At 39.5% G+C, this 60,948-nt stretch overlaps 3 protein-coding genes across 3 annotated transcripts; 2 read left to right on the forward strand and 1 right to left on the reverse strand.

Moving 5' to 3' along the window:
* Positions 1-24,426: 24,426 nt before the first annotated feature.
* si:dkey-82o10.4 (uncharacterized protein LOC797793 homolog) lies at positions 24,427-30,950 on the forward strand. Its single transcript, XM_054621794.1, has 5 exons — positions 24,427-24,815; positions 26,528-26,599; positions 27,417-27,543; positions 27,760-27,904; positions 30,170-30,950. The coding sequence occupies exons 1-5, from the start codon at positions 24,519-24,521 to the stop codon at positions 30,252-30,254; spliced, it is 726 nt and encodes a 241-aa protein (XP_054477769.1). The 5' UTR covers positions 24,427-24,518; the 3' UTR covers positions 30,255-30,950.
* A 3,593-nt stretch (positions 30,951-34,543) lies between these two features.
* Positions 34,544-38,998, reverse strand: efhb (EF-hand domain family, member B). Its single transcript, XM_054621793.1, has 13 exons — positions 38,815-38,998; positions 38,655-38,714; positions 38,201-38,344; positions 37,464-37,641; positions 37,158-37,268; positions 36,889-37,018; positions 36,719-36,802; positions 36,557-36,624; positions 36,310-36,464; positions 35,876-36,083; positions 35,395-35,619; positions 35,083-35,264; positions 34,544-34,753 (listed from the first exon to the last, which is right to left on the reverse strand). Exons 1-13 carry the CDS (start codon positions 38,875-38,877, stop codon positions 34,607-34,609), a joined length of 1,755 nt encoding a protein of 584 aa, XP_054477768.1. The 5' UTR covers positions 38,878-38,998; the 3' UTR covers positions 34,544-34,606.
* Positions 38,999-39,964: 966 nt separating this feature from the next.
* On the forward strand, positions 39,965-49,517 carry rab5ab (RAB5A, member RAS oncogene family, b). Its single transcript, XM_054621464.1, has 6 exons — positions 39,965-40,107; positions 43,510-43,726; positions 44,620-44,771; positions 45,801-45,923; positions 46,024-46,117; positions 47,583-49,517. The coding sequence occupies exons 2-6, from the start codon at positions 43,561-43,563 to the stop codon at positions 47,696-47,698; spliced, it is 651 nt and encodes a 216-aa protein (XP_054477439.1). The 5' UTR covers positions 39,965-40,107; positions 43,510-43,560; the 3' UTR covers positions 47,699-49,517.
* Positions 49,518-60,948: the final 11,431 nt, after the last annotated feature.

Below are 60,948 nucleotides of genomic sequence, written 5' to 3' on the forward strand. Positions count from 1 at the left end.
CAAAGACACGATTAAAAAAATGACAAAGAAGTGGTTCACCTGCTACAGTTATCGTTGTGAACTCTATTTCAGCCGTGCTGAAAAGGAAAGCTTGACACCAAAGGAATGCTGCTGAGTCTGAGTTGTTGATGGTTGAACTTGGTCACTTGTGACTATGGCAACCATAGAAACCATACTGAAGTTAAAATGGACACAATTTCACTGGTTTGTCAGGCACCTCTTTCACCAGCAGTCAACACACACAACATATCGATTAAAAGACGTCTTGAGCAACATCAGCCTCAAACTTTTATTATTCGGACAGTGACAATAAAGAGTTTAGCTAAACACGCTTTATTAACCATTAATCCTCTTATTAATTTACAACCCGCTCTATTTGACTGCAGGATGAGATTACAGTAGGTTCTAAGCAGCAACCTGTAGAGTCTAAAAGTCAATGTTTTGTTTTTTTTGGTTTGATCCTTAAATAATATCTGTGGTTACCACAAGCTTAAGAGATTTTATCGTTTTAAATATCTGACTGGTGAATTTTAAAGCATCACTTGTCTTAAAAAAGGCTAACAATAAAACTGCTAATGAGGGTCTAAATGAGAAACACTAGTCCGCCCTTAGTTTAAGGGTGTTGACGTGATGTCATGCGACCGTGGTGGAGTTCATTTAAAGCCTAACTTTAGCTTTTTACTTCTGGTGAACGTATTTACGCTTTAAAAATCATAAAAGTGGTGTTCATTTGTGAAGATTCTTATTTTCTGCAACAGTCCAAAGTCGAATGGAAAAATCTAATTTGCTTTTTGTCGAGGGAACCAGTGCGATGATAACTTACGGGGTTGGCCTGCAAAAATACATCATCCCTGCAGTACTTTATAGCAAGGACCCCAATGCCAAAGATACTCAACAACCTGCCAATGTGTCTTCCCAGCAGCTGAATAAGGTTTTTGTTTGGGTTAGACACATTGAAATAGTCCAGTTTTGAGCACATTTTTTAAAAACATTGGGAAACGAAATGAGAAACAAACAAACAAACAAAATACATCTGTCATATGACTATTGTGAAAAAAATGAACAAAAAGCATAAATATTTCAATTTTGTTTGGTAAAAATATCTTAAAACATACCGTGTAGATGGGCATCTTTAAGTTACTCTTCTGCAAATTAAAGCAGATTAAGAGACAGAGGCAATAAGGAGGAATGGAGGATCTATTTACGCTACTTTGTTTTGTTGAACAACCATGTCACAGCCATGTCATGGTATCCTACTTAATTACAGAGGACAGGTAGGCATGCTGTAACCATGGCAACATATGTAGGCACCAGGGCACACCTGTGTTGGAGTGAAAGGACTAGTGTGTGTGTGTGTGTGTGTGTGTGTGTGTGCAAACACGGTTGAAGTTTAAGCTTCATTGGAGACGTCAAAGCACTAAAGCGTAGCATTAAGACTCTGATTCAATTAACTTTATGTCCAAGAATGAGACACTTTAAAGTTACAGCAGTGTTAAGGGGAATGTTAAGTACACAGATGGTGTTGTTGTTAGGTGTACAGTAAAGTTTGCTGTAGAGGTTTAAATTATGCAAACTAATTTCTTCTAATGTATGTTGACTACAAAACTGGTTTTAAGCAGCTGCATGGTGTAGTTTGGAAGAATATTGTGTTTTCGCTTACATTAATAATTCCTATTCTTATAAATATACAGATGAATTGTAATTCAATGTCACTTAAACTTGACTTTATAGAGAATCATTAACTCCACAGAAGAACATTTTAAAGGTTTACTTAATGTGGAATCGCCCAATATAACGTTAGCAAAAATAAATTACGTATACATTTTGACAGTACAATATATTTCCTTCGAGCAAAATATGAATATTTGGATTTAAATACATAAAGAACACCACTGGGAAGCTACAGAACCATAAAAAAAACTTAAAATAATGGATCCGACCTTTAAAAAGAAGGTTCCAACTATATTTCTTCACCTGGACTTCATCTCTTAAAGAACAAATTAACTCAAAACTCTATTTATTTTAATTTACAGATAACATAGAAGCTTCTTGTGGCTATCTTTTAACAAGGTTATATCTGTACTGAACCATGTATCCAGGCCTGCAATGCCATTTTGTACTGGTGCATCCATCACATCACCATTAAGAATCGGAATGCCTTTAAGCCTCTTAATCCACGTTTCCCTTTTAGCCACCATGGCTTTTTTGATACCACTGCAACCAGGAGAATTTTCTAATTCTGCATACAAATTTTAGCAAAGCTTGGTTAATTGTGTTCTTAATGTCTGCTGCTGTAAAAGTACCAGACACAGCAGGTTAGGTGAGTTTCATTCATTGTTCGATGACTAAGTTAAGGTGGCAGTAAAATTAGCTGCACACTGTTGCAACTGTTACCGAAGCTGTGAACAAAGCGAGATAAAGCGTTCTTCCACTGAATGTGACTGGAGATGGTGAAACAAATGGAACCGCTGGACAATTACCAGATCAAAAAACAACAATGTAAGTCAATGCATCACAGTGTTGGTCGTGTTTTTAAACCATGTCGGACGCTGAATCAATGATGAGCATTGAGCTTAAGGGTCAGTTCACCCAATTTACAGAAATTGTTTCTCTCTGAGATCTCAGCCGTCACACCAATACAATAGAGGTGAATGGGATTTTATTTGTGGTGTGCACAGCAGTGAAATTATAAAAATTAAAAAATAAATGTAACAGCAGCATCTCTTTCCCAAAACAGAGTCCTTGTTAATCTGCAAAAGCCACGTACCTCACTGAACAGTTGAATGTTCATTAAGAGTCCATTAACCTCCATTGTATCGAGGTTGAAGCGGAAACCTCAAGACCTGCAAGATAACACCAACGTTGTTTGCTTGGCTTCTAACAGAGTTAAAGGGAAACTCCAGAAATGTATGATTGCGCCTCTATGAAGTTGGGGGACTTACAAATTTAAAAGATGTTCAAAATCAATGCAGAAAAAGTCCGTAATATTCCGATTTTTTTTCTGAAATTTAGGTGAAGCTTTATCCGACATTTCCCATGATGCACCTGAGTTGTGGCTTTCATTATACACTTTCCTGCCTGGTAAATGTCTTTCAAACTCTATGCCCCCTTTTTGTAACACATGCTTGCTGTGAAATGTTCGAAGTCTGAAAACTAATCAGAACTTTTTTTCGCAGACTTTAAAAAGTTCTTACAGAAGTCACTATACAACTGTTTTACTGGGTGAGAGATATTACCCATGATGTGTAAACCGACGAGTAAAAAACATGTAAAAGCACCGTAACATAAATTTAAGTTTCGCCTCCCATTCACTTCCATTCTATTCGAGCTAAAAGGGTTGAAAAACATTTGTTGACGGTGATTCACATCTTCACATTCCTGAGGAGTTCAACTCAGGTGAATTTTCAGCACGTATACCACCTTGCCTGCATTCCCGTATGTGTGATTCTGACTTAACTTCAACATGTGTTTTTGTTTGTTTATTCTTTAACTCTTCCCTGAGAGAATTCTAGATGGTTAAAAAAAAAAAAAAAAAAAAAAAAACTCCCTAAAAGAATCGTGCGACTTCTTTCTGAAGCACTCCTTCATTCTTAAGTGTGCATGGGAGTGTCACTGGATCATCCGTCAATCCGGAGACGTCTCCGTAGCGCTGCGCTGCATCACTTCCCTCCTCATCACTCACTCTCGTACAGTATCACTCAAACAGTGAACCTACTAATCCAGCTCACGCTCTCAAGTTGCCTTTGACAGCAGCTTAGCCGCCCTGCCATCCAGCGCAACGCAGCGGGTGAGGAGAAGTCCTCAGGGGTGAGATATCCTCCCCACCCCCCTCTCGCACCTCCTCCCCAATTGCCCCCGGTGACAGTGACAGAAGTCTGTAATTGCCACCTCGTCAGACGGCTTCATTAAGACGAGCATTGTCTCCGCAGCTGAACGGCGGCGGATGGGGAAGAGAGGAGCGCGGAGCCGCGGAGAGCAGAGAGCCCACAATGCAATTACTGCATCGCTGTGACAGGTGGGGCCTCCAATGCTCTGCGTCGGTGGGGCCCCGGTGCATGTTGGGCTCGCATCATTTTTCACTCCCCCCCCGTCATTAGTTGGTAATGATTGGATTATTTTGCAGATGAATCGCAGTATATGTCTTGCTCACAAACATTTCCTGGCCGTATTAATCAAAACCATCAAACTGACTGAGCAGTCGGAGCGAATTAAAAAAACAACACGTCTAGATTTAAAATTACCGTCATCCTTCATCGGTGTGGTTTTAACCCTTTAAATGAGTGGGGGGGGGGGGGGGGGTATTGTGGGCCATTTTAATAAATTGATTTGTTTTATGACAGTCTTAATGAAATATAAAACCCAGATTATTGATAATATTTTAGGTTCACTAAAACACTTATAACGAGCAGAAACAGTAAAGACGCAAACAAAAAATGTCATTTTTGTGCAGCTTTCATACAAATTCTGTTAATTATTTTGCGATTCTGCAGCAAACAATTTACATGCAACGATATCGTTAAGTGCTAACGCAGGTAGTAGCGTGCCCTTCATGTAGCAGGTATAGATAGACCTGCAAGTTGAGGCTCGTGTGATAAGCAGAGTTAGCTGCGCTGCTAGCGGGCTAACCTGGTTGCAAGTTTCAAAACAACTCCTGGCTGTGTGAGCTCTTACAGCAGTTCGTTTTCTTTTTTTTTAGATGTTACAATGAACACATTTCAGGAGTAATTGATTTGTCTAAATTGTTGTATTTTCACTGCAATGGCATGTAGCTTTGTCTTCTTCATTATTCTTACTAAGAATTTAAGGAAAACCAAAGATTATCCTACTTAATCCTTCCCAGAAGTTGTTTTTTTTGCCACTGTAAAAAAGTTTTCCCCCCGACATTAACCATACGCAGGTCACCTTGAATGGACATTGGAGGAACACATACCCTGAATCAACATCAATTACGTGTCACAGCTGATTCGGTCGGACTTATCCATGTGAATTTAATGCATTAAATGGTATGCACATTTTATATACATTTAGCCTACTAGAAACATGTTGATATATACTGTAATGTTGCCATTAAAGACGCTTTCAATGCTTATCTTAGGAACTACTTTAAGTAACAAAGACCTTGACCTGAAGGACCCATTTTATTTAATGCTACATTCCATTAAAACATATAAGTGAGAAAAAATGCTTTACTGTAATAAAGGTGAATGAAGCTTAATTTCTGTTTATATTGTATAATAAGTTTTATCCCTGAATTCCCTCTCATTTAGATAAAAGATACCCTCTTATTTCGGGTGATGTGTGAAAGCATCAGCCTGCCTTTGCTCCCGTTCCGTCCACCCCCCGAGAAAAAAAACACATTCCTTTCATTCATCGAAATTCCACATGAGTGAAAGTGCCCTCGGTGGAAACATATCATAGCCATCCACGGCTCTTGGATGGCTCCCGTTGGGCGGTTCGGCCCATGCCAAGCGTCTGGGTTGGCCCGAGAGCCTCCAGGGAGGCCGGGGCTTATGTCTCCATGGGCCAGCAGGCCTAGGGGCCCCGTAGCCCTGGGAAATGTAGCAAATCAGGAGAGCACCTTGGCAGTGTCGGCCCCCCATCCTCCCCTTAGCCTTAGGACTGTCGTAGCTAAAAGAAGGCTAATGGTGGCCAACTGTGCAGCGAGAGGGGTCTGGGGTGTTGGGGAAGCGTGTCTGTAGGTTCATCTGGATTGGCGTCGATAAGGATGTGCGCTCTTCGTCCTCTGCCTATCACTGCCGTGCACAGGGTGGGAGCCGAGTGTGACGCGTTTATGTCTCTGTGTGTGTGTGTGTGTGTGTGTGTGTGTGTGTGTGTGTGTGTGTGTGTGTGTGTGTGTGTGTGTGTGTTGTGCAGCAGTGGCACAATGATGAGGGGCTGGCAGGCCATCTCCAGAATGCCAGCAGTGACTGATGCCACACCAGACATTCCTTTCAGAGGAAACGGCGGCGTGGTCAGCGCCATGCCAGCTTCCAGAGGCCCTCAGGACCCCCCCCCCCCTCCTTTAAGCAAAGACCACGGCAGTGATGGCACGAGCTTCCAACGGATGTGTGCAACTGTGCAAACGGGTAAACAAACAAAGTAGGAAGATGTGCTCGGTCTCAACTTTTCAGGGTTTTTTTGTTTTTTTGTTTTAAATGTGCTGCAGTTTTGTTTCTTATTTTACTTTGATGAAGCAAACTATATCACATGCAGACTACAGACGTCAAAGGATACTTCAAGGCCTTGAGGAAACCTTGATTATAAGATATTCTTCCACTCCACTCCTGGCTTATTGTTTTCAAAAAATATCTTCTCCTACTGTGTTTCTGCTTTAAATCATATCGACACATAAATCCCAGACCCATGGCTGAAAAACCACTGACTGTCACCGTGTTTACCATGAACACTGATAGAACTTGGACAACACCGTAAAAACATGCACAGCACCCAGACTGGACAATGCAGTGGTAGCGACCTGTCATAACAAGGTAAAACATACCCTGCTTTATGGTCTGTTTGACTCTAAATGGACCCTAATTTACTAAATGAACATCATGCTGTATTGAAGAAGACTTGAAACTAGAGATTGAGACCATAAACTCATGTTTACAATGTTTACTGAGGGAATAAATCAAGAGAGAAGTAGAGTCATTTTCTCATAGACTTCTATACAATCTGACTTCTTTTTGCAACCAGAGAGAATGCAAGTTTAAGACACTTCCGCATTGGCTTCAATCTGCAGAACCGGAGGTTGAAAGTGATGAGTTGGAACGAGAACATGTTGTAAAAACAGTGTGGTGTGTTGCTACTGACCGGTGACATGGGCACTTATAGAACAACTTTCCTTTTTCCTTTTCTTTAGACTGAAACGTGAATTTTCAATCTTATTTTCTTGTCCTTTTTTTTTTTTTTTTACACAGATGTCCATCTAAAATTGACACGTAAGAATCTTTGTTTCCACATATTTTGAGTATTTTCCCTATGATCTCCAAACACAGTGCACCTGTTGGTATTACTCATAGTTGTTTGTATTATGCTTCTCTGACTGGCAAGAGTCAAATGTTGGGGAGTTTTGGGGGAACTCCAATGTTGTATGACGGGTGAATAATATTTGTAGGTTTTAATAACCTTCAGCTCGGTTCCTGGATTAAATGCTCACTGAAAAAAGTCACATGGCGGCAGCAGATCCCGGTAACTATCTGGATGAGACATCGTGTTCTGTGTTTGACACCTTATCCATGGTGATACGAAAACTAGACAAAATGCCGATTTTTCCTTTCATACATTTGCTGAAAAAATGAAAATCCGAAATAAATAAAAAAAGCAGAAGATATCATGAGCCTCCCTGCACTCCTCCTGTCAGACGAGCCTCTCGTATCTCAAATTATTCCAGAGGTTAGGGGGGTATTCAATCGTCCACAGCCCCTCGTGCTCCACCAGGGCTTAAGTGATGACACAGAATGATTATAGCGCCGTTAAATACCTGGTCTAATGAGCCAATTAGCCCTATTGACATCCATGGCTGTCTCCGAGGTGGAGCGAGCACCACGTACATGCTCCTTAATCAGAACCGATAACACCATTTAGCCTTCAAACGCTAATCCTGACTCCCGGCTCTCTCTGGAATCCACTGTGATTTCTCTGTACTCACGCTGAGAAACTTCACGCCTGATTCATTTTCAATTCCACTCTTCCTGCACAGTTGTGTCTTCGCTGTGGTTTTACAACCGTTATGACTGGAGAGTTTTGATATGATTTTTATTTATTTTTCTTTAGCACAGGATTAATATCTTTTGAAACGATTCCTGCAGAGAAGATCCCTTTTTACTCTAAGAGTGTTCACTTATATATTTAAACTGCAATAACCCACGTTTCTTTTTTTTAAAAATTATTATTACTATTTGAGATGTTTTGAAGACGTTAAAGCAGACAGTGGAAAACCTTTATTCTCTGTTGATTTCCATTTGATGGTCTATAAAAAACGAAACCGAAAAAGTGGTGACAAGTGCTTCAGGTAAAATTGGGGCATTTCATTAAAACATGTGCCACAACAAAGGGACTGAAAGACCGGGTTTAATCCGCGGGCACTTGTTGAGTCACAATGGTGTGAATGTTGTGATATTATTCAAGCAACTGTAAAAAAATTATGCATCCTCAGCCTTTCAGCAGCGTGAGAATATCTCAACGTGTGCATACGAAACCGTCAGTCTTCTCTCGGTGTTGCATTGTTGCTCAGGTTTATCAAAAAAAGTGTGAAAAGATTCAGTTTGACCAGAGGCAGAAAAAAGAAAAAGAATCCTTCTAGCTCTTTTTTTTCCAAAAAGTTTACCTGAAGAGATTTAAATGTCATATTCGAGGAAACAGGCTGGTTTTATATCGAGCGCAGACAGGAAGCAACGGCTGATAGGGAATAAACTCAACGTCTGCTGAGTGTTTGTGGTCGAAGGGAAGCGAGAAAAGAAGAACTGAGGTGAGAGGATGCTGCCTATCTGCTCATCCTCACTTCAGAGGAACAGACATCAAGGTCAGTTACACACACACACAACACAAACAAACACACACACACACACACACGCCTGCTAATGTCCTGTCACACATAGGCAAGCAAGCACCAACAAATGTAAAACACACCTGCAGACACTTGAATTTGGGGCATTTGTGCACACGAACCTGACAGGTAAACACATGAAAAGCCCACAGCCACGATTCCCACTTCCTATAAATGCAAAACACTCAAACACACCTACATTTACAAACTTCAACACACACACACACACACACACACATACAGTGAAACCCACAACTGTTACTCCCTCTTAATGAAACCTCACTGTCACACACCTACATGCACACAAATACACACACACACACACACACACACACACACACACACACACACATAAAAGGCACATGCCATGCCCACAACACACACGACCTTTAAATCATCCCATATACTCCCACACTTTCTCACTGTATCTCTCCATCTCTACTCTTCTGTCTCTCTCTTTCACTCACTCACACACACACTCACTCACACACACTCACACACACCTAACCACACTTTCTTCTTGACTCGAGAGGACTTCCACTTGCATAATACATTATCTAGCCCGAAACTTTAAACTAAACTTAACTTTGTGGTCACTTTTTGAAAATTTCTACACTCACTTTCAAGAAACGTTTTTAGTTTCCAAAGTGTTCTTACTTTTAAAAATTTGCATCCATTAAAAAAATGTATCCACTATCAAAAATACACAGAAATATCAAAAAATATACTCAATTCTCAAAAATGGCACCATGTCTTTCGTCTCTAATGTCTTTACCTTTCAAAAAATATTCTAACTTGTTGATAACGTTTTGGACACTTATTTCAAAAATGGTACACACATTTAAACAAAAGTATTCCATTTCTCTCCCCCCAAATTTGTCCTCTCTTTACCAAGAAATGTCCTCACTTCTTACTTCTCAAAAACATCCTCACTCTTCAATTTTTCTTTACGAAAAATGTCTTCCCTTTCCAAACACGCCCTCACGAGGGTATCCTAAGTTTCCAGAAATCCCTCCCAAACTCTAACTGGTCCTCACAAAGATAGAAAAACAACAACAACATACACTCCACCAGTCTGAACATACAGAGGTGTTATGTTCTAAAAATCACGTCGAGTCTCTGAGGTCTCAGTCGTTTCTGGTGTCCAGATGGTGAAGGAGGGAGACATCAGACTGGCGTCCCTGAAGGAGCCGATCCACAGAGCGGCGTAGTCGGCGTGAATCTCTTATCCGCCGTCGTCCCTGTGGACCGCCACGAGTGTCTACCGGGCCACGTCTGCCTGCTTCCCCAAGTGGCCACAGGGGACGGCCAATTAGCAGTTCCCATGGAGAGGCGCTGTGGCCTTAATAAGAGACGGAGGGAGAAGGAGAATTAATTAAACCTGCGCTGACCCCCAGAAACAACACGGGAGGATCCGCCTCCACAGAGGCCCCGAAAGGAGACGTGGGACAACGACAGGACGGCTGGATTTAACTCGTGTCCCGCTGAATTTGACAACATTGGCCTCACTTTTTAATAATGTCCTCACCCATCAAACATGTATTCCCTTTCCAACAATGTCCTCACTTTTTAAAACGTCTTCACTTTTTAAATATGTCCTCACGTCTTGAAAATGCCCTTATTTTACAACAATGTCCTCACAATTCAAAATGTCCCCACTTTCCAAAACATCTTTACCTTTTCAAAATTTCCCCACTTTCCAAAAATGTCTCCACCTTTCAAAATGTCTTGACTTTACAACAAAATCCTCACCTTTCAAAACGTCCTCACTTCTTAAAAATGTCCTCACTTCTTAAAAATGTCCTCACTTCTGAATACATCCTCTTTTTCCAAAATGTCTGCAAATTAAAAAAAACACAAAATACTCCCAAAAAATATATCTTAAGAAAATAAAATACTGAGACTTTATTATTATCGGCCGTAGTCTGCTAGAAATATGACGGGTTACTTTCTGAAAATGTCCTCACTTCTGAAAATGTACTAATTTTGTCTTGACTTTCCAAACATGTCATAACTTTCCAACAATGTCCTCTCCTTTCAAAAATGTCCCCATTTTCCAAAAATGTCAAGACTTTTCAAATTGTTTTCACTCTACAAAAATGTCCTCACTACTGAAAATGTACTGGTTTCCCAAAAAAAGGTCCTAACTTTCCAAAAATGTCCTCACTCTTGAAAAATATCCTCTTTCCAAAAATGTCTTTAAATTAAATCAAGTAATTGGAAATGAACAAAATTCCCCCAAAAGATTATCATAAGAAAAGAAAATACTTTGACTTTATTATTTTTATCGGCCGTAGTCTACTAGAAATGTCACGGGTAAATATTTCTGACATACCGTTTGTTTTCTTAGATAATCTGTTGAAATTTCAAATGTCACACTGACAGCGACACTTTTCAGACAGTTATCTGCTCCAGACGGAGCTAAAAGTAGAAGCTTTTGTTTGTTAAACACAAAAAAGAGTTCGACTGGAGGAAGTAGCATGTATGAGAGAAAAATGTGTAGCTATGCAGTGCATTCAGGGTAGCTTCCTCTCATTTATGCTCTGGGAGTTGTCAACAAAGAACCGGCGGAGGCTCCTCAGGAGGGAGGAGAGGATAATGAAAAGTTTGATTATCTGAGTTGCACTCTGTTTTCGACAATAACTCAAACCAGAAATTAAATTCTGCATACAGTTCTCTTAATTTGACTTTAATTAAACAATACTCTATAAATGGTGCTTTAAATGACCAAATGTTCCCATGTAGCCAGGCAGTGGGTCCCCAGCCATTAAGGCTGATATAAAGGTGGTCTCGGGGGGGCGGGTTGGAGTCTGATTTGCAGGAATGACAGCTGATGACTTGAAAAAGTTAATTAACTTTTCAATTAGGACTGCATCTGACACCTCAGTTGTGTCTGCTATAGAGCAACCGACTGCTGTTCAGGGAGGACCAGACTTGTGAAATGGATTGATGCTCTTCAGCATCTTTGAGCACTTGAATAATGGTGTGTAATGTGAGCGAGTGGCATTAAAGTGAGCGTACTGTTTATGTGTTTGCTTATCAGGTAGTCGCTGTCGTTGTGTTTGAGGATGATTTGTTCGGTGTGGTTCGAGATGTACGGGAGTTTGTATCGTACTTTTTAAAGAAAAGGATTTTAATAAATGCTTTTGCTGTATTGTTTTTATTTTTACACAATGTCTGCCTATTTTTTGATTTGTTAATATTACTTGTAAAGTGCATCAAAGTACAAATTGATCATTTAAAAACATTTTTTTTATAAATCTGTATCATTATTAATCTTTTTTTCCACAAATAAACACCATTATCACCAACACAAATTCAAAATAATCAAAAGCACAGCTGTTAAAAAAGCGTGTTAATTATTTAGATATCGTAAACCATTAGTAGACTCCTACACACTGTCAACCAAAAACTTATTAAAGACCTATTTCTGTCAGGCTTTTGCTTATTATGTAAAAACTTTAACATATTATTTTAACTGAAACACTTTATTTAAACTCTGTATTTAACATTTATAAGCAGTACTTTTACAAATGTATGAGAGCAAATATCAGGACGTTTTCATTGTGCTTCCTCTGAAATCTGACTTAATTTTGAATTAGTGACCTTGCTTTTTTTAGTCAGGTTATATTGTACCATAAAAGTCTTCTCTTTAAGAAATAGTCCAAATTTTCTCCACCTGCCTTCATCCACATTTTTGCTGCTTGGTAAAATGCAAACATCCTCCCTCCATATTCTCCAGAAACAACCATTTGTGCCTCCTGCAGGACATCAGACATCAAACATCCTCCCCGTTCGCTCACGGCCCCTCTCTTCTTGAATGCAATGTTTTCAATTAGCGCATGAATTCCCCAATTTTTCCGGCTAATATTAAGGCGTGTGCCAAAGCTCTAATTGAAGTGGCTGTGTGCACTGACGTGGGTACAATGTGCTAGCGTGGCGCTACTCATTAGCCCGACTCTGCCTTACACCTGGGGTTCATTCAGAGCACGGGTCAGAGGGCACAGGAATTTGTGCGATAATTATTGACAAGCAGATGTTATAAAATCATTTATGGTAATGCAATCATAATAAATGGGCTTTGTGTCGCCGGGCGGATGAGCGGAAGGAGGGGGGGGGAGGAGAAAGTTTGTGCGAAAAGGAGAAAAAAGGAGGAGAAATTTACACCAAGCTGCTGGAGTGATTGCATTAAAGCCCATGTAGATGATGGGGGGAAAAAATGTATGGAGTGAAGAGCACCTGCATGTAGCACACACAAACACACACATACATACATTAAATTCAGACATTTTGAATACAGAATGGGGGAGAAAGCTGCTTTAATGTTGTCTTTGTTGCATGTGAATTTAGTAAAATTCAAATTTAGCGAAGTTTTACACTTTTAGATGTGTATTTATTGTGTTTAGGAGCCTGGTGGGATGTTGTGTCCCCCCAAAAAACACATCTTCTTTATGTCTGCAGACAACTTTAAATGTGTGTTTAGGTATTTTTTTCTGCACGTCTAGCTGCTTTACAACGCCGCCATTTAATTACCAAAATAACCTCTATCCCCGGCGAAAAGAAAAAGGAGGCTCCTCACAAATAAAATATTAGGAACTAAAAAGGGTGAGGGTGGGGAGGAGGTGGGGGGGGGAGGAGGGCTAGGTGTCTTTACATATATTGTCATTTGCTATAAGACACCCTATCTGTCTCTCGAAATGTGTCAGGAATTACCGCCAATTCCAAAAACATGCATTAGCCCCCACCTTAGGTGCGACGGTTTCTTTTTACGGCGGGCAAATATCGCAGCGAAACACGGCTGAGCGAGGCAGCTAACCTGGCAGCTGGCGGAGAATAACCCTGCACGGGAAGAAAGCAACCATGTTATCATGCACACACATGTGGCCTGGGTAAAAGATTAAGCCGTATTCATCCCTGGCTGCTTTTCGCTCTCTCCTGCCTCAGTCCATCACAAGATATGGCAGCCGTTCAGCCCGGGAAAAAGCCAGGAGAGGTGCCACGGATTTCACGGCGTTCCCAAATCAGGCCGTCTGGAGACTCGGGCGAGGTGCTCCGCCGCTCCCGCAACTCGCCTCGGCTTTCCCACAGATCATAAGCTCTGCACTGATGCCGGGGGTTTGGAATTTTGTTGGATGGGAACGTCGGCGCTAACGGAGGCCTCCCTCCACCCACCCCAACACACACACACACACACACACACACACACACACACACACACACACACACACACACTTAGCCTCAATACAATCCCCTGTTGTGTGCATGGAATTGGGAATCATCTGCTGATTCATGCTTTCTGAGGACTATTGTTCGGCAGCTTGTTAATATTTTCTGGGAGTTTTTTTTCTTCTTTTTTAAGGGGAGTGGATTTACTTGAATGAAAGACAGAGTGTAAGAAAGAAAATGATCATTTAGCATGGAGAAGTGAGGGATCACTGCGTGTCCCCGCTGACATGTACATTATCACTGAATGGGAGCGGGGGGGCTCAGAGTGCTGTTGGCCTCGACTCGGGAGAGGGAGGCTTACACCCCGAGAGCTACTTAGAGGGCCTCTCGCTGCTAAGCCGCTAATAATTCCTGAGGTTCCCTTTAAAAAAAATAAAAAACACACAAAAGGGGGAACAAAGTGATGAATGTACAGGAGTGCGTACGGTAAATACATCAGGAGGAACCGGAGGCCTTCACACTGGAGACCGGTCAACGTTAATATGAATGAAAACCAGATTCAGAAGCAGTTTGTTGAACGAGGTGCAAGTACTTAAGAGGAAGGAATAAAAACAAGTACAAGAATCCATCAACAACTAATATATAATATTATTATCGATTTACCGGCTGATTTTTGTTTGGATTAATTGTTTTATCTTTGTGTAATGTCAGAAATTTACTGAAAAAATTGCAGGTTATTTTAGATGAAGTATTTGAATCGCTTGTTTCGCTTCAGAACCTCAAAATAATCAGTTAAATATCATATTATATCAAATTTAGCAGCACATTCTTACATTTGAGAGGCTCGAACCCAATAATATTTTACATGTTTGTTTGAAAAATGACGATTTGATTCTTAAAAATGGTTTAGTTATATAGATATTTGATTAACAAATTCATTATTTCTGCCCTAATTAACATGAGAGCCTGAATGAACGTCTGTTATTTTCAGTAAAATGTATTTTTATTATTTTGTTAGCATACATTCTCAAAATGACATAAGGAGCAGCATGGCAGAGCTACAACTAGGTCAATAAAAACGACTACAATGATAAGCTGAAGATGTGTAATTGTTGAAAAAGATGTTTTATGTTTTTTTATGCGTTATGTAGGAGAGAAATCAAAGAGCCATGCACACATAATGTAGTAAAAAAGTGACAGTGTTGGTGTAAAAGTCACCAGCTGTTAGGTGGTGAAATCTTTCTCTTTTGTCATCGGAGACACACTCTTCAGTGAGGGTGTTTGTCACAAAACTACAGACTGGTTTGCACAGTAATCACAGGTTGTTAAAAGCAAAATAAAGAAATAACAAAACCACTGGTGGCGTGAACTCCAGCGATAGAGTCCCATTGTGTGGTCTAAACTTTTTAATGGAACTAAATGGAAACAAAAGGCACTCTGCAATCGCCTTGAGAGAGCTCAGGAGCGATGCCAAAGGAGCCAGGTAATCACGACGGTGTATCCAGGCAGAAACGATTAGCTTACCCATCTGAATATTCAAGGTGATGCCCGAGCCATTTGTGTTGTGCTTCCTACATCCTCGCTTCAGCACACACAGATGAGGGGGGGGCGAATCCAAAGTGGTTTCCCTGTGTCAGTGATTTTTTATTTTCCAAAAAGCCAGTGGTGCAGCGTATTAGTCATAATTTATGTTTATCATCGCTTGTACCCCGACTGACTTCAACAAACTGTTTAACGCTCCGAGCATATGTGCATATGGCTGCTTTAATAGCTATTCTGCATGGAGGAGCACTTTAAAGACTCTAAATCATTTCTTTGGACAAACACTAATGAATTATGTCACCACAAGTGCAATTCAAAAGTGCAGCGGGAACCAGTGGTAATTATTGGGAGGCTCGGAGATTTTAATTATGAGGAGTGGTGGTGCTCCTTTAAAGTGTAACTAAGAGGATTCAGAGGGAGGGCGACGACGGGACAGATCCTCTGATGGGAAGAAAGACGACGGACAAGACAACCGAGTTTCACTCCAAAATGACAATAAACTGACTGAAATAAGTGGAATTTACTCTGAAAATAAATGTCTAAATACACGTAATATATACGAAATTTCTTGATTTAAAACAAAATCATTGTCACTTCATAATAATTGTGCGACATTTTATAAATTAACTCTTTTTTTTGTCACTGATGTTAAAAATAAAATACCTCTTCCCCCCCAAAAAAATACAGAGTTGAGGGTAAATTGTTCCTTCTCATGAATTAATCAAAAGTTTTGTTTGTTTCTTGCATGCGTCAAGGCCTCCTGTCGCAGGGTGAACAATAGTTAAAGCATCCTCTTCTATGTAGTCTTTTAATAAAACATTAACTTTCCTCCAGTGTAAAACCTCAGAAATAAACAATACCTAATTTGGGATTTAGCTCTAAAATATGAGAAAAAAACAATGATCTGTTTTTGCATGTGGACATGTTAATGTTGATTTTAAGCTCCTTCTCTCGGCTGTCTGGCAAGAGTAACTCGTCAGGAGCGTCGTCTGAATTCTGCATCAATTTCCTCCCCTAATTTTTTTTTTTAATCATAATTCCAGACGTTTTATGAAGTTTGTTTATGAAGCCGGTTACAGCTCTGAGGACTCTTCTCGCCACACGATCGGTATTTATGTCTGAATACGTAAGCAGGACCATTCTGAATGTCCTGAAATCAGATTTATTCCGGTAAAAATATCCTCATTCCAAATCATAAAAAAAAAATGGCAACAAGCTGTGTGTGTGTGTTGTTTTTTTTTATTTTTTCACACAAAAAATAGCTGAAATATGGCGCGTGAGAAATGTGCAAGGTGGCCGTCTTACAGAAGGTGTAGAGGTGGGATAAATTTAATTACAGCTTCAAATATTCATTTGGCAAATATATCAAGGTTGGAAACACAGGCCCAGAAATGGCAAGCCAGTCTGGCAGGCGCTCACAATAACGGATGGCAAATGACAGTAATCCATGAAAGGAGACCAGACATTTATAGAATTTATAGAGAAGGACTCGCCATCCCAGATCTCTGATGTTTGTGGGATTTGCTCACTGGCATGTTATAAGTAGGGAAACGTATAGAATAACCCCCAACCTGTTTTTTCTTTTACATTACTTTAGTTGCTAAATTTTCCAAAATTGATTTAATTATTGAGCCACATGTGAGAACAACTTACCTTCTTTTTTTTCTTTTTTCTTTCTTAACCAACATGAAGTCATCCACACATTTGTGGTGTTTGAATGAGTTCTTTTGAGGTGTTGTTTGAGGAGAGAACATTTAAAGTAAGGATGTGAATTGCGTGTTGTTTCAATGTAATCAACGCAGAGTCACACTGGAGACCTTTGATAGTAATTCCAGGTAAAACAGACACTTTCTCTGCATCTCTTTTGTTCCGAGGCCTCAGACGGTCAACATCGACAACGCCTGCGGCGGCAGGAAACGCGACACGTGAGCCTCGCTGCTCTCTGATCCGACGCGCTCGCTCTCTCGCCTCCGGCTGTGAAAAAACGGGGTTGTAGCGGCGGTGCCATGCGAGGCGCACAGGTGAAGGTACACCAGGGCACTTCCTCTTCCTGTGACAGCGAGCGAAGGCGGCCTACTTTTCTTCTCTGTTATCGCGCTTTGCCCTGCGTAGGGTTGATTTAATCAGCAGGCTGGGAGGGGTGAAGGGGGGGGGGAGAGAAAGCCTGCCTCACCTTCCAGATCTTGGAACCGGAGGAGAGCACGGGGGCGGTAAGTGGTTCTCCGAAGACCACACAGTCGCAGAGAGTCCCGACGTTTGGTGCCAAACAGCTCCCCAAACATCCCCCCCCTCCTCCCACCGACAACCAGATTAGAGCAGATCAAACCTCACCCGCCTCCAGGGGGCTCCCTCTCTCCGACTGCCGCCGCGGCTCCGGGGGCAGTCGGAGTCGCTCTCCGGAGAAGGCCGGGCGTCAGCTGGTGCTTCGGGGGTCGCTCAGTTCTTAGATGAAGCTCTATTAAACAAACGGGAGCAAAACAGTTTAGTCAAAAGGTGAAAACTGACACTGACCTAGATAACCAAAGCCACAAGCTATCTTCTGTTCACATCTTGCCTGCATGCATTGTTGTAATTTCACATTTCGGGCACACTGTGTTCAGTGAAATCTGATTGAAGTCAACTGAAGGATGTTTGATTGATGCAACAAATACATGTACATATTGCTGTTTTGTTGCTCTTTTTTGCAATAGTGAGGCTAATTTCCGGTAAGCTCTGGTCACCCTGCGTAAAAAAACTCAAATGTTTTTCCTGAATAAACTTGTCACGCAGGAGGTGAACCTTTGTTTGAGATAAAAAACGAGAAGATTTGGGTTATCGTGAGACTGTCAGAACGACCATGTGCCCCAAAAGCAATTTATGTTTACGTTAAAGTGACAAAGCCCTCTAGTGGTCGTGGTATTTATGACGAAGGGAAGTCGGGTGACGTTTGTTATAGAGCGACAAACTCCATGTAGGGAGGAGTTCGGCGTGGATGGATGGGTCAACAAAACATCTTGAAGTTGCTGAACATTTCCCGTTTCCAACTGACAGTCATAGTTGCTTTCTTTTTAAAGCATCACCATGATGGTTTCCTAAACTCATCCATTTGTTTATTATGACCATAATAATGACAAAGCTGCCCAAACCTTGACAAAGAAGTTATTTCCCTTTACTTTACTACATCATCTTTGTCATTAATCCTCACCAAAACTTAACTTTATTAATCTGCATTTCCACATCATTAACCAATATTTTTCAGAAATGGTCGGTAACAGTTGAGGAAGGTGCCGACAACTGATATTGTCCTGCTTCTATGTGTCGTTGTAGAGGACATGGACAACAAGGTTTTATGACAGTTAATAAGACAGACTATGGACACTTGAACATCATCAACAAAACAAATCAAATCTAAAGAAAAAGATTTTAAAGTGTTGGACACATTTCGCAAAAACCAAGACACTCATACTGACTGGAAATTGCGGTGTTGAACTTGCAGGGTGTCAAACTGCGGCTTTGCTTACGAACATCTACCTGCACACGCAACTCTGCTCAAATCAAAAGACATCCAAGAACCGACAGATAAAAAAAAAAAAAAAAAAGGTCTGCTAGCAGGAGCCAAATCATCAAACGGCCTTCCGCCCTCCTCCTGCCGCATGAGAGCGGTCCGTGTGGAGGTATGGGAGACGCTGGCGGGGCAGGAGGGAGGCGGGCGGGGTAGAGGTGGTGGTGGTGGTGGTGGTGGGGTACTAATCGGGGAGGGAAGGAGGGATGGATGGATGTAGTAGGAGGAGGAGGAGGAGGAAGGGAGGGTTGATAAAGCCTGATCTGTGCCACGGGGCATTTATGGCTGTTGGGGAGGCAAAGGGGGGGGGAGGACGGGGATGGGGGGACGGGGGGGGGACGGGTGGGAGGAGGCATTGTCTGCTGTGTCCGCGCGTTTATAGGATTGAGCTCAAGTTTCCTTTGTGTTTCCATTTTGTTGAGGGATTATGTTCTTTGAGAGAGTTGTGCAAGCAGGCAGGCACACAGAGTGGAGGCGGAGAGAGAGAGAGAGGGAGAGAGAGGGAGAGGATGGGTGAGGAGAGGGGGAGGCGGGAGGAGGGAGGGAGGATGTCTTTGTTCTGAGCGTTGATCATGAACAAGACAGATAGCAGAGGGTGTGTGTCTGCATGAGCATGTGCGTACAAGTGTATCTGTGTGTGTGTGTGTGTGTGTGTGTGTGTGTGTGTGTGTGTGTGTGTCGGAGAGCAAAGCAAGATGTCAGGACATGTAACCAGCCATGTAACAATTTAAAATCAATTTGCCTCCCAAGGAGGAATTGCTCTGCGAGACTTTCTTTTTTTTTTTTTTTTTTTTTTTCCTCGCTGCGAGCCGTTTACAGGACTTTCATTCTATCTCAATAGATATCAATTACATAATCGCTTCTCTCTTCTCTGCAGCCCGGACGCAGACTGGAGAGTTTGTCACGCCGAGCTGAAGCGTAATTGTCACCCCCCCTCCTCCTCCTCCTCTCCCACCCCTCCACTCCCCCTCGCATAATGTTTTGTGATTACATGTGACATTTGCAGTGTCACTGATCAAACAGGGCAGAGTTGTAATGAAGACACAAATGGAGGCTGGAGGTTGGAGGTGGTGTCGTACTTCCTGCTAACCGTGTCGACTGAAGCAACACGTTTCATGTTTGGAAACCGCCCCTCTTTATCCTTTTTAAAGTCCCGAGTCACATCCAGAAAAACCCAGTTCCCTCTCGTTAATCGATCGGTGACGGATGAGAACATTCAGGGAGGAAAAGGGAAAAAGTAACTGGAAGTGTTAACTGGTGCTAATCTGAGCGCTGAAAGTTTTCCAACTCCTCTCATTTGGAAACAAAAACACCCCGGTGCCTTTACCTTGTTCCAGCCCCACCGGGTAACCGAGCACCCATTGTGTTCTCCCCAACTTGTTAAAAACACCACATGGTACATTTGCAACATATAGCGAAATCATTTGCATGCCTGAAAGTGCACTTGAGTAACCGTAATTACACGTGACACCAATTACTCTGTTACTTTGTATTAAATTATAATGGAAAATTCCACTAGAGAATTGGAGCCTAATTGCATCTTAATTTGCATAATTTTGCATATTAATCACATCTCAGATGAATAATAAATTTCAACAGATTTTTTAATTTATGCATAGATTCAAAAACAAGTTGAAAAAAATAATTTGCGAGTGAAAATAATAAAAAAAAAAATCATCAGGAACTATTACTTTAGAGCGTTTGTGCTAATTTCTCTCATTAGCTCACACTGGAGTCAAAGATATCTGTACTCTTGATCAACAAGCATTTTTTGAAATGGAGAGTTAGTAAAAAAGCTTCAGCAAAGAAAAGAAATGGAGAAACGTACATTTTGGAAATATCCATGCATCATTTTACATAAAACTTTGTGGCTCTTTTTAAAGCTCTTTCCACTGCAGAGAAGCCAAAATCATTCTACAGTGATAATTCTAATCACTTTCTGCTTTTCCATTTTCTATCATCTTCATTCTTTTTTTTTTGGTCAACACCTGTGCCTGCTATTGTGTGTGGCTCACTGCCAGTAGACACACACATACCAAATACAATACCTGTAGCACAGATTAAATTCTAATTTACAAAAACAACATGCAGAAAAAAAAGTTGAGCAAGTTATTTTTAATAAACCTGATAATGAAGAAAGGCGAAAATTAAAATCTGCTCTTTTGAGGCCATTGTCGCTTCACTGTGGAACATTTTGAATAATATGTTAAGTTGGAATCAGAACAGAGAATTGTTAAAAAAAAAAGACGTATTTTTTTTACCACGATGTTTCCAAACCATTTGTGGTTTCTTCTGACCCTTAAAGCAAACAGCAGGCCGTCTACTCGTGGCCCTCTGTGTCACAGGTGGCAACTCTTTGTTGCACAAGACTGATATTTCCTTTCAGATTACACATTCTGAGAAAACGTTTGCAATAATTTACATGAAAAAACAAAGATTAGGAGGAAAATGAGAAAAAGAAAATGACGGGCTGCCTCCAAAATCACTCCCTCGTTCAATATATAAAAGACACTCTTTACTTTACCCACTAGTGAGCAGTAAATTACAATTTTGGACACTTGCAGCTTCATTTTACTGCAGGCATTTCTCACTCAGAATAAGGACACAGTAAATATTGTACACCACAGAAAATGAGGAGTTATTTAAGATCATCATTTTTCTACTTTCTCATCTTCCGTCTCCAGACCCTCAGATTCAGTTTGCGACCCCTTTTAAAGGCTCCAAACCCGGCATGACCACCAAAGTTGCAACGTCATATACTGCATATTTATGTCCATGCATCCAAATTTCAGATTTCCTTTAAAAGCTGTAATTTTATCCAGTAAGCAGCATCTCTTATTGATGGAGTTGTCTCATGATTATTGATAGAGCAGAACTCAGGTTTAACGTATCCGCTCCACCAGTGACCTGCCCTCTGAAACACTCTGGAGGATTGCTCAACACGACATCTTCATCGTGTTCGGCCGTGGACAACAGTGCCTTTCAGTGGCGCAGCAGAGGAAAAAGAATAACCAAAGCAGCATCTCCACGACACTGGAAACACGTCTAGAAGTCACTGAGAGGGAGAGTACCGGGAAACCTTCACAGCCTGAAACGTTTACACTACAACACCAGCAGGAAATCCAGAAAGTGGAGAATCAACACCGGCAGTCGAGGCCGAAGAGTCAAGACTCCAATATGCTCCTCATTGCAACCATCCAAAAATCTGTACATTTTAATTCTTTAATGTATATTTTCTATTAATGTTACCTCTAAATGATGGTCTAACTGCTACTTTAAAGTATTTTCCACATTGCCACGAATCAAAATTTGGGTGAAAATGACAGAATGCCTTCCTTTTAATTTTTATTGAATGTGTTTTTCATGAAAACAGCAACATTAAAATATATGAACATTTAGGAAAAACAGAATAGAATAGTCCAGAAACAGCAGAGAGGACGTGACCTCAGTGCCCTTATAGCTGCAGCCCGACTGGGACAGTGATTGACCTGGTATGCTGGTTCTGAACTCGTGGTTTTATTATATTCTGAAGTTTGATTCAAACTTGATTCATTAGCCTTCGGAGCACTAATGACCAAAAAAAAAAATACATAAAGTAAAATCTCAAACACTGTGTTTTTTCCTTCTGGATTGTGAAGATGAATGCAGATGTGTCTCTATTGTGACAGTTGACGATTTCCTTTCACGAGACAGACCAAGTGTTAATTATTCACGTGGGAAAACAAACGTGTGGAGCGGATGCATTAAAGTATTTTTCTCTCCTAGTTGTCTTTTTCTTTCTCCATCTTTTTCTTTAACTTCATTGTATTGTCCTCCCTCCTACCTTCACTCCTTTAATTCTCTCCTCCTCCTCCTCACTCTATTCTGGTCTCTATTATGGTGCTATAAACAGCAGCCTGCACTCACACTCTTCTTCGCTTGTGCATTTATCTGCAGATTCTCCAACAATTGATCTCTTCCAGAGTGGAAGTCGTTAATAATTTGCTGCATTTGACTCGCAGATGTAAAAAAAATAAACAAATAAATAAAGCATCAGAATTACTGTGACAAATCGCCGTAAAAGGTTTTCGTGTCAGAGCATAATTCCAAATAACCAAGTGTAATTATTGATAAATTGGGGAGAACTTCAGGTGGGGCGGGGGGAAACGGCACTGACCTGTAATCACAGAGAACAGCGTGGACTTAATGATGTTTTGGTCTGCTGATCAAATTTCACACAATCATTTTTTTTGGGCACCTGCACAGGAAAAAAACACAAAAGACAGGGAAACTGTCAGCCCATAGTAACAACTTGTGTGTGTGTGTGTGTGTGTGTGTGTGTGTGTGTGTGTGTGTGTGTGTGTGTGTGTGTGTGCAGACATCACAGACTTTTTAAATGTTCCCTTTTGTTGTGGTGATAATACATGCACAGACACACATAAAGTTTGTTTTCTAGTTCACTCTTATACTTTGTGACACACATACACTGGACGTGAGGAGGATAAATGGATATTTATCTCCCTCTACTGGAGAAGTCTGTAAAGCAACTGTGCTGCCTTTAAGTGCTGCCTGTACATTGTAACTTACTCAATCATAAAGAGAGGAAATCAGCAGAAATATTGTCCTGTGAAACCCTTTTTGGGGTTTCAATTTAAATGAAAACTGCAGAAAAATGGATGGAAGAGAGTGGGATTTAATTGCAGCCTAAATAAGCTATTATATTAATATTTGACATGGCTTTGCTGCCGTTGTTGAATCATATGTTGTAGAAAAACAGTCATCCTGTTAGAAATAACAGCCCCCACACACTGTATCTAATCTGTTTGTATTTACCTACATATAAAGTCACAAACATTTGAATATTTGCAACTATTAGACGCAATCTGTTAATCCAAGACGAATTAACAGATTCTTCCTTTTTTGTCTCCCTGTTAAAGGTTTTTTTAAACCCTTTCATGCATAGAGGTCACTACAGTGAGCGCTATTGTAGTGGCTGATGTGCAACTATGCCATCAAAACCCATGCATATACAAGAAAACAACATTTGAATAGCTGTCCACTGTAGTGACCTCTATGCGTGAAAGGGTTAAGGGGAGTTTTTCCTGTTCTGATGTGAGGGTCCAATGAAAGTGGATGTCATACAGTACCAGTCAAACGTTTGGACACACCTTCTCATTCAACTACTCTGAAGAATCTAAAATATAAAACATATTCTGGTTTGTTGAGCATTTGTTTGTTTACCACATAATTCCATATGTGTTCCTTCATAGTTTGGATGTCTTCAATATTAATCTACAATGTAGAAATAAATAAAAATACAAATAAATAAAAAACATTGAATGAGAAGGTGTGTCCAAACTTTTGACTGGTACTGTATGTGCACAGATTGCAAGGCCCTCTGAGACATACTATACTAAATAAATTGAATTAAATTGAATTAAAACCTAATGCAAATATTGAAAATAAACTCAATATTTATCATAAATAAAAAAAAAGCCAAAGACAGAATCACCAGCCTTCTACCACCCTGAGAAGTGAAAGAGAAAAACAACAAACAAAGTGTTTTATATAAATGTTCCTACATTTCCAACAGCCCCTGAAGGCAGCAGTCATGTGTGTTTACGTCTGTCTCGATAAGGATTGTGGGTAAAGCATGGGGGTGAGTTGCATAAGGTTCCCAAAGGCAACAGGGAGCATGGAGGGTGCATCCCCGGTGCTGGAGTCTAACACCCCCGGTGCCTGATGCAGAGGCTCCAGAGGCTCCGGAGCCTCGCTGCATGCTCCCCGGGGATCTGCACCTGGATGCGGGGTCCGACCTGCAGCATGCACAGCTTTTACGCACGGAGGTTTTACGCACAGAGGTTTTACGCACAGAGCTTCAGACTGTTCGGCTCTCAGCAGCCGGAGAGACCCTCCCTCTCTGTGGTCGGCATCCCAGACCCCATCACCTGGATGCGGTGCAAAGTCATCAAGTTTCTGGTGGACCTGCACTTTGAGGTGGACCTGGACTCTGTGGAGTTTGAAGGAGGAGTGAAGCAGGTAACTACAGGTGGTGAACATCCGGGTCACTCTGCTCCATCAGCACCAAGAACTGTCCTGCTTTGTGTGGCAAAGGGTTTGAAGGTTTCCTGTGATTCTGTACATGGAAGTAAAACATAACAAACTGAGGTTCTGACTGTGTTTTTATAGAAGCCGAACATACTAGTCTATAAGATAAATGAGGAAACTAGAAGGAATAATGTAGAAGATGTGCATATACAAGAAAACAACATTTGAATAGCTGTCCACTGCAGTGACCTCTATGCATGAAAGGGTTAAGAGATGAAGTTACTGTTGATAAACATAGTTTTAAGACTTTGAAGGTGTTTTTATCATTTCATATTAATAGATTATTAAAAATATAGTCCACATCTTCTAATTCATTCCTTCTAGTTTCCTCATTTATTTATATATATATATATATATATATATATATATATATATATATATATATATTCAGTTACTGTGGATTCTTTACTGTCTTCACATGTGTAATAATCTATTAATATGACATGATTAAAAACACCTTCAAAGTCTTAAAACTATGTTTATCAACAGTAACTTCATCTCTTAAATTCCACTTCCAGTCCATTTAAACTAAATATTTCAGCAGTCTCTCCTCAATATACAGTACCAGTCAAACGTTTGGACACACCTTCTCATTCAACTACTTTGAAGAATGTAAAATATAAAACATATTCTGGTTTGTTGAGCATTTGTTTGTTTACCACATAATTCCATATGTGTTCCTTCATAGTTTGGATGTCTTCAATATTAATCTACAATGTAGAAAAAAGAAAGAAAAAGAAAAACCATTGAATGAGAAGGTGTGTCCAAACTTTTGACTGGTACTGTAACTAAAACATAACATATATTTTATAGAAGCCAAACATACTAGTCTAAGATAAAATAAGAGCAGCAGAGAGGATAGTGCAAACAAGAGAATTAGTAAAAAAACAAGTTCAAAATAAGTATTATAAATAAGCAAATGAGCAATTAAAAAACAGTAAAGAATCCACAGTAACTGAAATATTATATATATATATATATATATATATATATATAATAAATGAGGAAACTAGAAGGAAGTAATTACAACATGTGGACTAAAGTTGTTTTATCTTCACATGTGTAATAATCTATTAATATGAAATGATAAAAACACCTTCAAAGTCTTAAAACTATGTTTATCAACCCTTTCATGCATAGAGGTCACTACAGTGGACAGCTATTCAAATTTCAATATTGTTTTCTTGTATATGCATGGGTTTTGATGGCATAGTTGCACATCAGCCACTACATTGTAAATTACACTTTCCAGGTGATTTAAACTAAATATTTCCAGTTGAGAAAGCAGTCTCTCCTCAAGGTCTGTTTAGTAGCTGTACGGGAGCTTTCGATCATATTACATGATCTTCATCAGCAGGTGGAGTTTTTACAGTCACAGCTTTGTAAATGCTCATATTTCCGTTATTTCTGAGCAGTAAAAGCTGAGTTCTTAAAGTTCTCGGGGAAAAGAAAATGGAGATTCTCACTTCTACAATTGATGTATGACTACCAGGCAAACTGTCTGCTGTCTGCCAGAACAATCCACTAGAAAGACTTATGTCTGAAAGTCAGATTTTTTTCCTGTTATTACCGGCGTTATAACATAGACAAAAGTTCCCGGCCTGGTTTGAATAAATCACCTTGTTGTTCTTCATCCGTCTCAGGCTTTGGTCCACGTCTCCACCCTGATGTCCAGCGGCAAATACCACAGACTAGTGGGCATTGTGTCCACTGAGGTAACACATCATAGACATACTGTACATGCACACACACACACACACACACACACACACACACACACACACACACACACACACATATATATATACACAAACTGGAGATATACAGTATATTCAAATCCAATGTTAATGTTTTTCTACCTGCCAGTTATATTAAAACTTGCATGTCTTGATACATTTTTTTTGCAAAAGCTATTTATTTGATTTTAGTATTTAGTTACTTTATTCTTAATTAGTATTGTTTAATTATACTAGTATATATATATATATTATATATATTTAGATAGCTTTTTCTTTTGAAAGTCATTCATTCAGTTGAATTCTTTTTTTGTTTTTTAGTATACTTAGTTTTTGGTTTGTTTGTTTATGAATTGGTAAACACTTTTGGCACCTGCGGTTTAATATAGGAGTAGGCAGCTACAGGACCAGCATGCACTTGGGTGGGCCTATGTTTTGTTTTTTTTACCAGATCAGGAGAGGATTTTTTTTGTTCTTTTTCGTTTGCTTGCTTGTTTTGTTTTCTTAAATAAATCATGAGAAACACAGAATACAGTATGAAAAAAGGCGTTATTTTGCCTGCGTTATACACAAACCCATGGTGCGTCGGTGGCCATTAAGTTTCCTTTTGATTTTTCTGACAAATAATCCCTGTACAATGCACAGCAGAGTACATTATTATGTAATAAACCCTCCAAATAAGTAGGTGCAAATTCATCACAAAGAGTGTAACGATAAGAATAGTCAATGTGTGGATACAATGATTAAATATCGCTGTCAGTGTTTATTGTTCTGATGACCTCTTCTGTCATTCCAGACGATAGACTACATTCAGACGAGGTGCAGGTCTCTCAGCGAGGCTCAGAGGCAGCAGCTCGCCGTCACAATGGACGACATTATATTTATGCTGCCGGAGGACGTGTCTGTCGTCTTTGATGAACAGGGTGAGTTTGGTGCGATCCGTCCTCAAGCGAGGTTGAGAGCACCGGATGACAAAAGTGTTTTCAGGACTTGCAATACGTATTCTATCGGGGTTTCCTTCTTCCGTAACCCGAGCAAACTGCTTGAAATTGATTATATTGGTCAAATGTCTTAGGCTTCATGGACTCATAATGTCAGTTTTCAGAGCTTGATTTTGATTTCTGTCTTTTTCTTTACAGGTAAAAAGTTCTGCTTCGTGGTCATGAGGTTTTGGTTCCTGTCATCATATGAAGGGCCCGATGACCCCGAGGGCACAAAGATCTTCAAAGCGGCCCCCAGTGAAGACGGCGGCCCACAGAAGAGAATAGTGACCGCAGTCTATGAGTAAGCACTCAGATCTTGCTTTCCAATCTTGCATCGTTCAGCTTTATCATGTTCAGATCTAGAAGATTTCATGCAGAGTGGAAACTGTTCCTGCTTTAAGCTCATTTTTGATCGTTAATTTGTTCAGATGTTAATTGCCAAAAATCACTGTTGGCCTTGCAATAAATAAATTAAAAACATAGGTATAAATATTTACTTGGAGACTTAACTATATGTTGGCAAAAGCTCAAAGTTACCTGCAGGCCTTCCAACATATGGTCTGTTTTTGTTGGGTGGGTGAGAGAGCTACAAAGATGATAGTGGCGAGTTAGATGTTTTTCATATTTGTTTATCTTTTTTTTTTTTTAGCATATGTGGAAAGCATCATCTGTGAAGCTCAACTGGGGCTAAAAAAAAGATCCAAATAAGAAAATCTAAAAATAATCAGACAAGCTGTCCCATTATTTACATTTTAAAAGTTTTCATTGACGCCAACTGGATGAATGAAATTCTGAATATCCAGAAAAGCGCTTCACACGCAGTACGAGAGACGTCGTAACGATTTGTCTTTCTCCGTGATTGATCTCCGTCTGACATTGTAAAATAAGCTCTCATCCTCTAAGAGAACAAGAGACACCGTCTTCGTTCTTGATGTCTAATAAACTCCCTGAAATGTCCCTCCGTGACTGAATGACGCCGTGAGGGAAATCAATGCAACGGTCACCATTTTCATCTCTCTAACAGCTACATGAAGCCAGAAATGTTATGCGTTTCTGTCTGGGGAAAAAAAGGACCTCTGATTGCTTGTCAAAAAAATGTAAATGTTAAATTCTGTCACGGCAACACTTCAGTTCTGATTTGTGTGTAAAGAACCACTGATAGATGATTCACCGCTGGAACAGAAAGGGCGACATAATTCCACTCCCAGTGCCTGTAACAGTCAAAGCCTCTTTCCATTTCCAATCAGTAATCCGGTTAGTTGTTGGACCACACGGGCCGGCGGTTCTACCTAATGCCCACCTATCTAGTTAGCCAGATTCTCTGTCCCATTGTTTCAGGTCTTGAAATCCCCCTCCTGAGAAAGCCTGTTACACTTCAAATGTTATCCCGAAGGCTAGCAAAACAGTTTGGCAGGATAAGGAAGCTATTTTCAGAATCCTCACCTCATTGTTTTTCAAGGTGAAACAAGAAGCAGAACTTAGTTTGAGTTTTTTCGATCTGCGGTTTGTTTTGCTTTGTTACGATTCAGGGACTAATTTGCTACGATTGTTGCATTTGTTTCTCGGTTTTGTTTGTGTTCACACGGCAACGTTCAAGGACGATTTGCCTCAAAACACTTTTCTTCTCTTCAACATTTTGGAGCACTAGCAGGGTGTTGCTCATTGTTTTCAATACGTTAATGTTGCTTAAATGGCCAACTCCAGTAAGCATCTAGACTGTGACTAGAATACAATGTCCAGATGCATCTTATTAAAAGACGTGCCACCTCAGGAGATCACCGTCGGAGATCGGTTTTGATCGATGCATACCGCAAAACACTTGCACGACATTTGATCTTCAGACAACGCATCAGATAAAGTCAAGTAGATTATCCTTATAGGCGTCGATTGCTTTCCTGACTGCAAACAAACTGCTCCAGCATTCGAGTGGAGGCGAGCAGAGACCAGCATCTCTCCGAGTCCCATCGCTACGTTCATATTAGCCCAAACTGACCGACCCTGGTCGTGATACACTCCAGGTTTCAAAACAGATGGTCCGAAAACTCAATCTGTCTTTTTCTTCAGCACTTTCTAAGCACTTCTACTACTAAAAAGGATTCAGGGTGCTCTACTGAAATTTCTATACATGATTTCCATCAGTTTTGGGAGCTGTTCGTATTCAGAGAGTAAACTTATCATAGCTCCTGTTAACCCTTGTGCCTCACTTTAAACAAATTGCTCTGGTGTCAATAGAAATAAAAATATATAATTATTCATATTATTTTCCACTTTCACTGTGTAAAATTTGTCCTGATCATAACAACCAAAGTGTGTTCATTTTGGGGATTGTAACCTTTTAAATGCCAGTCTGTTCACATAATGAGAGTGTGGTTTTTAATGAAAAACACAAAAAATGTTTGAGTTTCCATCGACTAAATACTGGGTGAATTTTTTGGGGGTGGGATTTTCAGAGTCTGGGATATGTCAATGATTAGCAACAATATAGATTTTGGTGCATTGTAATTTTTTTTTGCATAGTGTCAGATTGTTAACAAGCTAAGTGGCATGTCGACCCCTTTCCCTCCAGATTCCACCGAGAGCTGACGAGCGGAGCGTCCCCGGACTGGACGGTCACGACTGTTTGGCACTGGCACTGGAAACTGGCCGAGTGACGACGAGGTTATTCGTCACCAGGACACAACGGGAGAGAGTAGCGTTCTGCTGAATTTACAGATCCATGAAAGACAACTTTAAACTGGACATCTGCGAGCAGCAGACTGAAGAACTGTGTATTAGGAACTCATGAAACGGGACCCAGAGCCATAACACCGGAGGACCTCAGAACTTTATAAATTATCTCAGTACTTGAAGGTTCTTCTCAGACCCTCAGATGCTTTCAAAGCCCTCCAGTGAATTCTCTTTTCCTCTGATTCACACGTAGAAAGATATTAGTTTAGACACAGTATGTGAACAGAGTGATGAGGTCACTGGAGGAAGAATTACTGTTCAGTGTTTTGCCAAATAAATAAAAACCTCACTCCAGGTCTGTACCGGCTTTCAACCACATTTCTCGGTCTTCCGTTGCAGAAGGAGGGTTTGCTTTGCTGTCATGGTGCTGGCGCTGTTTTTTGTGACCTAAAGTAAGTAAGGTCATGTGACAAAAGTGACCATATATACAAACACCTTTTGTCAAGCTCCATTCTTACTGTCGGTGACATGATAAACTATCCACTGAGGAAGGCCAAGGAATGCGGCTGAAAGTTGATAAGTGACCCTTAATTTTTTTTTGTCAAACCACTGTTTCAAGGTCAAGAATGAACCCTGTTGAGTTTGTCAAACCAATGTGTTGCATCAATAAAATGCTTGAACATGACACCAAAAAGTGACCATGACCCTTTTATCTTTTAATGCTCACAACTCACCAGGGCGGTGAGAATACAAGCTTTGTTTATACTCACGCTTCTGCAGATGGCGCACAAAAGGTGTTTACAATCATCGCGCTGTTCATTGCATTATTCTCCAAAAACGCAATAGGGTGAACAAAACAAAACGTACTGTGAAGAACACAAACCAACCTCCACAAAGCCGAGGAGGAATTGTAATAACTGTTAACTCATATCCCATATTCATGGACTACTGTATTGAACTTTTTAAAAGCCTTGGAAAGAAATTAAGAAATCAATTATTACATGCATTAAAAACAGACAAAAGGTTGAATATCCTGTAAAGAATTTGATTTGGCTGCAAAATATTTACTCAAATCAATATTTTTAAGACTTCCTGTTTCTAAAGCATCTAAAAATGAATTGGCCTTCTTAGTATTTTCCCTACACGTATAAGTAGAGCTTTTATCAGTTAACTATTTGTGACAGGCATGTCTGGAGAGCTCCGAGCATGAGGTGCCACTTGTGGAGCCTTCGTGCAAGATGCGCAGTCCGTGATTACGTCATTTTCTGCCTCCTGCTGCTTCACCACAGCGACCGTAACCTAGGCTTTATTCTCCTCACTCATGGAGCTCATTGTTTGCTTCTTGTGTCCTCCCATGGCACAAATGAAATTTATTTTACCATATTAGTTAGAAGGAAATTAAAAGATACATTCTGGTTTCTTTACCTTAATCATTTCTGTACAGACCCTAACTTTAACAACCGTTTCTGACCTCAACATCATTGAGCTAATGTTAAAGCCGACTCTGCATTAGCGTTTAGGCCCTTGTATTCCATAACTGTATTCTGGGCATGTGATACATGACATATATAAAAAGGACCAACCGTATTAGTGTTAATGTATAAGGTACTTGTCGCAACAAGCAAAAAGATAATCCAGTCCCCCATAGAAAGCAGGAGGGGGCGTATGTTCATGTACATGTTTTTTGGCGATCAAAAAAAGCACTTCATGGATCGACAACACGAGTCTCATACCGAGTGAAAATAGTTGTGTTCCATAGCTGCAAGCGAGAAGATTCCCCAGCCCTTTAAACTTCCCCAAACGCAGCCGGTGTCTGAGCCCACGGTCACTGCCAGACACGTGTCACTTGTCAAAAAACATCCCGTCTGACAGGCTCCTGAATGCTGCGTGTCATCCCGTTCTGTTTAAGCGTGCTGCAATGTTATTAATGTTGACAACATATCTGACAAACAGAGGATTCTGTCATTAGCGGCCGCTAATTCATGCATAATGAAATACGCTGAGGATTATTCTAATTTTGCTGCATAGTAATGTGTGGTCTGTGGAAGTTTGCGTGGGTTTTTATTTTTTTTGGGTTCCAGTGGAGCATCTCTGCTGAGTCTTAATGAGATTAAATGAGTGCGGTTAGCTTAGCACATGTCAATATGCTCATGGATATGGTGAGAGCACATTAAACAATTTGCCACGCCTGTGCATCACTCAGTTTAATGGAAATTAACGAGAAAACAAAAACAAGTGGTGAATGTACAAAAAGCTAATGGTATTTTTCATTAGTTATCTCACTGTTTTGTAATCTGCACACGTGTGCATCAGTCGAGGCTGCGTGCCAAACTGTTTCATTAATCTGGTTAGCGAAACAGATTGCAAACAATTCCTCGTACGTCTTTGAAAGCCTGTGTCTGTTTGAATGTCTGCATGTGTCTCAGCTCCAAAAAGCAATAAATTAATGTTATCTGTGTCAGACTTCCCCTTTCATGGTTGATTAATAGAATCACAAGATAAATATGCTTGGAAATCAAACTCTGACCGAACAAATGATAAGGCAGGGAGAACGTACATCAGAGTATTTACTCAGGTCTTTCACCGGCATAGAAACAGTCACACTGGCTGTTATTGTTTAGTCCAAAGCAATCAATTAAAGATTTATCACTGGCTCACTGCAGCTTAGGTGTACCAACAAAAGATGACATGTTGCCTCCAACAAAAGACAGATGAGATGTTGACATGACAAATAATCTGTTGCTGTGCGTGATTTTAATTTTAATAGTGACATTGATACTCTTATAAACAGACATGTAATAGAAACACTTCTTTTGTTTGCTGACATGTTTATCTCTGAATTTGCGGTGTTATTAATATTTTGTGTGGTGACTAATTGAATACTTAGTGTATGTTGTTTATTGTGCAGGGAGATTAAATAAAACAGGCACTTTAAGAAATAGTATTTTTTATTTCAATATTTATCTCAGCTTCAGCCTATTAATCATTTATTTGTTTATGCTATGCGGTCTCATGTGCAGGAGGTTTTTTCCTGTGTCTGTTTTTAGTTTCTAATTTGTTTTGACAGGAACCTGGTTGTAATATTCGGGCCAGAACAAAGACAGTCTGAGTCAAAACAAGTCAAGACTGAGAATACTTAAACACAATCTGTTATTTAAATACCAAGAGCACACCTGATCTAGAGTCAATCACAGAACATATTAAAGATAATGATAAACACATTCTGCTTTGTTCCAGCAATATGTGAGGTTATTTTTATTTCCCTGCTGATGTGAAAAGATTTGTGGAAATATGAACCTGGTTTGTTTGTATTTAAGATGGAAACCCACATATACACCTGACAGGTGAAGGTTTATTTATTGCATTAATGGCTACTTCCCAACACTGCATCTAAAACATCAAACACGTTCCCTTATGATGCAGACACTGTTGAAGGAGCAGGCCGGTTCTCCAGCATGTCATCACATTAGAGCAACTTGATGCCGACTAAGAATGAAGTCCATATATTGAAAAGTGTGTATCAGGGACAGTACGTCACTTTACATAATCCTCTTTTGGGTGGCTGCCTTGCAAGGTAATGCAAAGGGAAGCTTTTGTCATCATAATCAGATTGTACCCATTAAATAAGGGTTCATTTTTATTACAGTTTTATTTGTTCCCCTTCTTTGCATTTATTGTTTCAAAAGACATATAACCACGATCATGATAAAGTAACAGTGAGGAATAAAAGTTTAAGTCAGCTGAAGAGAAAAGCTGAAATAAATAACGTGCAGACGATGTTGTTCTCAGTATTTAGTTCGGTCTCATTCCAGCTCAAATAGACGCAAAAAAGATTGAAATTAAACTTGTTTGTTGGGAGTAAGAATGCATAACTTCAAAGAAAGCAAAGCTGAATTTGTTCATTCAGATCCCCAGTAGCTGAGTTTATATAAACAACAATGTAATGACAAAAAGTGTTGTATTGCTCAAGATGTATAAAAATAAGTGTCCCACTTGCAAAGGCAAACAAAATGCAAAAAGATTAGGATATGAATTAGAAGTGTCTTTTTGTTGCTCTTTAAAAACGTTTTTACTTGACTTTAGTTTACTGAGAATGGCGGTTTAAAATACAGAGATTTCACATTACAGTTGTCATGTGAAAACTTATAGTTACCGCACTGATACTGTGCACTTCAGATGGAGGTTTACTCCATTTTGAGCTTCAGAAATCCAGTCTTAATCGTGTCACTCCCATCAAACTAAAACATTTTGCAGCTACAATGTTTTTGTCCGGCTTGCGGGGATATTGTTTAGACAGCGATGAGGAAACACTGTTCCGGTAAAAATATCTTGAGTATCACATTGCTTTTATTTCCTTGAGTACGTTACGGAAAACCTCGACACAAACCTCCCCGGCTGGATGCTTCAAGGACGCCAGCTTCCAGGCTTCCTCGAACGTCTCCTCAGAAACATCAACACCCACATTCCTGAAGATCTCTGCAATCTGTGAGGAGGAAGATCAGAACGTTAATATAAAACAAAACGATTTCACTCAAATGTGGCCTACTTTTATCTAACTGCACTGAAGCCACACTGCAGCAGCTGGAGAGTTATAATGACCTGTCTGTCTTTAAAACACATTAAAAACTGATATTCATTTAACTGCATTAAAATATTTATAACACTATTTTACATTACTTTTCCAGCCCTAGAAAAAGAAATGTCCATGATATCCGTAGGTCATTTATGTACAACCCTGGATAGAGTATTTACTTTTACTTTACAGTAAATCTTATTTTGTCATAGTGCGTCATAGACGTAGTGCGTCCGTACCTCTTTCTTGGTGCGAGGACAGAAGAAGTGTTTCTCGTGAACACCCCGAAGGGCGTGAACTGACGGATGCAGAAGATCTGCAGCCGTGGATGTATCGCCATAGTTGTTTTTGTCACTGACTCTCTTTATTTGTGGAGCTGGAAGGTCGGAGCGCACAGACGGGATCCCAAAGATGCGGCCGTCTATGTGAAGACAGACCACATGATGAGTTAGGATTCTTAGCAGATGAGAGTGAATAAAATATAAATATGCTTAATTAGCTCTTATAAAACTATTGCATATCATTACCACACATTTCTATTTCTGACTTACCGGATGCAGGCGGATCACTGACGGACCCGACGAGGGTGGAGGAGGTCACGAAGTGGTCTGGTGCTGCCTTGGGTCGCCTCAAGGTCCTGGGGGTCTTCAGTGAGCTGCCTGGCTTAATGGGCTCCAGGTCCTCAGGCTTAATTAAGGCCTGAGAGACAGGAAGCTGTGGTGATTCTGACTGAGGCTTCCTCTCTTTGTTGTCTGGTTCCATGCTGGTCTGAAGCTCTGCAGGAGACAACATGAAAAGAAAATGTCCCAGAAAATGAGCCTCCTCATGTAACCTCAGCATCATCCTTCTGCAAAAGATTACATCTGAACTACCAGGACTTGAAAACTTCAGGCTTTTAAATCTATTATTGCAAAATTCTGATGAATAATAAATCCCCTGCATTTGAATTTAAGTACCTGATACCTAAGTAAGGGGAAAGAATAAAAATTTGAAAGTGAAGCAGACTTTGATACATAACAACGCAAAACTGACCGTTCGTCATAAGGCTTTGCTCTCGACTGTTGATGGGCATCTTGTCCTTCCAGTTGAGGAAGTTAGCAAACTCCAGGAAGTTGATAAGTCCGTCCTTGTCTGTGTCACAGTAGTCCATCAGGTCGTCCAGAACCGGCCTGCTCACGTCCAGCTGGAACTGACGACACACTGCCTGCAGGTCCTCTTTGTTAATCCTTCCCTTGCCTGCCTGGTGATTCACAAAAACATATTGTTGTCGTTGAGTATTTTGTGAGACTGAGATGGGATACTTATAATAGCATTGTTACTTTATCACATGTCTTGACACCCTTATCTTAAACCCTGCAACTGTCATTTTGACCTGTTCAACACAGGTAACGAATGACATCAATAATTTCAGGTTACTTTAAATGAGATGGGTTGAATGTCCATCAGAGTATTGGTCAACAACCTACCTTGTCATAATGTCTGAACGCCTGCAGCAAGGAGGGGAAGTTGTGGAAGTTGACCTTCTTCAGGCGGTGTTGCACTGCGTTGACCAGGCTGCGCTGTCGTTCTCTACCTCTCGCGTACTGGCCTGGCTCTGCAGAGTGGATTATAGCTCCAACACCTGTGCAGGAAGTGGACAAAGTGTAATTTGATGACTTGAACCAAAAAAAGCTCCAGTTTCTATGTTTTTTTTTTTTTTTACATAAACTCTACCAAATTCATCCGGCGGCAAGATTTTTCCAAAGGTGTGATCTGGTGGAGGAGTCAAGGTATATCCTCTCCTGAAAAGATGGGTTTAATGAAGTTAAACATTACTTATTAAAGTTCAGTCAGAGGTCACAGAGTTGGTCAGAAAAAGTGTGACAGAAAACGTACACTTTGTTCGTCGTTTTTCCCATTTGTGTTGCCATCTGTTCCATGGTCCCAGATCTCTTCCAAGCAGTCTTTGGATTGTAAAACCTACAGCAAAGTGAATGAAGGAATAAATACAAAGTGTTTTGGAAGTAAAAAAAAAAAAAAAAAGGTATTACTTATTCAGTACCTACTTCTTTGTCTCCCCCAGCCAGTGGAGGGTTTTGCCAAGATTACGTCCGTCGTTGAAATGAGGTGTGAGGATCCCAAACCTGCTGTCTTTACTGTAGTGACTCCAGTCGTACTTCCTATCAATCCTCTCACCTGGAGTAGAGCAAGGTGATTTGATGGGGGTGAAAGCCATACCTCGCATTTCAAAATGAGCAACAAAATTCAACAAATAGATTGTTGGTAGTGAAAGTAAAGGCGTTATGCAGAATATAATGTTTTCCATTCTTTTTACCAACAAAATAGGCGTTGTGGGTGCGAAGGTAAGTCTCGTGTCCCTCCTGAGCTTCCTTCTCCACCTCTTCTACTGATTTTGAAGGGTTAACAATCTCACGCACATCCAACCCTAAACAAAAAGGAATTCAAATAAGAACAGACTAACCATTCTTACTCTGACTATAAATATTTATAGACCTACAACATAATCCATATTTTATGGAATATTTGCATATTAATGTTACAGTATTTGTGTCTTAACAGACTATTTTCTTCGTTTCTTATAAATTGTATCAGCCATGACCTTGTTGGACGAATCACATACCTCTAACTGTCTTCACACCATATGTAGTATTGTAATTGTACAAGGCGGGAAGTCCAACATGCAGCTCATGTGACCTCCCCAACGGTGCCTTTTGACTGGAGGCGTACGCTGCTTCACTGAGCTTTTGCAACTTCTGCTGGAAAAAGGTCTTTTGGGGAGGATTTAGCAAGCTTCTGCTCTGTTGGAATCATGAAAAAAATGAATAGGTTATATCCACATTCTGGGTGTGTTTGTATGCTTTAAACCGTGTACTTGGTAAAGCCAGCTTGGGCCAGAACAAATACGGAACACATTACAGGGCCACAAATCTAAATCTTAACACCAACAATTACAGATTATGAATGAGGCATTAATAATAGTAATTAATCAAGAGCATCTTAATAAATTTGGGTATGATATACGTTTTGAGAGCCAGAATCTCTTCACAAAGCGGAGTAATAAATCACCCACTGGCATTGGCCCAAAAACATATCAACCCACCAGTTTGGGGTATTAAAAACCGTATTTGTTGCCTCTTTAGCGTTAACCCACTATCAGATGTGTGTGCTTCTGTGTCGCACAGCTTATGTATGTTATGCTCTTAGATGCTTGTTTAAGAAAGGAGATGCACTTATGACTTCTGGTGACTAGTAGTTCTCTTGAATACCTATGTTGAATACACTTATTGTAAGTCACTTTGGATAAAAGCGTCTGCTAAATGACTGTGATGTAATATAATGTAATGTAATGGTACTCACAGTGAGGCAAGATTTGGTGCTGATGCCATGAACAAGGGTGCTGGCAACATCTGGATCATTTGCCCTCCCCTGGTGCACTCTGATAGCTCCTGGCTCTGGCTGGTTGCTGGTGCGGAATTTCCTTACCCCCGGTGGGGTGGAGGCCTGGAGAGTAAAAATGTTGATGTGGCATTAAAGGACAAAATGAACGAGCACCTTTAAAGCTGTCTGACACTTCAAATGCTTCTTCAGTTGTGCAAAAGCACCCAGAGATAAAACAGATACATGTGTGCACTCTTTAGAGAAAGATGCAACACACACAGACACACACACACACACACACACACACACACACACACACACACACACACACACACACACACACACACACTCACACACACACACACACACACACACACACACACACACACACACACACACACACACACACACACTCACACACACACACACTCACCCTCTCCTCCTCTTGTAAGCAGGACTTGGCTCTGTCCCCTTCAACAATAGGCTTCCCTGCCTTTTGTTCAGAAACATTAAAGATAAAGGTTTCAGGTGTAGCAGCTAACAGCTAACAGCTAACACAACATTAGCTAGTTAGCACCTTATCTTTAACTCACCGTGGGTATGTTTGGACACCTGTCTGTGTATTTCAACAGGTAGGAGGTATATCCGTCTGTCATATTTAACCTCGTGTAGCAGTAAAGCAGCAAAGTACCTGCAAATGTCACTTTAACGTTTTGAACAACTTTATAGCTAGCTAGGTATCAACAGATGCTTCAGCTAGCTGAGTGGTGCACCTGTTTGGAGTCCCGTTGCCTAGTAACGCCAGACCGTTGAATTCAAAAAAAATATTTTAAAATACTTTTTTGTGAATTTTAAAAATTATTATACTGTCAGTGTGGGTTAGTTTTGTAAAAAAATAAAATAATAATAATAATAATAATTAAAAGCATTTTTAATATTTTTTATGTAATTTAGGTATTTTTTTTGGTGGAAAGGCGCATTACCAGAACGGTTACCAGGTTACCAGAACGTTGGGGGATGAAATCCTCAACTGTGATTGGTCCGCAGCGCCACTACGTAGGGAATGGAATCCTCCACTGTGATTGGTCCACAGCGCCACTACGTAGGGAATGGAATCCTCCACTGTGATTGGTCCGCAGCGCCACTACGTAGGGAATGAAATCCGTTGAATGCAAAAAATATTTTAAAATAGTTTTTTGTGAATTTTAAAAAATCATTATACTGTCAGTGTAGGTTAGTTTTGTAAAATAAAATAAATAAATAAATAATAATAATAATAATAATAATAATAATAATAATAATAATAATAATAATAATAATAATAAAGCATTTTTTTACGTAATTTAGTTATTTTTTTGTGGAAAGGCGCATTACCAGAACGGTTACCAGGTAACCAGAACGTTGGGGGATGAAATCCGTTGAATTAAAAAAATATTTTAAAATAGTTTTTTGTGAATTTTAAAATTATTATACTGTCAGTGTGGGTTAGTTTTGTAAAAGAATAATACTAATAATAATATTTTAAAGCATTTTTATTATTTTCTATGTAATTTAGTTTTTTTTTGTGGAATGACGCATTACCAGAACGGTTACCAGGTAACCAGAACGTTGGGGGGATGAAATCCTCCACTGTGATTGGTCCGCAGCGCCACTACGTAGGGAATGGAATCCTCCACTGTGATTGGTCCGCAGCGCCACTACGTAGGGGGATTGTCAATTCCAGTCATCCGATCTGTCATCAATGCGAAAAAGGGGAAGTTGACATAAGTGGGAGAGGGACACATCGCGGAGCCTGCTGCCCGGATACTCGACCCTCTGAACGGACGCTGAAGTGCCACACAGACGGCCCCCCGGAGACACGGTCACAATAACGAGCTCTCTGTGAGGTGAGTAGCTGATATTAGCGTTAGCAGGCTAGCTAGCTAGCTAGCTGGTGGCTCCTCCCGATGCTAACAGCTAGCTAGCAGCTAGCAGAGGCCGAGCTAGTTAGCTGTTAGCATTGCTACCTGGCAGTGTGAGGCTTTGTGGGTCCGTACCTGGTTAGATTACCTGTGTTTACTCACCTGTAGTGCGGGGGACAGACTGCGGGATGAGGGAGTGCGCTGCGTGGACGTCACACAGCTAATGCTAGGCTAGCTGTCACTAGCTGTACACACCCTGAGCCTCTGTTGTCATGGACAGATCTGAGCTGGCACTACACACATATATATATATATATATATATATACATATGTGTGTGTGTGTTTACATTAGAGACATGCTGCTAGTTAGCTTTGTTGCTAAGGCTAGCAGTGGCTGCAACAACAACATAACAGGTTATTTGTGGTTAACTATATATATATATATATATATATATATATATATATATATATATATATATATATATATATATATATATATATATATATATATATATATATATATATATATATATATATATATATATATATATATATATATATATATGTATATATATATATATATATATATATATATATATATATATATGTATATATATATATATATGTATATATATATATATATATATATGTATATATATGTATATATGTATATATATATATGTTATATTTTGGTATATTTTGTTTTTTCTTGGTTGGTGTCAACAACACAACATGTCCAAGTCAGACACAGATCCTGTTGTTGTCTGGTTGATGTTTATTGTGTAGAAAACTGTCCCTGAAACATGTCACCCACATATGTGTTCAGATTTTACTATTATTTAATTTAATTCAGTTTATTTTGTATAGACCAGAATCACAAATAACATATTTGCCTCAGAGGGCTTTACAATCTGTACACATGCGACATCCTCTGTTCTTAGACCCTCACATCGGCTCAGGAAAAACTAAGTATTTAAAATTTAAAGTTTGCATGTGATCACACTGCTGGGTTAAATGTAGCCACAACAACACAACATCTGCACTGCGTGTGTGTGTCATCACATAATAGCAATAAGATCAACCCATATAAAAATGTGCTCCATTTGTATCCTTTTTTGCACGCATTAACAGCAACATATTATTACATATTATTATTAACTTTTTCATTTCTCTTGTATTCAATTCAATTCAATATTAATTTCTTGGTTGGTGTCCAAGTCAGACACAGATCCTGTTGTTGTCTGGTTTATGTTTATTGTGTAGAAAACTGTCCATAACTTCTCCTTGAAACATTTTCCCCACATGTGCTCAGATTTTGCCTCACAACAATATACAAGATAAAAATACACAAAAGGAATGAAAACTTTACTATGTACAGCAGGTGAGTATTTAACATTTAGAATTTGTGGATCCTTCTCCCAGGATGGACAGAATGCATTAGATGCCATGTGTACAGAATGAACAATACAACACATTCACTGTATATATGACATAAATGATTCATATAATCAGAGTAGTAAGCAGAGTAACGTAGGAGAAAAGAAATTAAGACTACTTATAATAACAGCAGCAATTATTATAGAAGAATTATGATTATGAAAATAGGGAATAGTAATAGTAATGTGATTAATAATAATGGAAGTAGCAGTGGGTGTCAGTCGGCTCACAGCAGAAGGCACGACTACAGTCCAGGTTCCACAACATTCATGGAAACCTGCAAAGCGAGAAAGCAAAAAGGGCTTCAGGGTGGAAGCAAAGCTAATATTACTATTCCCTATTTCATAATTATAATCTTCTACTATAATAATTGCTGCTGTTATTATAAGTAGTCTTATTATATGAATCATTTATGTCATATACATTGAATGTGTTGTATCTCTGTTATGCTGCTCATTCTGTACACATGACATCTATTGCATTCTGTCCATCCTGGGAGAAGGATCCCTCCTCTGTCGCTCCCCCAGAGGTTTCTTCCTTTTTTCCTCCCTGTTAAAGGGTTTTTTTTAGGAGAGTCTTTCCTGTGCAGATGTGAGGGAAGGACAGAGGGTGTGGCATGTGTACAGATTGTAAAGCCCTCTGAGGCAAATTTGTAACTTGTGATTCTGGGCTGTCCAAAATAAACTGAAATGAATTGAATTAGATCCATACGATTCTAACCCCCTTTGTGAAGCTCTGCCTCACATAACTTAAAAGCAACAAGCAGGAGCTGCCAGAGGGTTTTGTCGTTACAGTTACACCAGTTTGTCAACTTTGACATTTCTAGATGTTGCCGGTAACTTAGTACAGGTGAGAAACATTTGGCAACCTTTTGGAAGCGGGAGTTCAGGTGCACCAAATGTTGGGGCTACAGTCAGGTGGAACAGTGACTCAGCTAAACCCTCGAATCCTTTGACATACCTGTTTGCTTGTTATGGCAGGCAACCAACTATTGTGTGGAGAGGGAAAACAGTGTGGCTGGTAATGTGAAACTCTTGTTGACTTTGTGTGGAGTTACCTACAGTAGATTTCCCCTCCGTGGTCATTGTATCAACTGTTACATGTTTGGCCTCTGTGTTTGGACACTTTGTTTTAAATGAAATATTGTTAGGACAACAGCGTGAAACTATGACATTGAAATTCCTGAATATTTCAACCAGTCTACAAACAAAATGTGCATAAACAGTTTAGTTTCTAAACTAAAATGACTCTTCTTTTTGGTAGATGATTCCTTAAATCATGTATTTCAAAATAATCTAAAAAGTCACATAAAGTATTTTATTAATATATTTTGAATTCTTGACTATATCTAGAATGGTCCAAAATTAACAGTGCACACATATGAGTTGTAATAATTTAAAGCTGCAGTATTAACCAGGTATGTTACTTGAATACAAATCATTTGAAAAGGTCATTAATGAGCTTGACAATACCTTTTTTATTTATTTTGATTTTTTGTACATTAAACCAGGTTATTAAAATGAAGTCTGCATGTAGAGTTGTGGTGTTTTCTGTACTATGGCCTCTATGTTTAACATTCATTCACCTGCAGAGAAAATACTAACCTTATGATATATAAGATAACTATGTTCCCATTGCTGTATGCAACCAAAAGCTAAATCATTTAAGAAAGTTATTCCTGTTACCTTGTTTGTCGTAACCATGATTCGTAGTTGCAGACAATATATAGCTTAATTTAATAATAAACAGAGTTATATTGTTCATTTCACATTTGAACCAAAGTCAACTCCTGACATTATAATAATAATAACAACAACTTTATTTATATAGCACCTTTTAAAAACAAGGTTTACAAAGTGCTTTGACAGACCAGCCAGCAAGACGGTGCATAAATTAATAATTTTTTGATGTGACCCTGACACTTTGCTTTCTTCTCACTCTCCTGCTCAGATATTTTCCACAGTAAATCAGCCTCCAGAAGAAGAGACCGGGCAGTGTGACATGGCAAGTAGAGGCGGAGCTACACGACCCAATGGGCCAAACGCAGGCAACAAGATCTGCCAGTTCAAACTTGTGCTTTTAGGCGAGTCGGCTGTGGGGAAGTCAAGTCTTGTACTTCGTTTCGTCAAGGGGCAGTTTCACGAATTCCAAGAGAGCACAATCGGAGGTATGCGTCCTTGTAAGGCCGTGATGTGGCTGTTTTTTTCTGTGAACTAGCCTGCAAATTTGCATGCAAGGACTGCCATGCTTTTATTTACCTTCTTGTCACAGGGAGACTTGCAATGGGTCACACAGTGGAATGAGCACTGAATATGTAGATCATCTTCTTACAAACAAATAGCTGTCACAAGAGTCCTATTTCCCGGCCAGTTTACAGATCACAAAATGTGGCAAAATCCGCATATGTGGTGTCAGAGTATACGAAATAAGAGCAGAGCAAATGGGTAGAAAAGTTGTTTAACATCCCCAAAAGAGCACAGTGTCAAACAATATAGGATTCACATGTGAAGAAAGGTAAACGAAGAAGAGATTGATGAGACTGCGAGTGTGAAAATGGCCAATAGGAACAGAGAACTGCAGGAATTATTAGGTGAATTCCTGGACGTCCTTATCTAGTTCCTGGTTTGTCCAGCAGTCAGTTATTATTTACATACTCTTACATTTCTTGGCCTCACATGCTGCTTACTAGATCTCATGTGGTTGATTAAAACTCTAGTTTTTGGACACAAGAACGGCAAAAGTGAAGTTGTTTCCAGTGTGAATGTGTGTAACTGACTGGATGTGGACTGGGAGTTTAGCTGTCAATTAATCTACCCATAGAAGATAAAACCCACCCTACTTAATGCTTCAGCACCCATCCGGTTTATCAGTATAAAACATGTTTGATATCACTATGGCCCCTGTTTTCCAAATGTGGACTAAGTCAACCAGATAATCCTCCTCGTGTGTGTGCGTGTGTGTGCCTGCCTCCAGCACTGGTCTTAAATTATCGCTGTCACAGATTCGTGGATCTCCAGTAGACACATTTGTCATCGCTCTCTCCGCTTTGTGCACCTGCAGCTGCCTTCCTGACTCAGACGGTATGTTTGGACGACACGACGGTCAAGTTTGAAATCTGGGACACAGCTGGTCAGGAGCGCTACCACAGTCTGGCTCCCATGTACTACCGAGGTGCCCAGGCAGCCATCGTGGTGTACGACATAACAAATGAGGTGAGTCCGGTTCCAGGGTTTCATGCCATGTGGTGGGGGTTACCGGCGTCGCTTTCACTAACCGGAGCTGGATGATGAAGAGGTAGAGGGGGGGGTCTTCGGCTTAAAAAGTTTCTTAGCAGCGGTCAAGCTGGTTTCTTGGCAAATGAAAATCAGATTAGAATGTTTTATTAATTGCCAGTATGGAAACTCATTTGCTACCAAATCATCTCACACAGACAACAATAGACATCGTTTCCACACCAACAGACAGAAAACACATTACAACCAATAAATAACTGACATTTGAGACATGAATAACATCAGAACGATGCTAAATATAAAAACCACATCTAAAAGTGTTCATGAAGAGATGAGTCATCGCTGAACAACACTGTTACCTAGAAAATGTAGAACTAATACGTACATCAGTCTCTTTAGCCCAAAGGTTACACTCAAAGATTTGTATAATTACAGTATGTGCTGATAGATTTTTGCGTTACAAAGAGAATGTATTGGACTTGGAATCGTTAACCTCCACATAGTCTATATAATCAAGAATAAGTGTAATTTAGTTTTAGAAATGTCAATTTCAACTGAAAACAGCTGCAACTAAAGGTAGCAGCTGATTTAGTTCTATTCTATTTGTAAGTTGTACTTGAAAGAGTCACATAAATAGAATGAATGCACCATCTTCTAAGACAAAGCCACAAGCAATTTTGTTCAAACTCAGTTTTCAGAAACACTGTGGCATGAAGCTCAAGTTTATTTTTCTTGTGTACACTGCATAACTTCCTCATGGCAGTATGATGTCACTCTGCCTCCCCCCCATGTTCCACAAAATGCTCTTACTGTACTGTGTTTGTGTCATATTTAATCAAAAGCTAAATGTTAACATCCCCCTGTTCTGTTTAGATCATAAAGATAAGCAAAAGCCTTGCCAGCCACCCTGGGAAGTCTCCTGTCGTCCCCATCTTCCCATCACATGGGTCTTATTGTTATGTTCACTAACTGAATTCCCCCCCAATCCCTCCCTGCTTTGTTTGCCAGGAGTCATTTGTACGGGCGAAGAACTGGGTTAAAGAGCTTCAGAGACAAGCCAGTCCAAATATTGTAATAGCTCTGGCTGGGAACAAGGCTGATCTCGCAAACAAAAGAGCGCTGGACTTCCAGGTTTGTTCTTATTGATTGACCTGTGTTAACAGAACCAGAAACAATCTACTGAGCCCATTTTCTATTTAATCATTTCCTCATGTTGGTTTCACTTTCATAGGATGCACAGTCATACGCAGACGATAACAGCTTGCTTTTTATGGAAACATCAGCAAAGACCTCTATGAACGTGAACGAGATATTCATGGCCATTGGTGAGTGTCTCTTTATATCTTTTCTCTTTTTATCATATGAAATGACCCATGAAGAGCTTTACAACACAGCATTAATATCTGCTGTGAGCAGATATTAATGCATTCAGGCTGTTTCCCTTCAACCCATAAAGTTAGAAAAATGGTCACATATTTGCATGCAGGTGATCACTGTCACTGATTGACTGGACTGATGGAAAAGCCACAGCAGGATATAAATAATGGAGGCCGGGTTAAAACTGAAATTAAATGTCACGGCCCCATAATGTTCACTTAGGAAAACTGGTACTTACCACTCTTTTCTGGAAACCTCCTGGTGGTTGTTTAAATATTGGTGCAATTGGTCAGACCTCGTCCTTTTGGGTAAGAGACGTGGTCTTCAGCTGGTCTAGAGGACTCAGTGCAGACCCTGAACGAGGATGCAGCATCTTAAAGCTGGAGCTCCATGTGAATTTAAAGAACACTGTTTTCTGGCATTCAGCAACCACAAAGAAGTCCAGTCAGCCTCAGGTGTGACTCCCATACTCCACCCACACAGGTGTTTTCACTTGTGTTGCCTGATTAGACTTCTTCTGAAACACAGACGGTGCTTTGATTGACAGCTCCCTCAGTCTCCTGTTAGGGCGGGACAACTGGCACAGTTATTGTTTTTCGTCAGGGCGTTGAGTTTGGTGGCATCATGTTATTATAATTTAATTTGAAAACACCTGTGTGAGTGTGCAGGTCCTTTTTAAAGGGATCTTTGTTCTAAATGGTTGTTTGTTAAATAATAAATTATTATTTTGGTGGAAAGTCTTTATTAGGACGTACCATCTCATTTTCGAGGGGGTCCTTAGCAACAATAATACAATATAAGTAAAATTAGACAAAACATTTAACAAAAAAAATAAACCAAATGTGATTTAAAAAAACTAACAAAAACAGATATAATAGTAGGACAAACAATTCAGTAGATGGTACTCTAGTTGATAGCATAAATTAATAAAGTTATAAAACATAATTAAAGTGAACCCATATTTCAATAACTCAAATACTGATGTATGTATCAGCCTCAAACATCCAGCATTAGTCATCTGTTTTATGATTTTATTGCTAGTCATAAACTGCACTAATGTTTAAAAAATTTGAATTGACAGAGAGCCAATTAACACCTTTTTTAAGCCTGAACATGCCCCGTTCACACATTCAAAACATGCATTCAAACCCAGTCCAGCCTGCCCAACCACAACTGTTTTTAACTGCTTCTGCCATCTTTTTTTTTTTTTTTCTTTTTTTTTTTTGCAACCAGATGGATTTAAGTACAAACGAACGCCAATAAAGACATTTTTTGACAACCTAACATTCAAATATATAATGAAGGGACTATACATGTAATTTACTAACTCAAACACAGAGGTTTAAGTGTAAAGCTACTCTTAAGAACAGATTTGGTGACGTCATCACTGACCTTGTTGCCATGTCATTGCAGCAAAGAAGCTTCCCAAGAATGAGCCTCAAGCGGCCGGAGCCAGCAGCGGGCGGAACCGGGGCGTGGACCTGACGGAGACGGCTCAGCCCACCAGCCGTTCCTGCTGCAGTAACTAACTCTTCCTGCTCATCCTTCCCTTCCACACACACACACACACACACACACACACACACACACACACACACACACACACACACACACACACACACACACACACACACACACACACACCTCATCTGCCCCCCTCCTCCTCCCTCCCAACTGAACATCTGGACATCGGGCTCCTTGGCTCCTTGACGTCAGCCCGGACCGTCACCCTCACTCCCCCTGGAATAGCTAAAAGACTCTGTATAGCTGCATTTCTAATACCTGTTTTTTTTTTTTTTTTTTTTTTGTTGATGTTCTTTCTTTTTTTTTAAACTTTTTTTAAGAAGTGTATATCAGTATAATGGATGCATGTATCACTACAACGCCTAAAACACATTTTTATCTCCTTATTCAGTTGGAAGACTTACCCACGTTAAGAAAGATTGAGCGAGGGGAGCTAGAAAAACCCTACGAGTGTGTGAATGTGTGAATTTCCAAGTGTGATCTGCTGATGAGAAGACGTAGCCTCATTTGTCACTTCACTGGGTCGACTGGGTGCGAATGGTGTTAAGCCTGTTAAGTTATGTTGTGCTCACAATCAGAAGAAAACCAAATTGTTCCCATCTTGAGGTGCCTGTTGTGAGGCATCGATGTTCTGAGACGGTGCCAAGAATGAACTGAAATCCCTCCCTCCTCACATCTGTTACACAAGAAGACATCTTCATCCAAGGCTCCTTATGGAAAAGGCAGAAAAAAAAATTTGGTATCGTCCAGTTTTTGAAAAAGTTGTAAAATACACAAAAAAAAAAAGTCTTTGAGAGTATTGAAAAGAAAAAAAACAACCTTAATACACATCTGGCTTCCTATTTTTGAGCAACCATCTGTAGAGCAATATGGTCCACATTGCTGCACATCAACAACAAAGTCTTTGTGGTGTGGAAAACATTTTGTTTTGTTTTGTAAAGTGTCGAAACATCAGGAACCAACAACTACAAGAAAACATGACGGGAATTTTCTAAATTTCTGCTACGCTATTAAACGAAACGCTTTCATGTCGCGGCATGGAGTCACATTTTTGACACGGATACTGCTTCACATGGAAAAGAAAAAATGAACAGGAAATGTGACGACTGTTGAGCGTCCTGCTTTATGAGCTGCAAAGACTTTGAACACGCGATCTCGTCTTCGTTAATCCGTTTCTGTCCAGGCCAGTAGATTTGGGTGATCTCAATCAAAGGGGGTGGAATGTTTTTAGAATGCAGAATATTGGACTACCACCCATTGTCACAAGATTGTGGAGAAAAAAAAAATATATACTCAAATGTTACTATAGGGTGCAATGTTGTCTTCTTCCTCCTTTAGCACAGCTAGCAGAGCTCGTTAGCTCACAAGGAAACTGTTTAGCGATTCCGAACAACTGTACAGTTCAATATAGGTCTCCTATTATTATTTTATTATTTTCTTCTCATCTTCTCATCCTAGACCGTGTCACAAACTGGTCAAACGTTAAGCAGTGGTGGTCTTTCTTTGGTATATGTAGTGTTATTAACAAAATCCCTCTCTGGTGTCTTGTTACTTTCTTTTCTCAGAAATGGTCCATGGTCATGTTTGAAAGGAACTTTTATTGCATTGCACAGTGTTGATCATGTTTTAATTAATGACTTGCCCTTCGATTTTATATGACGGACTGTATTGGACTCGCTAACCTACAGCTATAAGCAGGTAGCATAATTAACCTTACTGGTGGTCTCTTCTTACGGCTTAATGAATTTTAATGATGTAAAACAGCATTACTAGTGATGGGCTGATCAGTTTTGAGTGTCTGAATACAACTTAATAAATTCAATAAAGAGGTCTCTTGTATGGCTTTTTGCTCTGAAATGTGACAAAGTGACATCACAAGACCATCAGGACCAAGCGCCGGACCTGGGGTGACAGGGCCTTCTCAGTTGCTGCACCCTCCCTCTGGAACGCCCTCCCCATCCACATCCGTCAGGCTCCCACCCTATCATCGTTCAAACAAGCCCTCAAAACCCACCTCTTCAAACTCGCCTTCACCTGCTAACCCCTGCTCCCTTTCCCTCCCGACCCTCCACTACATGACTCATTCCCCACAGCTTCTCCAGTTTTCTTTTTCTTTTTTTAATGTTCTGTTTGTTTGTTTTGTTTGCTCCTTTGTGTTCTTCTTTTTTGTTTGTCTTCGCCCTATGTAAAGCGTCTTTGGGTATCTAGAAAAGCGCTATATAAAATGAAAGTATTATTATTATTATTATTATTATTATTACAGGTAGGAGAAGTTAAGATTATGCTTTTGTTGAAAGCAAATGTTACTCATTAAAAGTCCAAAACCCTTGAGTGTTATGACCAAAACTTAGATCTTTTATTGCCACAAAATCTGGAGTAGAGGAGGATTTTGAGGATTTCTAACTGGAGCTGCAATGATTAATAGATTGAAAGACAATTAATCACTTTTTGATATTAAGACCTAAGAGTCCACAGCCTTGCCTCTGTGGAGCTGTATTATGCTAACATGCAGTGTACATACATACAATGTTAAGCAGGTAATTTTAACATGTTTATCAAGTTAACATGCTACATTTGCTAATTAGCACACATTTTGGCTGTAGCTGATATGAATGTCATTAGTTTTGAAGATGTTTTGTCATAAACAAATGAAAATTTTGACCTTGTGATGGTGCTAAATGAAAAATTAGAGGAGCATTAATGTGTGTACCAAATGTCACTGCAATTCAACCTAAAGTCAAGAGAAGACATGTCATTTTGCATTTATCTGCTTCACGTGATTGTAAATTGAATATATTTGGGGTTCTGGAAAAGCTATTTGAAGATACTTTGACAGTGTGATCTGCATTTTTCACAATTTAATGACAAGTTATGAACTTAAGACTCAAACAAATTAGTGTAGCACCTCTATAAAGAAGTTCTTTTTAATTAAAATGGTTAAAGTCGATGCAGAAGGGACCCAGATAATCCCACTTTTACTCCCTAGAATCGCTCGAGCTTGAAAAATACTGGTTCCTTCAATTCCCATAATTGACTGCAGCTTTTTGTTCGACCCTTCTTGCCTGGGAAACACCCACATCTTTCAAAGTGTAAAGTCGATGCACCCTCTTCTTCTAACCTCATTTTCCATTTTACTTTGTTGAACTCTGATGTTTCTCATGAATTTCCACCGTCGTCCTCCTCTCCCAGCTCTTGGCTGCGTTCCATCCTGACTCTACACACACACACTCCTCTGATCGCTCATACCAGGCTGATCACATGTTTGGCCAAGACTCAAAATCTCATTGCAGAGATGACCTCCTCCTCATGTCTATTATAGTCCTTACAACCTCGTTAACAGCCTCCTCATCTGCCCACACAACAGTGGAGGCAAGAGTCAGACGATGGAAAGAGGAGTCCTGAGGCTGCAGGGATCAATAACCGATTAAACTCACGCTCTCCCTCTCCTCTTGGTAAGCTTGATGATGTCCCTCAAGAACAGACAGTACTGTATATTAAGATTCAGTTCACCAATTGTTTTTTTTTTAAATCTCTGATGTAATTTAGTCAGTTTAATGGTGAAAGTGAGTTTGCTTTAGGTGCCAAGAGCATTGAAACATTATACCAGAAGTAACATCTCTTTCCTCAAAGAGATCCAGAGACCCAAAACTAAGCCCCTCCCCCCTTGGTTACAGTTGCTGGGCCTGTCATAATGGTGCTTTCAAAACATCAGTGAGAGATATTACAAAGTAGATCATAGAAAATGTCTGGAAGAATAGTAGCCAGGACTTTAATGTGCATTTGGCATTTATATAATTTAACAATTCACGAGAAGGAAAAACATTTACAGGATCAACAATGTTCCTGTACAAAGCAGGATAAGTCAATATCTTGAGAACTGAGAAATGATTCATTACATTTTCAATTCCTGTTTTAATGTTCATTTGTGGGTGTAATTTGGTTGAACTGTCCCTGTCAGGATGATGGAGCCATTTAGGAAATTATGCAAATCTTCTTCGACTTTGCAGGTCACCATTGGATCCTATTGCATTACTAAAAAGCTTTAGTTCATCGTATGGAAAAACGCCCATTTCCCAAATCTATAGTATGATCACAAAGATTACAATTACATGAGATTAATGACATTTACAGACATTTTTCTACATTTCATTATAAGTTACGTGGTTCACTGCTTTCCCACAATGTTCCCTTTTATTTTGTTTAGAAACCACCAACCACAGAGATGCACAAGGAAACTTTAGGATGGCATTTTTCTTTCGTCACAGCGCAGCTTCGTGTTGCCAGAGAAACTTAAAACAAATGTTTAGTTGGATCCTATGAGTCACTACGTCGAAAGAGCTGCTCATCTCCTCTGTCCAAAGAGTGAAATCATAACCCGTTGATGAAAAGTTCAAACATAAGATGAAAACCGACCACAGTTTTTTGATGACAATCTTTTCCAGTGGGAGATTATAACCTCTGATCTTTCCCACTGTCATGAAGGCAGACCGGCTCTGTGCAGCCACTCAAACTGATCCTGGAAATGTAATTTCTGCTCTAGTGACTTGACACTTTGGCAACATTGTCCTTGTTACATTCGTGCCAATAAAGCATATTGAATTTAAATTGAATGTGGTTCATCATATGGAACGCAGCAGCAAAGGCTTCTCACACAATGTTTCATTGTTTTTTAACTTTAACTTCCAACACTTTTGCCAATAATGTATCGCAATTAGCTGTTAAGAGAAGTTTCACAGTAAAACAGCTTTACTATTAGTGCACTTAACAGTAAAACTGCTCTACTGTATTTGCTGTTTTCAGTATGATACTGCTATTGTGTTTTATAGTATGATACAAAATGCTTCTAAATTTACAAGAGGGCTATTTATTGGCGAATATTTAATATCGTGGAGGGAGCCAGAATTGTGTAAACGCTTTCTCATATTCACGTTGTAGGACACATTCTTGCAAAACTCAAATGCAAAGCTGGTTTTAGGCTAAAAAGCTCTTCTCACTGTTACTCATCATTAAAGGTGTACAATAAAGAAAGACATTATTATTTGAATGTTGAAGCAGATGGAATAACCGAGAGACGGATCTTTCAATGCACAGAACCACTCGTCGCGCTCTGCACCATAACTTTATGAAAAGCAATAATGGTTGAGTCTCAGTTTGTCTGAAGATACAAAAGCGTATTTGAAACTGAAATCAGCTGTTTGCAGACCTTTCAACAGTTTCCCTGGCAACAAAATCAATTTTTGATCCGTGCAGGAAGTGACTGTCTGCAGCCTGCCAAAGAAGAGAATAAAGTAGGAACAAAAATGTGCAGTGGGTGTTTTTGACAAAAGCCTGCAAACGAGGTGTGTAAAGTGAGAAAAGTTTTGACACATCAAAGGATTTCATTGCTGAAGTTGGACTCTCCCTGTGGTCAGAAACGGTGCTGTCTGTCAGAATTGATGGTGAGTGTTTCAGTTACAAATCTGGTCCTATACACACTCATTGACAGAGGTAGAAGTGGAAAATCACTTTGTGTATAAACTATTCCTTCAGCAGTACATTAGAAGGTGACAACACTGTTTATTAAACGTCAAACACTGAATGTCATGTGGATTTGGAATTTGGCATTAAGCCCTCTGAATGGAAATTGAGAGTAAAACAGCAAGGCGTTTACCAAAGAGAGTTTTGCATCATCTTACACTGATTAAGCAATGCTATAAAAGCTTGCTCAAATAATATCTCAGGGCAGATCTCTATTTATTTTCATTAGATCAGCTCCAGTTTACACTTGAGACAGTCTCCATGTCTGCAAATGTCAAATGATTAGCATGTTGAGGGACAAAAACTGTTCAGACGAAGCCCGTTTCTGGATCGTCAAATACAAATTTCCAAATTTAGTACTTGCAATGGATTTTTAAAGATGTTAAGCACAGTGTATATCAATATGTATGTGTTTGGTTTTGTTTATTTCATGTAGTTCACTTCGTCACATAATCTAATTGACCTTTTGGATTAAAATTTACTACAATGAACTCTCATTTTGTGTTGATTTTGGCGGTCCCTGTGGACACCACAGTATTGTTTTTATGCACCAGAGTCCCTTTAGAAAACCTCTAATTTTACTGCAGCAGGGTGTGACAGTCTGCCTCGCTCAGTCCTGGTCCTGGTTCTCCCGTGCCTCCCTTCCTTCCATCAGGCCCTGCAATACAACCTGTGATTTTGTAGTTCATATAGAGGCATCAGTATTTCATTTAGACAGTTTCATAAACAGTTAAAAGTTCCTCATAGTAACTTTAAAGGAAGACATTTTGACATGTCACAGTCAGAAAACCACAGCTGTACATAATAAATGATTACTTAATTTGTTTTAGCTGCTCCAGTTTCAGGGTCCTGGTGTTGTGCTTGCTGGCTCACAGTCACATTCTCATGCTTTACTGGGACACTTGAGTCAAACAGAGCCCTCGTTAATGTTATCAGAAACACCTGTGCTGTACTGCAAACTGGGACGAGTTGTGCTGTGAAAAACACACACACACCTGGGTCAATCACTTAACTGAGACGCTTGAGACACATGATTTTGATTTTGGCTTATCCAGAAATACATCCAGGCAGCTGCATTTAATAACATTTAATTCATAGGCAAGTTGTAATTCACAAGACACGGCAGTTTTGATTAATTTAGACAGGTGCTGAAACATCACTTCATACTCCATAAATATAAAGACGACCTATTTCCAATTTCTCCTCAAACCGTGTTCAATTTACAAATCATAACTGGCTTTATTGAAATTTATGATTCAGTACATTCAAATGCATTCCACTCTTGTTGCCACGTGGGGGCAGCAGTGCACTGTGCTAACACAGTATTCCCTTCAGTCCAACCATTTCTGGAAAAAATGTTAGCCCAGAAAATAACATCCATCATACACCCTCCTAAAAAACTGAAGAGTTTGCACTTAAAATATTGACCTGCTGGAGTGATAACCACTTTTCACAGAACATCGGTTTATCGGTTCAGCTACATAAAAATGTCAAATCTTGAGTTGAGCGAGTTGCAAGAGGGATGATGGAGCATTCTTTTTTTTTAACAGAGTAGTTCAATTTAAAAAGAAAATCAATTTAGCGATAAAGAAATTCAAAAAACATGTTTATATTGGGACCATTTGCACTAAAGATGGCCTGAATGCATATGTTTAAGTCTTTCTATGCAATTCCTGCACAGATAAAGCAATTAACACACAAATGCACAGACAGAAAAAAGGGAAATATGGAGGAAAGTGAGTCCACTGAGTACTTTTACATCGGTGATAATATGCCATGTTTTCATCAAGTTTTGGTTCTCTGCACTTATCACATTTCAATGTTCAAACAAATTGCTGTTGGTGCTGCCAGAAATATAAAATACATGACTTCCTGTGCACCAGAGGACTTTTTTCTTTGTTTTTAGAAATATAAAAAGCTTTTGTGAACTGCCAAGCCTGAATCTATATTTTGATTGTAGGCCTACACTATTTTAAGGTAGACAACAGCCTTTCCACTTAGCTGCCTGCATTGCATGTGTCGAGGAACAACAGAAGGTTGGAGCTCCTGAAAGTCACTGCCCGCTGCCCGCTGTGATCTCCACAGTGGGCGTCACCCGTCACCTGTCCCGGCTGTCAGGCGGTAACCCTGGGACGTCGCCACGGTGACAGCCTCATTACAGTGATAACTTGTCCGGCTGAAAACATTTCCGCTATGTTTTTTGTCCTCGTGATGTTATGAAGTGGCTGATGGAGGGGTGAGGGTGAGGAGGGAGGGGGGGGGGACACTTCTGCAAACTTTAAACTCCAGAGCTTCAGGCTGTAACATGTATTTCATCCACGTCCGACCTGCAGGCTGATGAAGGGGGGGGGGCAGAGGATGCGGTTACCATGGCGACAGGCCGCAGCATCATCAGCTCATAAGCCTGTGTGGTTTATCACTATGTGGCCGATGCTTATCTAATCCACCCAGCTCTCCGGTGGCTCACACCCTTGATAGTAAACAGGTCACATGGTGTGATATGCGTATACAAAAATAACATCTTCAAACAAGGCTTTGATATTGTATATTGTCCTTTGATATTCAATACCCTGATATTACAAAAACAGCAATGACCGCTGTAATGTTTCCATCTGACTCATCTGCCTTATTTCAATGCACATCTTTTGGGTTATTACGTCTGTACATTGCACATATTCTTGATATTTTATACTGTGAACTTTTGTACAATCCTTCGCAGTACAGCTTTTTTCATTTTAAATACAGATATATTTGAAATATTTATTTTCTTTTTCAGATTTGTTATTCTTGACTTTCCCAATACCTGCCTTCTATTTTTTATATTCTCTTACTGTGTTTATTGTTATGCACCAACATATCAAGGCAAATTGTATTAAGTTAACTTGGTATTAACTTCATGCAGTGTTTTTAAGTCGTTTTTTTGTGTTTTTATCTGTGAAATGTTAGTTTTGCCATCTTGGCCTGGACCTCGTTGGAAAAGAGGATTTAAATCTCAACAGAGCCATCCTGGATAATTTTCTAAATAAAACCTAACATTTGGTGTTTTACAACCACAAGCTGAATTTTATATATAAATAAATTACCTCACTGTCTGCAGGTTGTCCCAGTTCTGTATTTGCAACAAGTATAAATGTACTTGCCTGTAGGAGGCGACATCAGCACTACTACATCTGCAGTTCTAACCTGCTGCTGCTTTTGTTTTCATCTCCTGAAAGGTGGTGCAGGTTGTCGGGTGAGACGACTAAACAATCGCCCGTTGTGGAGAATCTTGCAGCCTGCCAAATATGAACGGGTTTGTGATCTATCGGAGAAGTTTGTCCACCTAGAATCGAAGAAACCGCGATATCTATTCACAAGTTTGACTGTTTAGTCCCAGAATTGAAGTCGATATTGAGAAAACAAGCCAGAATTTATTCTACTCATCCTATTTAATTTATTTTAATGGGATGTTTCAGCGTTCTAATTATATTTCAGCAACGTCTCCACATTGCTAACAAAATACAGAAACATAGTCACACCACGACCTGAATGACTGAATATCTTCACAGACAATATGAAGAGGAGAAACTATTTTGTGAGGGAAACATTGACTAAAAAAACAGTACTCGAAGTGGCCGTTACTCACTGGTTTATCGTATCTTCTTTCTTACACACTGGTTCTTCTCACGAGCTACCGGTACTCTTTTCTGCTGTTTACGTGTCAGGTTTTATGGTTGATTCAAAATCATAATGCCCAGCGTAAGCGATTTTGCTCCACGCCTCATAAGCTCTATGAAACATAAAAAACAAGGTGGAGAGCATCTGGACGAGCTGATGCATGACTCGGCATGGGGGACGGGTGGGGTGAGAATAATTTATCGAAACAATGTTCATGTCCTTTTTGTAATAAACATACTTAACTGTTCGGCATAACTTTTTTTATTTTGAACAAATATAATGAAACTCCTGCTCTTTCGATTTTGAAATTGCTTAGTTTTAAGTCTAAAACCTTTGATTTTTCTTTCTTTCTTTCTTTCTTTCTTTCTTTCTTTCTTTCTTCTTTTTTCAATCCTAGTATCTTTTATTTACTGTTATCATTGCTGTTAGCGGGCTGTTCACATCCCAACATGTGAATAAGTGGAGTACTGGCACTTTTGTTTAAGCTTTGACTCAAACAGGAGTGAATTGTGTATTTGTAAGGAACTATTTTTAGCCGTGGACTGATACACATTTGCACTCTAGTGAGTGTTTCTGGCAGCAGGACGTTGTAGGTTGGATTTGACTCAAAATAAACCACAGTCATGGTGACATGAACTAACATGTTACCCAGTAATGGTGAGGCTCACTAATGTGTTTTTAATAGTTTTGTGACACCGGAGCTCTTTGATCTATCAGGCTTTGGATGCACAGACGATACTTTCTAGTATTTATTGTTAATGTTGGTCTTTTTTATTGGATCTTTACACGTAAGAAAGTAGAGAATATCACATCATTTCACCAAACATTAAATGTAACATTCAATAATTTAGGATATCTACCTTACATAAGTATAACTCTTCTATACGAAGTACCGCATTTATGTAAATGAACCTCAGTGTCTGTGGCCCCAAAGGGAATAAAAGCATGAACTCTGAGAGCTTCAGTGCAGCTCTCTACTAACCGAGCAGACTGAAATAAGCTCAATAAGTCTGAGCAGAAGATAAAATCACTAAGCTGAGCGTTCACTCTGAAGGGCTCCAGGAAGGTTATATTAAGAGATTGTGATCTTTCAAACCACCACCAGCTTGCATAGTACCAATGAATCTCTCATCCAATATCTCTCCAACTCTTTTTTTCAACAGATGCGTTCCCTCCATATGACCCAAATTAAAAGGCGTTAATGTCCTTTTACCGGGGATGCTTATTTGGTTCCTTGAAATGGAATGGAGCCGTGTAAGTATTTACCCCATCATGCCTTCTGATATATGAGCCAGTCGTTGTCATGGAAGCTCACCTTCTACTAGTTCGCTGTCCTTGAAATTTATGGCACCTCTCAAATGTGTTCACACACCAGTGATCATGGCTGCTGTGTGTTTATTGCTCTGTGTTATTAATCAGGGTCAAAGTGTCCGTCTCACTTGACTGACATCAGTTTGAGCCAATAATTAATGGCTCAATAATTGATGGTGCCCGTCATATGGGCATGGAGATTAGGGAGAGGTTAGGTGCATTTGTGTGTTAATCAACGCATGCTAATGAGTACAGTGTACATGAAGGGATGCATATTTCACTATTAACGCTGTTAGTTTCTGTTAACTTTTATACAGTAGACGCCATTTAGAGGTTTTCAGGAGAGCACCGGCTGAATAAAAGGGCTGAATTTATTCGTATTCATTTGTTTTGAATATTCACGCAGTAGATATTACAGCCACAGCGGGCGTATGTTTGTATAGTGTCTGGAGAGAACATTTTAAATAATAAAATTATTCATCATTCATCAGTATTCATGTTTTCAGTACTCATTTTCTTTCTATGCTTTAAAATGACTCAATTCATTCCTCCAGTGAATTAGTCATTCTTTATTCATTTCTTTGCTCTTCGTCACTCTCACTATAAACCATTTGGATTTAATAGCCTTAATTTGACCTTTGACTAACTGAGATAGTGTAATGTTTCAATTGTATTAATTCAAAACCTAAAAATATTTGATTGTTTTTTAATGGCTACAACTATGTTTTTTGTAAGGCTGCAACTAACAATTGTCTCATTTCAGGGTGCTATCTATAAGTTAAATTATTTACCCTTATCTTTACAGGTTGTTTTATCTAAATTAGTTTTTTTCTCAAAGCCAGAATTGTTCATTTCAGTAGCACTTACATACACCAAACGTTTTTGTTTCATTCCTGTCTACGTCTTGAATATTTTTACAGAGGAGTTTGTTCATATATCATTCATAGCCTGATTTTTTATTATATTTTAATTTCTAAAAACATGGTGAAAACTGTTTTTTTAAGGCTTTAAAGAAAAATGTAAAATTCCCTCTGTTTAAACCTCTAAAATTGTCAACAAAATGAAACAATAAAACCATGAACTTGGCGGTAGGTAGAATTTGTAACCTTTGGACAGAGTCAGGCTAGCTGTTTCCCCCTGCTTCCAGTCTTTGTGCTAAGCTAAGATAGCCAGCTGCTTACATTTAACAGACAGATATGAGAGTGGTATCAGTTTTCTCATGTATATCTCTGCCAGAAAGCGAATGAGTGTATCTTCCAAAATGTTGAACTGTTCCTTTAAACGTCTTGTTTTGGGACTTTACTCGAACGATTACTTTCACTGCAAAAGAAAATTACTTTGGTACATCTTCAATCAATATCAGAATCTAAGGAAGATGAACAGTTAAATAGCGAGAATGATTTTCTGAGTCAGCTGCTTAGTGTGAGTCACAATAACAAGAGAAGGCAATGCTGTCTATATTCATGAGCACTGTGATAAAACAGCTGTCAGCCAAGTCCTTGAAATGTTTTGGATTGCTCTCGTTGTTCATGTACCCTTGTTCTTAGCAGAGTCCCAGAGTTTTCAAGAGCCAGATGCAAGACAGCGTCTGACAGGGAGCTGCGCGTTATTAAACTCAATCACACTGAGGTACAACTCTGTTTTTTTGTCAAATTATGGAAAAAAAATAAAATTAGTTTGGATACAAGAAGACATGAAGCGACAATTCAGTTTGGATTAAAGGCAAAATTACAAGTATACTAATCCAACTTTCCTGACTGATAATGATTATTGTTCATATTTTAGTTATTAAACGAATGAAACCTGGAAGGAACCCTCATTTCAAATAGCTTTATTTTATCTATATTTAGTCCTATTCATGTGTTTCTGTTTTATATGTCATCAAAATGGCTGGACAAACTAACTGCCTAAGGACAATAAATTATAATATTTGAAGCTCTATTTCAGGCAGTATGTATTTTATGGTGTGCTGATAACAAAAACAGGTCCTCCAAATTAAACAACAAAATAAATTAAAAGCCCTCCAGAACAACAAAATTAGTTTTCTGAGTTGTGTGGAAATACATAGTTAAGGTTATAGTGGACCTTTGTCACCATGGTAACAGAAAAAAACACATGGTTAAGGTTATGGGACAATTAGTTATTTCTAATGAAGATGAAAGTTTATTTTCAAAAGACTGCATCCATTTAACAGGAGAACAAAAAAATTAGCAACAACTTTTTGTAAGTTATCATTCCATCTGATGTATGAGGATATAAATATATATGTTTTTGTTGCTGAAACAGTTAGTTTCTTTTCTTACTTTTGCTGCTTTCAAATTGAATCCTTCAGGTTGTTTTTCTGACATGGGACGTAAAGTTCATAGTGTGCTTAGCATTTCAGTGGCTGAAGTCGAGAGAAGACCGTTGCCAGGTGACTGACAATAAAAAGGGATTTTGTGTCCTTTTGCCTTTTCAAATAAATTTTAAAGTAATCCTGCTTGACATTTTTAGAAATATCAGCATGTCCAACTTGTGACCTAACTTTCACTTAAAAAGTTGAGAAAAACCTCATTCATTCCTTTATTCATATGGACTCTTCTTGTAAACATGGTAAACACAACCTCCGTTCAAGTCGCCATCTGCCTTATATATTGTTTACTGCATACTATAGATGTTAATCTACAACTTTTAGTCCTAGGAAGTGTTAAGTTTTGTTTTTCTGATTCTGAGGCTTCAACAATAATTCAGTGTTTGAAAAACCCTTAGAGTGGGTGAACTGTGTATGGGT

The sequence above is a fragment of the Anoplopoma fimbria genome, chromosome 20, assembly GCF_027596085.1.
Source record: "Anoplopoma fimbria isolate UVic2021 breed Golden Eagle Sablefish chromosome 20, Afim_UVic_2022, whole genome shotgun sequence".
NCBI classification, from domain to species: Eukaryota; Metazoa; Chordata; class Actinopteri; order Perciformes; family Anoplopomatidae; genus Anoplopoma; species Anoplopoma fimbria.

Coding starts and splice junctions, on each gene's coding strand:
- si:dkey-82o10.4 (XM_054621794.1), top strand. CDS start 24,519: ATGCAGAGGCTCCAGAGGCTCCGGAGCCTCGCTGCATGCTCCCCGGGG. Junction 27,544..27,759: donor TGTCGTCTTTGATGAACAGG/GTGAGTTTGGTG, acceptor TTTTCTTTACAG/GTAAAAAGTTCTGCTTCGTG. Junction 27,905..30,169: donor ATAGTGACCGCAGTCTATGA/GTAAGCACTCAG, acceptor CTTTCCCTCCAG/ATTCCACCGAGAGCTGACGA.
- efhb (XM_054621793.1), bottom strand. CDS start 38,877: ATGACAGACGGATATACCTCCTACCTGTTGAAATACACAGACAGGTGT. Junction 38,715..38,814: donor GGTGTCCAAACATACCCACG/GTGAGTTAAAGA, acceptor TCTGAACAAAAG/GCAGGGAAGCCTATTGTTGA. Junction 34,754..35,082: donor GTCCTCGCACCAAGAAAGAG/GTACGGACGCAC, acceptor TCCTCCTCACAG/ATTGCAGAGATCTTCAGGAA.
- rab5ab (XM_054621464.1), top strand. CDS start 43,561: ATGGCAAGTAGAGGCGGAGCTACACGACCCAATGGGCCAAACGCAGGC. Junction 43,727..44,619: donor CCAAGAGAGCACAATCGGAG/GTATGCGTCCTT, acceptor GTGCACCTGCAG/CTGCCTTCCTGACTCAGACG. Junction 44,772..45,800: donor TGTACGACATAACAAATGAG/GTGAGTCCGGTT, acceptor TTTGTTTGCCAG/GAGTCATTTGTACGGGCGAA.